The following is a 72,089-nucleotide window of genomic DNA, read 5'->3' as shown; positions in this document are numbered from 1 at the left end:
ATAACCTCAGCCCGGCGCTTCCTTGTTACTTCAGGTAAGCCGGAGGAGAGTTCCACGTCTTTGCTGGTCCAGGTCTGCCTTCGGCTCTCATGAGTCTGTCGCTTCAAAAGGAATTGAGGATCTTGGTAAGCTAAAGGATGTGAAAATCTTACTTTCCGGGTCACTCTTCGGACTTTCTGCCTCGGCAAAGGCTCGGAGTCGGAGGAAATTATAGTTACCTCTTCCTCAACTGCTTGGCTGTTTCCCGTGTCCTCCTGAAGGAAATTAATGTCAATAAAATGATTGTAAAGGAATCAAGGGAATTAAGGGTTGCCTCTTCTTCATCATTAGTGGTGTCATCCAGTTTGAGAAAATCTGAAGCACTTGGCTTCTTCTTCTTCTGGGTTCCTGCCTTGACGGCTTTCCTCTTGGCTCTCTTGGCTGCTCTGGCTTGTTTGGAAGCCTCATGGTCATATTTGACCTTCTAGAACTTATCATTCGCCTATGAATCATGTGAAAAGGTTATGAAAAAAGCGAGGCATTCCACAATAAGAGTATAAATTTTTAGGTTGATGACTTACTGCAGGAGCCGGGTTATTCTTGCAGAATGGAAGTAAGCCAAAGGTGTTATTGACCACTGAGCCCTCTTTCAAAAGAGACTGGGTCATAGCTTCAACCATGTCATCAGGCAAGTCATCAGGACAGTGATGCAGCGGGTCATCCTTTTCGCCTGTGTAAGTGCACATCAAGCCGGGGCGGCGGCTTAACGGAATCATCCGCCAGGAGATCCAGGCTCGGACTAAATCAATACCATCTAAGACGTTCCCCAAAAGAGCCTTGATTTTCTTTATGGTGGGGGCAAGCTGTAGACGCTCAACAGCAGATAACTTGTCCGGCAGTGGGTGGTTGGATTCGAGGCACAGAGCGCAAAAGCCGGGCAGCGGGTTCTCATCAGCCGGAGAAGCGTCCTGGCAATAGAACCATTTCTGGTTCCAATCCTTAGGGTGGCTTGGCGGTTCAGCGTATGGGAAAAGGCAGTCCCTCCGTCGCTGAATGGAGGTACCACGAAGTTCCAGGCTGGGCCCATTGGCATGTTCATTCTGGCGGTTTAAGTAAAATAACTCTCTGAAGAGTAATACGTTGGGCTCTTCTCCAAGATACACTTCGCAAAAGACTTGGAAGTTGCAAATATTTGATATGGAGTTGGGCCCGATATCTTGAGGTCTGAGGTCAAAAAGTGCAAAACATCCCTGAAGAATTTTGAGCCGGGTGGAGAAAAGCCCCGGCTCATATGATCAGTAAAAATGATCAATTCCCCCTCCTTGGGTTGAGGTTTTTCCTCTGACAGGTTAGGAGCACGATAAGACATGACTTCTCTCTTGGGCAAATAGCCAGTCTTCACGAAATCAGACAATGTGCTTTCAGTAATAATGGACTTGACCCAGTTACAGGTCACAGGAGCTTTGGGAGCCTTGGGTGCCATAATACAGATGGAAGCCTATGACAAAATAATATTTTCCGGTTCAGTTTAACTCGGAGGAGAACATTTTAAATTCTATTCAAGAGGGCGGCTTACGAAGGGGCCTAATGACATATGGCTAATTATATCTGGTCAGTTAAAGCCGCTATGAATACCAGAAGAAATTAAGTTATTTTAAACCGCCAGGAGTTGGCAAGGCTGTGACTCAGTATTGCCTTTTTAAAGTCGGCGGTGAGATTTGCTGTGGCTAAATGGATCTGACAGAAACAGATTTTGCCTAAGTGTTGCACAAACAAGTTGTTGGAAATATGCCCTAGAGGCAATAATAAATTAGTTATTATTATTATATTTCATTGTTCATGATAATCGTTTATTATCCATGCTAGAATTGTATTGATAGGAAACTCAGATACATGTGTGGATACATAGACAACACCATGTCCCTAGTAAGCCTCTAGTTGACTAGCTCGTTGATCAATAGATGGTTACAGTTTCCTGACCATGGACATTGGATGTTGTTGATAATGGGATCACATCATTAGGAGAATGATGTGATGGACAAGACCCAATCCTAAGCCTAGCACAAGATCGTGTAGTTCGTTTGCTAAAGCTTTTCTAATGTCAAGTATCATTTCCTTAGACCATGAGATTGTGCAACTCCCGGATACCGTAGGAGTGCTTTGGGTGTGCCAAACGTCACAACGTAACTGGGTGGCTATAAAGGTACACTACAGGTATCTCCGAAAGTGTCTGTTGGGTTGGCACGAATCGAGACTGGGATTTGTCACTTCGTGTAAACGGAGAGGTGTCTCTGGGCCCACTCGGTAGGACATCATCATAATGTGCACAATGTGACCAAGGAGTTGATAACGGGATGATGTCTTACGGAACAAGTAAAGAGACTTGCCGGTAACGAGATTGAACAAGGTAGCGGAATACCGACGATCGAATCTCGGGCAAGTACTATACCGGTAGACAAAGGGAATTGTATACGGGATTGGTTGAATCCTTGACATCGTGGTTCATCCGATGAGATCATCGTGGAACATGTGGGAGCCAACATGGGTATCTAGATCCCGCTGTTGGTTATTGTCCAGAGAGGTGTCTCGGTCATGTCTACATGTCTCCCGAACCCGTAGGGTCTACACACTTAAGGTTTGATGACGCTAGGGTTATAGGGAATAGATGTACGTGGTTACCGAATGTTGTTCGAAGTCCCGGATGAGATCCCGGACATCACGAGGAGTTCCGGAATGGTCCGTAGGTAAAAAATTATATTGGGAAGTCCTGTTTTGGTCACCGGAAAAGTTTCGGGTTTTATCGGTAATGTACCGGGACCACCGGGAGGGTCCCGGTGGTCCACCAAGTGGGGCCACCAGCCCCGGAGGGCTGCATGGGCCAAGTGTGGGAGGGGACCAGCCCTAGGTGGGCTGGTGTGCCCCCCCCCCACAAGGTCCCAAGGTGCCCAGGGTTTGGGGAGGGGGCGCCTCCACCTAGCTTGGGGGGCAAGTTTCCCCCTCTCCCCCCTTTGGCCGCCACCCTAGATGGGTTTGGGGCTAACGCACCCCTTGGGGTGGAAACCCTAAAGGGGGCGCACCCCCTCCCTCTCCCCTATATATACTTGAGGACTTTGGGGCTGCCAACAGATGAGTTTTGACCCCTTCCCTTGGCGCAGCCCTTTTCCTTCTCCAACACCTCATCCTCCTCCGTAGTGCTTGGCGAAGCCCTACCGGAGAACCACGAGCTCCATCACCACCACGCCGTTGTGTTGTCGGAGTTTTCCCTCAACTTCTCCTCTCACCTTGCTGGATCAAGAAGGAGGAGACTTCTCCCAACCGTACGTGTTTTGAATGCGGAGGTGCCGTCCGTTCGGCGCTAGGATCATCGGTGATTTGGATCATGACGAGTACGACTCCATCAACCCCGTTCACTTGAACGCTTCCTCTTAGCGATCTACAAGGGTATGTAGATGCACTCTCCTTCCCCTCGTTGCTAGATTACTCGATAGATTGATCTTGGTGATGCGTAGAAAATTTTGAATTTCTGCTACGATCCCTAACACAAGTTTCGCAGCTGGCAGGTATTATTTTGGATTAAACATGTGTACAGGAAAGAAAATATTCTAGAGCTAAAACTAGTACAGATGAGTTCATCAGTTCTAAACAAAGCCTTTGTACAAAGAAAAGGAATCTACTTGCATTCGAAATGGGTGCAAAATAACTACCGCGTCAGTTTTATACCATCTTAAGATCAAGAAACGGCGGTGGTGATGAAATCTATGAAGGGTTCCTGACGAACATAGAAGAACACCGAGGAACTCGAAAGTCTTAATGCGAATCTGAGGAACAAGAAGGAAGAAACTTACAGATGCAAAGTTGTTGCGGAGGTTCGTCCAGTTTTATGGTCAAATCAGGTCGATGCAGCGGCCAAGGTCGACGGTGCTCTACTACGGCGGCGGCGGAGCTCGAGCAACAGAGAAATAGCGAGAGGAAGAAGACGACCGAAGGGGAAGAATGGAAAACACCTAGGTCGTTCCTATTTATAAGGAAGGGCTGACTGAGAAGGCGCGAGAAACGAGGAGGCCAGGCATCATTATCCAATGACTTCGATGCCTCGATTTTCGGAATGGTCAGTAAAGATAAAGATCCGTTAAAGATATGACAGAATAAAATATGGATTTAATGGAAGATGACATCACGGCGGGTTATCACGAATCCAGAAGATGATGTCATGGCGGGTTATAACCTTTGCATAGACAGAATACGGAAGGCCTTTCTTTAAGGTATTTCAAGATTGACATGAACCGGCTCAAATCAATCTGGGGCCTAATGTTGGGGATATAACTATTTGTGTAAGCCGCCCGTAAGGGGCCGAGTTATACAAAGGTGATTCATTATATGAAGCCCAAGACCAAGCATGAAGATGGCAGTTCAGTAAAGGGTCTAAAGCCCACAGGTGACTTAAGCCCCGTGATAAACCGCAGTAATGGCATGACTTGTATCATAAGGCAGAATTAACTAGTCACCGAGCCGGACACTGTTTATGAGCCGGCCGGGACTCTGTAGGTCACAGGGCGTCAACCCCTGTATATAATGGGACGACCCGCTGGCAGCTTAGGGCAAGTAACATCAAATCGATAGCCGGGCATAGCATATCTCGCTCCCTGGTCATCGAAACCCTAGCAATACCAACCCAACTAGACGTAGGATTTACCTTAATCGTAAGGGGCCAAACTAGTATAAAACTCTCTCGTGTCCCTTGTCCTGATTAACCCCTTTAAGCTTCCTAGTTGCGATGGCTCCATGACTAAGTCCTTTCATGAGGACATCTGCCGTGACAATTCCACGGCAATCACACTCTTCGAAAAACATACCTCAAAACCTTTTATAAGGCTGATACAGGCTCCATTTAGTCCACTCTCAGCAGACTGAATCTTCTCAATCACCACACCCATAAGGGCACGGTGCTCATCAACGATGGAGGCACTCTTCAGCGCCACCAACAAAGCATCCGACACCTCTGGTTGGACAGAGGTTGCCGATATGCCCCCTCCAGATGAGTGGGGTTGTCTGCCTGATTCTGGAGCCATATTGGTCTCCGGAACTGCATCCGGCTCAGAGCCGAATTTAATATGGCCCCCTTCGTCAGCTCCCATGGGAATTTCCTCCCCCATGTGTTCGGCCCCTGAAGTTTGACCTCCAGGCGCCGTCTTCACGGTCTTTTCCTCTCCTCCTTGGCCGGGGTCCCTCTGGGACGAAGCCTCGGTGGTATTCACATGTTTGAAGGAAGGGGCCTTCAGGGGTGTCCCGCTTTCCATAGCATCCGAGCTCAACGAATCCTCTGATGAGGATTGTTCGGTACAGGACCTCGTCGGACTACAAAAAATAGGGCTCGGGTTAAAATATTATGCCATAATGAGTCTGTACGGATAAACATATTCGGACTGTATATATTCACGAGTTCACGAGGGGCTGGACCCTGGGATCCCACGCCGGGCCGCTGTCGGCGGCAGTAGACTCCTCCGGAAGAGGAGATTTTCCCCTTTTAGGTGACTCGGCCTCTAAGTGTGCGGAGGTCGTCCTCTTCTTCCTTTCCCCCGCAGGGGATTCATCTTCCTCCTCGTCCTCTTCGGAGATGGCACGGGCATCAGAGCCTTCGGATATTGTGTCTGAAATGCCGCGGCGACGAAGGCCGCCCCGGGTCTTTTTGGCCTCCTTCTCGGCCGTCTTCTTCGGCACCTTATAAGGCGCCGGGACCAGTATCTTCGTCAAAAGTGGGACGGCCGGTTCTTCGGGCAGCGGGGCTGGACAATGGATCCGCTCCGCCTTCTTCGTCCAGCCCTAGGAGATTTGTGGAAAACACATTAAGCGCTTCCCTTGGTTTATGCGGACAGAAAGTACAATTACTTACCGAACTTGCAGGGCGGGACAGTTGGTACCCGCGGTCTTCGGTGGAGTCCGGCCATGATTTGCTGGACTTAAAAAAGCACCTTCCAGATGTCTTTGCGCGAGGAGCCAAAAAGCTCTCGCAAGGTTTGGTCCTTGGCCGGATCGAATTCCCATAGATTGCATGTCCGGTGTTGACAAGGAAGGATCCGGTGAACTAACATCACCTGGACCACATTGACAAGTTCAATGTTCTTGTCTCCCATATCTTTAACGCGCATCTGGAGCACCGACAATTCGTCGGATGAGGACCAGTTCAGGCTCTTCTTGACCCAGGATGTAAGCCGTAGGGGGGCACCGGATCGAAACTCGGGAGTAGCAGCCCATTCCGTGCCGCGCGGCTCGGTGATGTAAAACCACTGCTGTTGCCACTCCTTGACGGAATCGTTAAAGGTGCCTGTTGGCCATGTAACGTTGGGAATCTTGCTCACCATAGCGCCCCCGCACTCGGCGTGCTCGCCACCCACTACCTTGGGCTTCACATTAAAAATCTTCAGCCATAAGCCGAAATGTGGCGAGATGCGGAGAAAAGCCTCGCACACGACAATAAACATCGAGATGTTGAGGAAGGAATTAGGGGACAGATCGTGAAGATCGATCCCATAATAATACATGATGCCGCGAACGAACGGGTGGAGAGGAAACCCTAACCCGAGGACAAAGTGAGGGAGGAATACAACCCTCTCATGGTGTTCCGGAGTAGGGACGATCTGTCCCGCCGTCGGGAGACGATGGCTGATTTTCTTGGCCAGATACCCGGCCTCCCGAAGCTTTTTGATATCCTTCTCCCGGACGGTGGAGGCCATCCATTTGCCTCCTGCTCCGGATCTGGACATTTTTGGAAGGCCTTTGTGGGCAGAGAAGATGAACGCTTGGGCGCTGGAGCTTCGGCGAAGGGGAATGGATCGGGAAGTAGAAAGCGTGGGTGCGAAAGGGAGTCCTTATCCCCTTATAAAGGCAGTAGGGATTCTGCGCCTCCCCGCTTGCCTGGTAAAACCGCTTATTCCCTGAGCGCCGTAATTGATGGCGCGGTTGGGTTACCCACACCCGTATTGATGAGAATCCCGTGATAAGGGGACATGATCTCTGCTTCGACAAGACGTGCCAAGAAAACCGCCTCGCAATATGTGCAGTAGCTGGTTGAGAAAAACGGTTCGAATAATGACCGGGCCATGGTGTGATGTCATGCTACCGAAAGTGTCAGCAGATTAGATCTGTGGAAATATTATTCTCTCTATGGTGATATGTGGAATTTGTTTTGCAGAGCCAGAAACTATCCTTGTGTTCAAAATCTTCTATGGAATATTCGGAGGAGGAACCCGCCTTGCAATGCCGAAGACAATATGCACGCCGGACTCATCGTCATTGAAGCCTGGTTCAGGGGCTACTGAGGCAGTCCTGGATTAGGGGTCCTCGGACAGCCGGACTATATCCTTTAGCCGGACTATTGGACTATGAAGATACAAGATTGAAGACTCCGTCCCATGTCCGGATGGGACTCCCCTTGGCGTGGAAGGCAAGCTTAGCAATATGGATATGTAGATCTCCTCCCTTGTAACCGACTCTGTGTAACCCTAGCCCCCTCCGGTGTCTATATAAACCGGAGGGTTTAGTCTGTAGGACAACAACAATGATACCATAGGCTAGCTTCTATGGTTTAGCCTCTTCGATCTCGTGGTAGATCAACTCTTGTAATACTCATATCATCAAGATCAATCAAGCAGGAAGTAGGGTATTACCTCCATCGAGAGGGCCCGAACCTGGGTAAACATCGTGTCCCCCGCCTCCTATTACCATCCGCCTTATACGCACAGTTAGGGACCCCCTACCTGAGATCCGCCGGTTTTGACACCGACAGGGGGTGCCTGGTGCTGTCCTTCCACGGTCAAAGACGAGTGTTCTGCCTAAAATTAAGCTGCCCCGCCGAGGACATTCGTGGCATTTCACATGTGTGGCTGCGCTTGGCGTTGTGTGGATGGTTGGGTTTCACGTATGTGTGAGGAGGACCCATGATTGTTTCAGAACCCTAGCAGCTAGCCTCCACTCACGGTAGCGCCCCTCTCCTTCGCTCTGGTAGCCGCCGCCGCGCTCCCGTCCTGCTCTCCTGCTCCTTCCCTCCTTGTCAGCAAGCTCGCCGCTGCCACTGACGGGATCCCCTGTCCTTCCTGGGCCCATCGACATAGGTGGTGCACGGCCATCCCTCCCTACGAGGTTGGCGGTGACCTCTTGCCTGACCATAGACCTCGCGCTATCGCCTCTGTCCCCGTCACCCCTCCTCTCAAGGCGCCGGCTGGCTCTCCCTTCACTGGAGGAGTGACGGCTGCGGGACCGAGCCACCCTCCCTACGCATCGTCTAAAGATGGACACATCTAGTGGAGGAAGAACCGTCAGCTCAAGCCAGGAGCAGCCGGTGCCGAGGCGCAGGCGTTCGATGCATCGCTCTCCTGTCAGATCCTTCTTCGCGAAGAGGAGCACATCCTGCTACTTGAGACACTGCTCGAGGTTCACCTCTCTCTCTCTCTATTTGTTCTCATGTTAGGTTTCTAATTAATTAGGTGGATGTACCAATTACAATATTGGCATGGCTGCATCTTTCTTTATATTCAATTCATAACTGCAGGAAGTGACACTTTTCAGTTTCATGTAGGTGAGGCCATGGTTGTAACATCTCTCATACTCTTTTTACTTAGTTAAAACTTTAGTGTGGGGTCCAAAGATGGTTGCAGAAAGGTCATGTTGTTCTTGGTGCACATGGATGCAGGCTGGCATGGTAGGATTGAGGTACTTAGTGTTTCTTCATGAATTTCTTTGTCATTAGGTCAGGTGGTACGACAGGGTTCTTGATCCTATAGCATATGCTTCATGATGATTTAATCCATAAACTAGCATTTGATAACTTAGTTTCATTCCTTGCTTGATAGTACCTTAGGAAACATGGAGTTGTATGTATTTTGTTTCCTAATAAGTGCTTTTTAGGTCTTATTTTGTTCTCCTTCGTCATTTCAATCGCTAATATGAGAGAGAGAGAGAGGAGAGAGAGCACATGAACCATTTGATTAATGAAGGGTATCAAGGGGGGAAAGGACAATCTATTTTGACAGCATATGATTTGTAACTTAGCAACTAGCATGTGTGCTTGGAGTGTAGCGTGGAATCGCCTGGTCAAGAAAATTTTCTTGCCAAAATATTCCACTAAGTATTTTTGGGGGGGTAAATACTCTGTACATTTTTTGTGGCTGTAGCCTGTAGTGTCTGAAATGCCCATTTTGTTTGCTTTGACTGACACTATTATTTTTTATGATGTACAAACAATTATGTTTGAGGGTTCGTTGTGCTCCTTGTAGGTTTAAATATCGTGGCATGTACTATTTGCGGCACTATGAAGTTTGGTAACATACCGTAGCTCCTCCTGCTCCCTATCGGTGCAGAAAAGGAAGTGGCGCACGCTTGGCTGCCCCGCCCGACCACCGCTCCTCCTTGCTCAAGATCAAGGCCACCCTCCTGTGCCAATGAATCCAACGAGGGCACCATTGATCTCTCCTCGGCCTGGATGTGAAGTCCACTGCCAGGTTTGAAGCTGGTTCAGGTGAGCTTCTGATCCATTGGTCCTCCCTGGATGCAGTCATCATTTTCTTATTTTTTTTGTTACAAAACTAACACATTTAGTTTACTGATGTGGTTAACCAGACTACATCAGGGGTGGGGGTGGGGTGGTAGTCTTTATGACACTACAAAAAAAATCTATGCCATTTGTGTACCTGAGATTGCATAGATTTTCAGTTAGTGTCGCAACTCAGGGAGCCAATTGATCAAATTTAGTGGTTTGGACTTCCATGGATAAACACAGAGAAAAAAAAGTCAGTGCTCATCCATGTTCTTACGCTATCATGTTTGGTTTATTGATGTGGTTATTTCATTAGGATTATTGCATCTCTTTTTGTTTCCAATAATGTCATTTTTGTTTCTCAGTTTGTAATGGTTATACTGCTGATTAGCTTATGTTGTGCATCTTAGTATCTTGCCAATTCTATTTTGCCAGTTCAAGCATGTGCTTTTATCTTGATGCCAAGTCAAGAACACAAAGAATGCCAATGTGTTCTAATTTATTTCCACTATTATTTGTTTTTCTATTGCCAAAAGTGTTGTTGCTGAAGAAAAGAAAAAATGCATTGTTATTTTGGCTGCCCAACGAAGATAATAATAAATTGTAATGCACCAAATTACTTAAATTATATTGTTTTTGTTCCTATTTAATTATTATTCCTGTTAGTGCTAATCTTCTTTCCCGTGGACGCCTCTACCAGATCCGCCGCTGCTGCGAAGCCCAACTCCTGAGCGCCTCGGAGATGAGCAAGAAGAGAAGAGGAGTGACATCAAGGGGAGAGGGATCTTCCATTTTGGGTCCCGCTCTATGCAAGTGGAGATGAGGCTACCATCCCTTGATTCAGCCCCTTTGTGTTCCCCGCATGATAGTCGCAAGCTCTCCACCGATTGGAGTGAAATAGATGAGCTAATGTTACAGTAAGGTGTATTTTCTACTAACTTTGAAAACTGATTTTCAATGTATGCAGGCCCGGCACGACTCAGGAATTACTGGCTAGGTCACCATGTCGGGCTGCCCATGCCCATGTTCTGGGGTGATCAGATGCAAACTGCATCTTTTTGGTTGTGTGCACATAGCTGTTCTGCTCATCGCTTTCAAATGTGGAGGCCTTATCACCCAAATGCAAAACACTTCACATTAGACATTGCATATTAACAACACAATTAACATTTCGCCTAGTCATTATCACATTATTAAACAATGCATCATACCAACTAAAACATTAGTTTAAGATAGAGGGGCATTCCATGAACCTACACAACCCAAGGGTGCTGATCCACGAGCAAAATATACATGTTTGAGAGCAAGCTCATGACATGTTTAGAACAATTCACCAAAACTGACAACAAGTTTAACAACTAACTAGACATGAAGAAGAGAATGAAGGATGTCACCCTCCACTAGTAGAAAAAACCCCATTCGTCCCGGTTGGTAAGGGCCTTTTGTCTCGGTTTTTGAACCGGGACTAAAGGGTCGTTACTAATGCCCTAGCCCTTTAGTCCCGGTTCTTACACGAACCGGGACAGATGGGCCTCCACGTGGCCGGTGCGCCGAGCCCAGGCAGGAGGGCCTTTGGTCCCGGTTGGTGGCACCAACCGGGACCAATAGGCATCCATCGTCAGCATTTCAGTGGCTGGGGTTTTTTGGAAGGGGGTGGGGTTGGGGGTTTGGGGGGTTAATTTAGGTGTTTCATATATTGTGTTAGCTAGCTAATTAATAGAGAGAAGTGTCCTCTCTTATGTTCGTGCTTGGTCGACGCTTCGTACTATACATAGAGAGGCCCTCGACACGCTAGCTAGTAAGAAAATGAAGGAAACCATTAAGTACAGAAGTTCGTCATGCATACCGAGAGAAGTGATCGACCTATCCTTCTCCGAGAGATTGGTCGAACAACAAGTTTTTGTATTATCTATCCGACACTACTGGCTACATACATATACAATATGTAAGATCTCTTACAATCCCCTAGCATTTGAAACCAACTTCCACATGGTATTCTCCGGCTTTATTGATGACGTGGTCAAGAAAGAATCCCGCCAATTCCTCTTGAATTTCTTTAATGCGATCTTGTGGTAGGAGTTCATTCCGCATCTGCCACGTCTAATTTGAAGAAGGGGGTTAATACATATATATGAATGAAACTCAACAGAAATGATGGTGTCATAAAACGAAATTGTGAATATTATTGCTTACGCACTTCATATTGTCTTTTAGAGTAGCCCCGCTTATTTTTCAAAGTCGTGTTGTAGATGAACTCGCACACGTAGTATCCATAGTAATCATTCCCTTGATCCTGCCACAAGCACTTTACGAGAAATAGAGGTCAATCAAACTGATAATGAAGCATTATAAATGGCATTGATGAAAGTATAGCTATAGAATCAATGGGAGATGCGTGCAACTAGCTAGCTAGTAGTACTTACTTTCGGGTATGTATATCGCAGCTCCTTTGGCAGTACCGGAGCTTCTGCGGTGAACTGTTTCCAAACCCTGCAAGACAAAGAAAATAATTATTATTACTTGAGATATCAGGAAATGAACAAAAAGTTGCCGATATGGTGCGATAATGATCGATTGAACTTACTTGTTGAGCATTTTAGTCATGTCCGCATAGGTTTCGGGATCTTTTCGTCTCGAGTCTAAGACGGTTATTACTAGTCCCTGCTCAAGCTTAATCTCCAGGAGAATATAGTGGAAGTTGCGCACGCATGCATAACTCATCAATTACATTACTATAACCTCGCTCGAGTAATAAGGGAAACCAAATATGCACACGACAGTAACACTCACTCGAAGTTGTAAGGAAAGAGTATTAAATCTTTGTTTTGACTTTTGAGCAACGATTGTAGCAAGTTGGCCTCGGCCTCTTCGGCGTCCTTTGTAACCTAAAATTCATCTATGAGATTTGTGTTAATGAACCCAATATCATACATTTCTGCTTTTCTGCACTCGACGATCTTCAATCTGCATAATATAGTGAGGATGATTATAAATACATGCAATGAAAGAGCTGAGCTATATATAGAGACTTAATGACAAAAGTAGTACTTATAGACAGTAGCAAGTGACCGTTAATTTATCGAGAGCCTTTTGATTGAAGAACTGGAAGAACTCCTCAAATGGAATATGCAACAGATTAGTTCCAATGAGGTTGTGCTCCTCTTTGACTCTCAGATACAAAGTATTCGTCCCCCCAGACTCTCTGCAAGTTTTCATGTACCAATTATGGAATCTTTGCATCATCGTTGTTAGAGATTTTTCATCTTTGACGAGAGGCTTCCCGTACTCGTATATGTGTTTGTCCACCTCCAAGAATTCATAATGTACATCGTCGGGTAGGTAATCTCCAAGATTGCTATAACCGGGCACCATCCCCAGAGCATTAGCGACGATGTCGCTAGACACATTGAGCGGGGGGGCACGATTGGTTCGCTTGTTCGCCGAGCTGGGCAATTTTTTTCCCAGCTGCTCGTTCTTTTAACCTTTGATCACTGACAGTACTTCCCGACCGCTCCGCTTCTTGATATGCCTTTTGACTAATGCGCTCATAGTTGGTTTTCGGCGAAGACTTTGGTGGTTTCCTCAGGGCATCGATAGTGCCCTTTGCTTTCACCGGATCTACCTTTCCTCCGGAGGTGGATGTCTCATTGCTTTCAACCCTTCAAAGAAGTCCTTCACTTTGGTCTGCACGATCTTCGTGTTTTCCTCCCCGGTCCTCTCGTACGGTAACTTCTCTAGAGGCTTGAGAGGTGGACCGTATCTGTATTGCCTCCCACCTCTGGCTGTACTGCTAGACGCTGGAGCAGACGGAGTAGTTGCGGCTGTCTTCTTTCGTGCTTGCTTACGAGGCGGGCGAGAAGGACTACGATGCGCCGGAGCAGCCGGGACGGCGGCGGGTTTCTTCCGCCCTTGCTGGCGAGGCGGAGAAGGAGGAGGCTGGTGGCTGCTCGGGCGCGCCGGCGTAGGCGGAGTGCCGCCACGTGCCGGAGAAGGAGGCTGAGTGCCCTGATCGTCACTCGCCGGAGGAGGAGGCAGTGGAGGGGGCGGAGTGCCCTGACTCACCGGAGGAGGAGGAGGAGGAGGCGGAGGCGTCCAGTTCGGAAGGTTGATGAGCTCCTTCCGCCATAGGCATGGAGTCTTCAGAGCAGAACCCAGACGAGTCTCCCCTTCACCGGTAGGGTGGTCAAGATGGAGGTCCTCAAATCCCTCCGTTATTTCGTTCACCGTCACCCTAGCATATCCTTCTGGAATTGGACGACAGTGAAAAGTTGCGGCGGGTTCAGGAGGTCGAACAGAGCCGACAGCCGCCTTGACTTTGAAGTTCTGCCATTGCGTCATAAGGTGCCAATGTTGAGACTCCATGATAGTATCCACGGGGTAGCTGGCAGGAGCCGTCAAGACATGCTCCGGCTAAAGCAGCTCGGTGGAAGCCACGCTGCTTCTCCACTGAGATGGCGGGGTAGCTTCGGGGGAAGTTTCGGTAGGTCGCTTGCTGCGAGCTACTTCTCGTTCCTCTAGCGCTTGAACCCTTACGTGCAGCGTCTGAATTTGGGTCTGCTCCACTTTTTTCCTCCTCTCCTGGCATTTGTGACTGCCTGCGTCCGGAAAACTAGCCTTCCACGGAACAGAGCTTGGCGTGCCTCGTCTCCGTGCAGGGTGCTCAGGATTCCCGAGGGCCATTGCGAGCTCGCCGCTCTCTCTGTCTGGAACGAACGTCCCTTGCTGTGCTGCATCGATATAGTGCTGAAGCCTCTTGACTGGTATTTTCATTTGCTCGTCCGTCCAAAGGCACTTCCCTGATATAGGGTCCAAGGTTCCGCCAGCCCCGAAGAACCAAGTCCGGCAACGGTCTGGCCAGTTCATTGTCTCTGGTTTGATCCCTTTACCAAGCAAATCATTCTCAGCCTTGGCCCACTTAGGCCGGGCTTTGAGGTATCCACCTGACCCCGTGCAATGGTGAAGCTTCTTCTTCGCATCATTTTGCTTGTTTGTCGCCGACATCTTCTTACTTTTTTCTGATGTCTTGTGGGCCACAAATGCGGGCCAGTGATCTCTGATCTTCTCATATTTGCCGATGAATTCTGGTGTCTCTTCTTTGTCGACAAACCTTTTCAGCTCATTATTCCACCTCCTGAATAGGTCTGCCATCTTCTTAAGAGCATGAGACTTGATTAATTGCTCTTTAACTGGCTTCTCCGGATCCTCCTCTGGCGGTAGGGTGAAATTTTCCTTCAGCTCAGTCCAAAGATCATCTTTCTGCATATCATTGACATAAGACACCTCAGGGTCTTTGTTCTTAGGCTTATACCATTGGTGGATGCTGATCGGGATCTTGTCCCTAACAAGAACCCCGCACTGAGCAGCAAATGCTTCCTTTGTCCGGATGGGTTCAATCGGTTGGCCGTCGCGCGCGATTGCTGTGATCTCAAACCTTTCATCCGAGCACAACTTTTTCTTCGGGCCTCGTCTCTTTACCGAAGTTGTTCTCGATCCAGAGGGCTATAAAAAGAAGAAAGACGAGAGTTAATTGATATGTGTACATATACCAAAACAATGAATGCATCAATTAGCTAGTCAGCACAGGCTTAACTAATATATATACCTAGCCAGACTCGGTTCGGTCACCGGAGCCGTCATCACGGTCTCCTTCTTGCACCGTTATTGGGTCACCGGAGCTGTCATCACGGTCTCCTTCTTGCACCGGCATTGGGTCAAAGGAGCCATCATAATCATAGCCTGCTTCTTCACACTGTCCTTCCAGACCATCGGTGTCATTGAGAAACGAGAAGACGGCATCACTTCCTTGTGCGATTATGTCCCCCAACACCGCTTCTGTTGCTTCGTCTCGGGGGTTGTTGTCCATAGTTTCTACAAATATTTACAACATGGCAATTATTATTCAAACATGACAGATGGATATATTAGTGGCAAACGTAGAACTAGCTAGCTAATCACAATAAGGAATCATATTAGTGGCCTCGACGCTACTTCTCTAGGGTTTGGGGTGGCCTCGACAATGCTTCAAGGGTTTGGGGTGGCCTCGAGAGAGTTTGTCGGGTAGGGGCGCGGCGGGAGGGGGTAGGAGACGACATCGTTTTTCCTAGGGTTTGGGTGTCCTCGAGAGTTTTGGTCGAGCGAGAGGGTCAGGGGGTGCTCCCGCGGTATAAGTTATCACAGTCGAGAGGGGGTATATATATCGACCGCCCCTCATGTCGAAGTTATCCGGGAGGGGGTAATATCGACAACAACGACATACATACACGGGAAAATAATGTTATCGGGGAGGGGGTATATCGACCCCCCCCCACGTGTTGAAGTTATCGGGAGGGGGTTATATCGACAACGACGACATAGTACATGGGAAAATAATATTATCGGGGAGGGGGTACATCGACCCCCCCCTCGTGTTGAAGTTATCGGGACGGGTATATCGACGACGACACACCCAATAATACATAAGAAAACAAAGAAGAAATAAAAAGAGGAGAAGAAGAAAGGAATAGAGGAGAAGATCGAAGAAAAAAACAAAGAAAAAAAAGAGGAGAAGAAGAAAGGAATAGAGGAGAAGAAGAAAAATAGAATATTTTCTATTTTTTTCTTCTTCTCCTCTATTCCTTTCTTCTTCTCCTCTTCTTTTTCTTCTTTTTTCCTCTTCTTATTTATTTCTCCTCTTCTTGCTCTCCTCTTCTTCTCCTTTCTTCCTCTTCTTATTTTCCTTTTTCCTCTCCTTCTTTTTCTTCTTCTTCCTTCTTTCTAGCTAGATATATAAAACTTTTCTAAAAATGTAACTTTTGAATATATAAAACTTTTTCTTCTTCTTCCTGCTTCCTTCTCTTCCTTATTCTTAAATATATAAAACTTTTCTAAAAATGAAACTAACCTAAAATTAATGTACTAAATCAGAGAACATTAATGTACTAAAATTAATGTATTTTTAAAACACCATGCATATTACAATTGAAAAAATACATACATACATACAAAAACATGTAAAAATACATACATACATATACGAACATACATAAGAAATACATTTATCTAAAAAAATACATACATACATATATATATGAAAATCTAAAAACATCTAAAAACATGTAAAAAATAGCATATATATATATATAACAAAAAAGCACGGCGGCGGCGGCGGGGCCGGCAGGGGCGCGCGGTGCTCACAGAGGGCGGCGTCGAGGCGGGCAGGGGCGAGCGGCGGGCGGCGTCGGGGCAAGCAGGGGCGCGCGGCGGGCGGCGCCGAGGCGAGCAGGGGCGTGGGGAGTGGTGGCGACGTCGGGGCAGAGGGCAGTGGCGGCGACGGCGAGGTGGAGCAGGCCAACGGCGTCGGTGATGACGCGGTGGAGCAGCCTAATGGCGTCGGGGCAGGGCTCGGCGGCGATGGCGACGAGGAGTAGAGTGGGGGCGTCGGGGCGGAGAAGAAGTGATTTTTGCAGAAACTGCTAAGTGGTTTCTTATATACACGAAGCATTGGTCCGGTTGGTGCCACCAACCGGGACCAATGGAACCCTTTAGTCCCGGTTGGTGCCGCCAACCGGGACCAAAGGTCAGTTTTCGGCAGCCCAAAGGGCGGGAAATAGAGACCTTTGGTCCCAGTTGGTGGCACCAACCAGGACTAAAGGTGGGCGTCGGTCCCGGTTGGTGGCACCAACCGGTACCAATTCCCCCCTTTAGTCCCGGTTGGTGCCACCAACCGGGACCAAAGGCCTTGCGCTGGCCGCAGCCAAAAGTTTAGTCCCACCTTGCTAGTTGAGAGGGGCTCAGAGTGGTTTATAAGCCCCACTGCGGCTGCCCTCTCGAGCTCCTCTCAAATGCAGGCTTACGGGCCTAATGCCACACTATGCTGTCTGTGGGCCTATTGGGCCTTCTGCGGGCCTGAATCCTGGCCCAGCACTACAAGAAATATGTCAACTAGTGACTTTCTAACAGTGACCCTGGAAGAATTGGTCATAGATCTATGACCATTTGAGACAAAAGCTGTTCGGGGGGCTCCAAACCCTAAACCATTGTGACCATTTTGGTCAGAAAGGTCGTAATTTCCTTACACGAAATGGTCATAAAGCAAACAACGCTAGTCCGCTTCCTTATTTCTAGTTGTTAACAACCAATATAGATGGTCATAGCCTTGTAAATTGTGGTGGGTTGCGATGACTAGGCGCCATCTCATTAGTTTTGCCTATGTGTCATGTCCATGTGTCAATTTTTTCCCTAGGTTGTGAAGCAACCTATATTTCTGTTATTCCAAAAATTCCCAAAAAAATTTCATAAATTGTTTGGATCACATAAAAACCTTCCTTGCCTAGTTCAAAAATAATTCAACAATATTCATTTTCCTATTCTATTCAAAGCAGCACTTTGTGAAGGAAGTACCACTTTGGCATGTCCAAATAGTACCCATTTTCTACAGTGCTTTTCTATGCCCAAATAACCATCCTCCACCAAATGTCAGCTCAATCCATTCATTATTTTGAGCCAGCTTCAACATTCCTATTTATGTCCACTGTGGTACTTTGCAAAGCAAGTACCACCTAGGCTCGTCCTTTTGAGCTGAAATTTTTTGAAGACGGTCTTCTTAGTAACTGATCATCCTCAGCCAAAACTCACACCCATTAGCCATGTACATTTCCCGTACCTCTAATCAAACACTTGGCTGTTAATTCATGTTTGAGCATCGATCTGTCTCCTCGTGAGAATCTTATGTTGTAATTTTCTTCCTAGCACCTATCTGGGGAGTGACCAACCCACTAGACATTCCTAGGCCGCCCAGAACACATTGCAACGCCACGGTCACGCGGCGGGCATGCGAGTTTACGCACTCTAGAGTTGGGGCCCTCGGCCACCGCCCAAACCTCGACGTATCGCCACCAAACCATGTATTTATGATTAAATAGGTACTTATGTAACTATAAATGATTTTTGGAAAATATAAATACCAAACTATGAGGCAGCTGCAGTTCAAATTTGACCCGCTTCCAACTGAATCGGCGGAAATTTGTCTTTTTCACGAGAGGTGGATCAAAACATTTTACACCCAACCATTTTGCCAATTGTGCATTAAATATGTCCTAGTATTTTATAAAATTGATTTGGTCCAATTTTGCAACAATTATTTGGGAGGTCCTTCACAAAAAAACCTCCTTTTGGGCACTCGAAAAATGGAAAATGGTTTTTTCGTCCAAAGAAAATGAAAACTTTCTTAGGCAACATTGTTTGCCATTCCAATATGCACCCTTTTGCACAATATGAGATCATTTGAACAAACTATGCCATGAATGTGGCCATAAGATGATCATTTGGCTTGAAAGCCATTGATCTCCACACGTGATAGCTCGTTTCTGAGAACACTTTTTTAAAATAATTGTCGTATTACAAGTTTGTTATTTTTTCTGGGAACTTGGCCACATATAATGACACAATGCGAAGATTTCCCAATTTTTTTATTTTTTTTTAATTTTTTATGCCCGTTTCAAAATGTGATCAAAACGGCGGGAATGACCGTTCCTAGCTAGTGGTTGAATCTTGGAATATTTTGGTACTTCTATGATTAAATAGGTACTTATGTACCTATGAATGATTTTTGAAAAAATAAATCGCAAACTATGAGGCAGCTGCAGTTCAAATTTGACCCGCTTCCACCCAAATCGGCGGAAATTTGTCTTTTTCACGAGAGGTGGATCAAAACATTTTACACCCAACCATTTTGTCAATTGTGCATTAAATATGTCCTATTATTTTATAAAATTGATTTGGTCCAATTTTGTAACAATTATTTGGGAGGTCCTTCACAAAAAACCTCCTTTTGGGCACTCGAAAAATGGAAAATGGTTTTTTCGTCCAAAGAAAAATGAAAACTTCCTTAGGCAACATTGTTTGCCATTCCAATATGCACCCTTGTGCACAATATGAGATCATTTGAACAAACTATTCGATGAATGTGGCAATAAGATTGATCATTTGGCTTGAAAGCCATTGATCTCCACACGTGATAGCTCGTTTCTGAGAACACTTTTTTAAAATAATTATCGTATTACAAGTTTGTTATTTTTCCTGGGAACTTGCCACATATAATGACACAATGTGAAGGTTTCCCAATTTTTTGATTTTTTTTTGAAATTTTTATGCCCGTTTCAAAATGCGGTCAAAATGGCGGGAATGACCGTTCCTAGCTAGTGGTTGAATCTTGGAATTTTTTTGGTGTTTCTCTGATCAAATAGGTACTTATTTACCTAGAAATGATTTTTTAAAAAAATAAATATCAAACTATGAGGCAGCTGCAGTTCAAATTTGACCAGCTTCCAACTGAATCGGTGGAAATTTGTCTTTTTCACGAGAGGTGGATCAAAACTTTTTACACCCAACCATTTTGTCAATTGTGCATTAAATATGTCCTAGTATTTTAGAAAATTGATTTGGTCCAATTTTGCAACAATTATTTGGGAGATCCTTCACAAAAAAACCTCCTTTTAAGCACTCGGAAAATGGAAAATGGTTTTTTCGTCCAAAGAAATTGAAAACTTCCTTAGGCAACATTGTTTGCCATTCCAATATATACCCTTGTGCACAATATGAGATCATTTGAACAACCTATGCCATGAATGTGGCCATAAGATTGATCATTTGGCTTGAAAGCCATTGATCTCCACACATGATAGCTCATTTTTTAGAACACTTTTTAAAAATAATTGTCGTATTACAATTTTGTTATTTTTCCTGGGAACTTGGCCATATATAATGACACAATGCGAATGTTTCCCAATTTTTTGATTTTTTTGAATTTTTTATGCCCGTTTCAAAATGCGGTCAAAACGGCGGGAATGACCGTTCCTAGCTAGTGGTTGAATCTTGGATTTTTTTTTGGTGTTTCTCTGATTAAATCGATACTTATGTACCTAGAAATGATTTTTGAAAAAAATAAAGAGCAAACTATAAGGCAGCTGCAGTTCAAATTTGACCCGTTTCCAGCTGAACCGGCGGAAATTTGTCTTTTTCACCAGAGGTGGATCAAAACTTTTTACACCCAACCATTTGGTCAATTGTGCATTAAATATGTCCTACTATTTTAAAAAATTTATTTGATACAATTTTGCAACAAATATATTATTGGTTCTTCACAAAAAAACTTATTTTGGGCACTCGAAAAATGAAAAATTTATTTTTCGTCCAAAGAAAATGAAAACTCCCTTTGTCAACATTGTTTGCAAATCTACGATGTAAACTTGTGCAAAATATGATATCATTTGAACAAATATTTGATAGGACTTTCACAAAAAACTCATTTTGAGCACTGAAAAAATGGAATGAAATTTTTTATCTTGAATCGATCATAACCAATTTATATGGTTATAAGGTCATCAAATGGTTTGATGCATTCTGATTGGATCATGAGCATATCACGCGGATCACGCATCAACCACCGTCGGATGCTTCCGGATCCAACGGCCCAAACCTCCTGAGCCGAAACCCTAGGTCTGTCGGCAAATTTGACAAATTTGACCCGTGGACGAAATCAAATTACAGAATGAACTGCTCGTGAAACTATTTCATGCGGCTGACCTTTTTGTGTGACGCCCGACATGAAGGCGTCACACTACATTGTGCAACGCCTCACAGATAGGCGCTACACGTCTGGCCAACGTTGCACCCCAAACCGCCTAAAAATTGCTAAGTCATTGTGCAGAGCCTACGAGCTAGGCGCTGCACTGTATAGTGTGGCGCCTAGCTCTCAGGCGCTGCACTAGTGGTTGCACTACAAAATGAAGCAACCACTAGTGCAACGCGCTACACTGTATAGTGTGGCGCCTAGCTCTCAGGCGCTGCACACTGACTTAGTAATTTTCGGATCACATGGATGCGACACTGGTCAGGCGTGTAGCGCCTATCTGCGAGGCGTTGCATAGTGTAGTGTGACGCCTTCGTGTCGGGCGTCACACAAAAAGGTCAGCCGCGTGTCCCTCCCCCCTCAGATCCTCAGCCTGTCGACGGCGAGGAGCCCTCAGCCCGTCGCCTGCCTTTACCGATCCGGTCGATGGCGATCCGGGCCGACCCGCGCACTATGATCCCATGCGGTGCGGGAGAGCGGCAATTCGGCGGAGAAACCTCGGCGACCAGACGATGGCGCAGGTAAGCTTCGCCCCGCTCGCGTCTTCCCCCACTAGCCTGTGCTCTCTCCCGCCACCCTCACCCCATCCCGTCCCTCTTCCCTCTCCTCCATGTCGCCTCTCTCCTCTGAACCCCCTAGAACAGCAACGCCAAAAATCCTAACCCTTTCCCTCCCATTATCGCAGGTTGACTCCGGTCCGGCGTGGTGAATCTGCAGCGGCGGTCAGATCAAGGCAAGGTAACAGAAATACGTACCATCCATCTGTTGTGATTTTCTTTTGACTACTAGATCCGCCCCTGCTCCGGGGGCACGCACACAACCTGTTGGACTACTAGATTCGTCTCAGCATAAGTCACGCATCACCAAACTATGTCAAAAATGAGTACATGTATATGTGTTAAAATTCCCGCAGATTCAAATGTAAAGTGTGGTCTCTGTTTGCTGAAGTATCCTTTGAGGTGTAATGCTTCCACCAGAGATTATCTACGCCACCATCTCCGTAAAGCAACTAGTATTATGGAATGTGGTAGCCATGGAGGTGATTCCTTATTGATGTACTTCACTAGCTTCTACTTACTGAAAGACTACATTAAAACTGTTAACTGGTTCAAGATTAAACTGAACCACTGCAGCTACCTTAGTTAGATAATCTGGCTGAAATAAGAACTCAAATCCTTGGTAGTCTGGGAGATGTATCTGTTAAAGGTTGAGATTACATAATTCAGGCTTACATAGTTCAGATGGTTTTACCTTAGCTTGTTTGAACCAAGAAACTGAGAAACATGGGTAACTGTCAACTCAAGGATTTGAATTTATTTGGCAGGCACCAATTGGCAGTGAGAGGCAGAAGGGGAATGCTGACACCGTGTTCCATGCTCCTTCAGACATGGAGTCCAGGCGCGCACGGCTCCGTCGCCCCGCGCGCTCCATTGGAGGAGCCCCCGCCCCGCGCGTGGCCGCCTTGGAGTTGGAGCGCTTCCTGCCCCACGCCCCTTGTCTGCTCTGGCGCCGGGTTCCTCCTGGCCGCGATGATGCCCGAGGCCGGCCGCTACACCCACAAGAAGGATGACGGCATCTGCAACAGTGAGCTGCAGGGTTTTGCTTGCTCGCTTGCTTACTTTGCTGCCTGTCTATAACCTGGTCGATTTTGTTTTCTGCTACCATTCTCAGTGTCGTGAAAATGGAGATGCATGTCTAACTGCTTCACATGCTTAATCTAATTTAATGTGTAAAATGGCAGGCAAATGCTGCTGCAAAGATATTAGTGGTATATGTGCATGCATTTGACAATATGATTTCACATGTGTGTTTGAACATTAACCATACAGATCATGGTACTGTTGATTTGGTGCAGTTGAATGAGTGCTTGGTGTTGATATTTTGTTAAATGAGCATTATTTGGTCTTATAATAGATTCGTTTGCACTATTTTGGTTAATCAAAGTCCCACAATCATATGTGATTTAATTGGCTGAGATGTTGCAGTAGACTTTGTTGCTAGCTATTTAAGATCACTTAAGATGAATGGTTTTGATTGTTGAACTGAAAGCTTGATTTGTTCAGGTGGAGGGTGGCTTTGTGAAGGTGGGGAGGTGGGAGAAGAAGAACTCTGAAGGTAAACAATCTAACACTGCTGCTCACAATCTGAGGCTTGTTTATTTCTGCACTGAACTGAAGCTTGTGTTTATAAGTGTAGCTTGTGTTATACTCTTTACTGAATGACGAGTGCGGCGATGAGTCCGACCAGGGCGCGCTGGCAGAGTAGGCAGAAATAGTGAGGAAATAGTGAGGATGAAGAGGTGAATGGTGTTGATTGTTGAACTGAAAGCTTGATTTGTTCAGGTGGAGGGTGGCTTTGTGAAGGATGGGGAGGTGGGAGAAGAAGAACTCTGAAGGTAAACAATCTAACACTGCTGCTCACAATCTGAGGCTTGTTTATTTCTGCACTGAACTGAAGCTTGTGTTTATAAGTGTAGCTTGTGTTATACTCTTTACTGAATGACGAGTGCGGCGATGAGTCCGACCAGGGCGCGCTGGCAGAGGAGGCAGAAATAGTGAGGAAATAGTGAGGATGAAGAGGTGAATGGTGTTGATTGTTGAACTGAAAGCTTCATTTGTTCAGGTGGAGGGTGGCTTTGTGAAGGATGGGGAGGTGGGAGAAGAAGAACTCTGAAGGTAAACAATCTAACACTGCTGCTCACAATCTGAGGCTTGTTTATTTCTGCACTGAACTGAAGCTTGTGTTTATAAGTGTAGCTTGTGTTATACTCTTTACTGAATGACGAGTGCGGCGATGAGTCCGACCAGGGCGCGCTGGCAGAGGAGGCAGAAATAGTGAGGAAATAGTGAGGATGAAGAGGTGAATGATGTTGATTGTTGAACTGAAAGCTTGATTTGTTCAGGTGGAGGGTGGCTTTGTGAAGGATGGGGAGGTGGGAGAAGAAGAACTCTGAAGGTAAACAATCTAACACTGCTGCTCACAATCTGAGGCTTGTTTATTTCTGCACTGAACTGAAGCTTGTGTTTATAAGTGTAGCTTGTGTTAAACTCTTTACTGAACGCTCTGTGCCACGATCCCATGAGTAACAAGTTTGATTCTTAATCCTATTTGTAATTATACTTTGACTGTACTGAAGCTTGTTTCTGATTGTAGGCATATGGTACTGAACTATAGTACTGAACTGCACTATAGTAACAAGAGTAGCTTGTTTTAATGCTTGTTGCTGCTACAAAACTACCCTTCAAGATGAAATTAGTTTGCTGGTGTTTACTCTCTACTAAAGAGATATTAGTAAAGCTGTCGTTGGTGGTTCAATTCTGAATATATACTGATATATGAATTCTGAATATTACTTTGTTCTAAAGAGATGTGTACTGAACTGAAGATTGTAGGCATTGATATATACTTTGTGTTTGCCTTTGTGCTCTGCTCGAACCTGGCCAATTTGGTTGAATTGTCTCTGGGGCCTGTACGTGGGCGTGTGATCCAAGTAGGGCTAAATGTGTTGATGCTACTGATCTCTCGGCTGTACCACTATGCATTGCCGTTGCTTAGGCAGCATGCTACAGGCAAATCACAACAACTTGAAATTTGAGCCACGTTGTAGTTGTGCTGTGGCTGCTGTTTATATGCTGCATCCTTTTGTTATGAGTATCAAAACCAATCAACACATGTGTGAAACTGTTTATTCGGTAGCTTCTCGTAGAGCGAGGGGAATTGTCCAGATCCACACAGGCAAATCAGAGTGCCTCTCTGCTAGAATATGTCTGTTGATAAACGAGTTGGCACAAGCGTTCAAAGCCAATGTTTCTTGGGGTAGTAATGTAGAACATATAAAAAAGGCATCTACCCTGCACCCAGATTCATGTGAGAGATTTCTAATAAGGGCAGTAATGTAGTGTGATTCAGTAAAACCAGTAAATAAATAGCACTGGGGTTTCTGGACTTATCGTGCATATACAACATATTTCTGGACTTATCGAGCTATTGTAATATGAATGTATAGAAAGTAAACGAGGACCAGACTTTACAATTACAGACACATCCATCAATCCATGAGGCAAAATCATGTGAATCCAAAAGGAGAGCCAGGAAGAGATACCAATTTTGATCCAGAGGGGCTACGAGTGTGGCCTTCTTCCGGAAGAGGTTGGCCCTAACACACCTTGTATCAGAGGCGCTGGGAACTCATAGATTGTCCTGGTCAGTGAGCAGGTCCTCGCATCCGGTCATACTGCTAGCCTGAGTAACAGGAAAATGAAAGGAACAATTTAGACTTGGTATTAACGAACAAAGACTGTAATCAATAGCAGATTAAGCGCCAATTTTCTCGGATACAAGGAGAAGAACGAGCAAAACAACACAGAGATGTGGGACAATGCTGTACCTGTAGATGATGTTCGTAGCCAAGGAAGACATGGGGCCAGCCTTGCATGTGTGCATGCTTCACCGGTGCATGCATCACCATAGCAGCCAAGCAAGTAGACATCATCGACATCTACTCACCGCTTTCCTCGCAATGGAGAAAGAGTCAAACAAAAAAATATCAGACCATGATATGACATCAGACCATGGATTAGTAACTTTAAATCACAAAGTATACCCACAACACCATAAAATAGTCCCAAACCCGAGTTTTATTTGAGTATATCGCATGTAGTTTATTTTCATGATTCCAGAAACATGGAAGGGTTCAATACAGTCCTAATATATAATTTATTGCATGCTTGATGAGGCTATGTCAAGTGTCTAAATTTTGAATGCATGCGCTAAGGCATTTTTGAGCACTTCGCGTTGATTGGGCGTTTAGCTCCTGTAATGTTCTTGAAGTTCATTGTTATATACTTCTTGTTGTAGGATGGCAAGTTGTCGCAGCTGGAGCAAGTCTCACAAGAGAGAGCAATGAAGTCCATTGTACTCTCCTGTTATATACTTCTTGTTGTAGGATGGCAAGTTGTAGGATGTGCCATAATTGTCTTATTGCATATTCCCTCTGTTCCTTCTATATTCCTGTGTAAGGTAATGTATTCCTGAGATGATTTGTTATGTAAACCTGATGTGATGCGATGGATGATTTGAATTTCATATGGAGTTTTCCTGATTTGAATATGAAATAATGTTGGATGTACGTGTGTGTAACTAGGCTAGAGGCTGGTCCAAAAGGCTGAGATCTAATACCGGACAAATAATTGGGCTGAAGAAGGCCACACCCCAACAAGCATTGGACCGTTTAAAAAATGAAAAAAAATAAAATCTCAAAAAATAGAAAAGGAAATAGATTGCAAAAAGGATCGGGCCCAAAAAAATGGAAGAAGCTCATGAAAGCCGAATTGTTGGGCCAGGCCCATGTAGCTATTCAAAGCATAGGAAAAAAACAACAAATGGGCTGAATTGTTGGGCTCAGCCCATGTAAAACACCTAATTGGACCGGGCTGAATCTTATCAATAACCTTTTCAATTGGTCGCAATTTTGCCACGTCAGGTTGCCACGTCGGGTCCGACGTGGCCTGGGCAGAGAGCTAGCGACCAAAACAGAAGGTCATGAAATCAACGACCTTTTGTTTTGGTCATGGAATTCCACGACCTTCGCACAAAGAAGGTCGTTAATTTCAGTTTACGACCGCCTGCTTTTGACCATCTGTTTTTTGTCAAAAAAAGGTCGCAAATGAAAATCAATGACCTTTCAGGGACCAATAGTGAGGGTCACAAGTTGACATATTTCTTGTAGTGCAGGTTGGGTTTCCAGTCGTATTCAGGCCGTGGTGGCCCAATAGGTGGCAGTTTTTTTTATTTTTTTCCAGTATTTTTGTTTTGTTTTTTGCATTATATATTTTCTTTTGTTTTTTACTTTATTTTTTAATTCTTTTTGCTTTTAAGTCAGAAAAATTATAAACTTTCTGTTAGTGCCATTAGTTTTCAAATTTGAATAGTTAAAATTTGAATTCTTTGAAATTTGTGTGAATCACAAGTTTGTGATTAACTTTACTATAAAAATAGTTTTTTTTCCATTTTTTGTTTTGTTTTTTGCATTATTTATTTTCTTTTGTTTTTTGCTTTATTTTTAATTTCTTTTTCTTTTAGGTCAGCAAAATTATAAACTTTCTCTTAGTGCCATTAGTTTTTAGAAAATTATAAACTTTCTGTTAGTGCCATTAGTTTTCAAATTTGAATAGTTAAAATTTGAATTCTTTGAAATTTGTGTGAATCACAAGTTTGTGATTAACTTTACTATAAAAATATATTTTTTAGTTTTTTTGTTTTGTTTTTTGCATTATTTATTTTCTTTTGTTTTTTACTTTAATTTTTAATTCTTTTTACTTTTAGGTCAGCAAAATTATAATCTTTCTAATCTTGAAGCGCATTGCATCCATCTTGATCTTGTGATCATCGACGACATCCGCAACATGCAACTCCAATATCATCTTCTCCTCCTCAATTTTTTTATTTTTTCCTTCAAGAAATTGTTTTCTTCTTCAACTAAATTTAACCTCTCGACAATAGGGTCGGTTGGAATTTCCAGTTCACATACCTCCTAGATAAATAAAATCTATGTCACGTTGGTCGACATAATTTTCATAAACAATAAATGAACCAATAGTTATAAAGATAATATATATCACATCCGAATCATGGATAGGATGAGGGCCGATGGGGGCGGATACCAAAACCATCGCACTATATAATAACAAGCAATAAAATAGTAAGAAAATTCGACAAGTATCTATCTAAAGTAAGGATTTTTTCTTTCAGAAAGAAGATAAGAACAAGAGGCTCACCATGGTGGTGCCGGCGACGAGATCGGCGCGGGCGATCGACGGCGGTGAAGACGGGAATGGGACGTGACGGGCCGCTAAACCTAGACAAATCTCGGGGAAAATGGAGCTTTGAGGTCGAGCTTCGAGAGGAGAAAGCTTAACTAGTGTGGCTCAGGCATTTCATCGAACACCTCATGTGCATAGGAGGTGAGCTAGAGCACCACAAAGCCCTCCCCTCGCCGGCCAGAGAAAAACAGAGCACTGGAGTTCTCTGCTCGCGGGCGAGGGGTATATATAGGCACCTCATTGGTCCCGGTTCGTGGCATGAACCGAGACTAAAGGGCAGCCATTCGTCCCGGTTCAAGCCACCAACCAGGACCAATGGTGGTGGGCCAGGAGCCAAGCCCATTGGTCCCGGTTCGTCCCACCAACCGGGACCAAAAGGTCCAGACGAACCGGGACCAATGGCCCACGTGGCCCGGCCGGCCCCCTGGGCTCACGAACAGGGACCAATGCCCCATGGGTCCCGGTTCTGGACTGAACTGGGACTAATGGGCTGACCTGGCCTGAACCAATGCCCCTTTTTCTACTAGTGCTCGCAGCACTGCTTAGTGCACCCAGGGCCGTCGACAAGGGTGGCCAAGGTGGGCGACCGCACAGGGGCCCATAAAATCCGGGGGCCCCAGATCGCACTAATCTAAAGCTAATTATGTGGCACGTCTTGTATGATCTTAGCGCCCAGCAATTTTATATTTTTTCCTTCTCTGTGCACGATCCCGTAGTCTGCTTGATTATCTCCCGTGCATGCACGGGATTCCTTTTTCATCTCACGCCAGCAGTTTTTCCGGGAGCAACCGCCTAATCCATTTACCATTTATTTCCGGATCTGCTGGCTTGCATGTAATTGCATGCATGAAGATTAGGGAGGAAAGGAAATCATCGGGGAGGAAGGAGATCCCTCCATCCGTGGGGACTTTTTTTTAGATAAAAGGCCTTGGCCCGACTTTATAAATAAAGCCACACGGCAGCGTCACAGACCTGAACACCCAAACAGATAGCAAGAACCGCGAATCCATCGACTAAAATCCTAGAGCAGGCGAAAGAAGTTCCAGAGCGATACATGGCACCTTGCCATACACGGCGCGTAGGCCGGAGGGGAGAGACGACTACGACCAAACCGATAAAACCACCGCAACAGAGATCAGACGTTAGGACCCAGCCCGGAGAAGAAGGATGCCGAAGCCCGAATTTTGGCGATGAGCACGTCCAGGGCATCCCGATCGTCTTCTTTAGTCAATAATCTCCACTGCTGCAATATGATACAAGATTTGAAAAGAACGTCAGCAGGTTTAGATGGAAAGATATGCTCGATAGTAAATTTGTTCCTAGTAGTCCAAAGAGACCAACATAAGGCACCCAAGCCAACCCAGAACACCCTCTTGGTGACCCCAACCAGAACCTTGGCTAGGGTTCTAAGCTCAGAGAAGGACGAGGGATTCCAAGAGACCTGAAGCCAAGATCTGACGCAACTCCAAATGAACTTAGCCAGGACACACTGGAAAAAGATGTGGTCCATGTTTTCCAAAGCACCACAAAGGTGACAGAATTCTAATCCCGGACCATTGCGCTTGCGAATCTGATCAGCCGCAGGAAGGCGTCCTCTGAAGGCTTGCCAAAGAAATATCTTAATCTTAGGAGGCACATTGGAATTCTAGATGTTAGAAAATCTATTCGAGGGGGTACCTCCGATAAGCCTAGAGTAAAGAGACTTGACCGAAAACCTGCCAGAAGACGAATGAGGCGAAACTACAGAATCCGGTGCCTCCGAGAGCACAGGGAAGAGGGCAGAAAGACTTTGCCAACCTCCAAATCTTCAGGAGACAGGGAGCGGCGAAAAGCCAGGTCCCAGTTATTATCCGCCACCTCCGCGATGGAGATGTCCAGCTTAGGACAATAAGAAAACAAAACCGGGAACTGAGTAGCCAGAGGAGCATCTCCACACCACCAATCTCGCCAAAAACGAACAGACCTACCATTGCCCACGATAAACTTAACATGCTCCAAAAAAATTGGTCTGACTTTGACAAGGCTCTTCCAGAATTGAGACCCTCGTCTAGCAGAAGCAAACAGGGGGCTAGATTGCGGGAAATACTTGGCCTTGAGGATAGAATACCAAAGAGAGTCGGCCCCAGTAGTCATAATTTTCCACCACCATTTAATTAATAAGCATTTGTTCATCACCAACGTATTAATAATGCCTAACCCCCCAAGGTTCTTAGGCCGACACATAAGCTGCCACTTGACTAATCTATATTTCCGCTTATTATCCGCCGTATTCCAATAGAAGGCACCCCTGTGTTTGTCAAAGCCAGCGTGAATACCAGCCGAAAGGAGATAGAAACCCATAAGGAACATAGGAAGGGATGAGAGATAGGAGTTGATTAAGGCCACCTTGCCAGCGTTAGTATTGTATCTACCGCGCCATGTAAGGACCCTGTTCCCCACTTTAGCGACAGCCGGGGCAAAATCCTTAGCAAGAATTTTAAAAGGAGAAATTGGGAGGCCCAGATATTTGAATGGAAAGGAACCTAAAGAGCAGTTAAGAAGCCTGGCCACACGCAGGGCTTCCGCATCATTCACACTAGTAACTAGCACCTCACTCTTGAAAAAGTTAATCTTCAAGCCAGAGACCGCTTCAAAGCATAGAAGGATGAATTTCAAATTGGCAATACACGCATCATCCAGTTCAACCATAATGATCGTATCGTCGGCATACTGAAGGTGAGAAACCCCTTCCGGAATGAGATGAGAGACCACCAGACTAATGTGACCACATTGAGTCACCCTCGTGAGAATACAGGAAAAGGCATCGGCCACAAAATTGAAAAGGACAGGGGAAGCAGGATCCCCTTGACGAAGCCCCCTGCCATTGGCAAAAAAATTACTAATATGCCCATTCACCGAAATGGCAGTGTGGCCCCAAGTGACCAACTGCATGATACGATGCACGTAAGCTCCATCAAAACCTTTCGCGAGCAAGACCTGCTTAAGAAAAGACCAACTGACTGAGTCGTATGCTTTCTCAAAGTCTAACTTAAGAATAACCGCTTTAGAGCCCCGAGAATGCAGGTCATGCACAATTTCGTGCAAAGAGAGGATACCATCTAAAATAAAACGACCCTTAGTGAAAGCAGATTGGAAGGGACTAATAACTCTATGAGCAACCGGAGAAAGGCGGTTAGCGAAGCCCTTAGCCGGGAATTTGGCAAAATTATTAATTAGAGCAATAGGACGAAATTGAGAGATTAGTTCAGCCCCCTTGACCTTGGGAATCAGAGTAATGACGGTGTAGTTCAAGCGGGAAATATCGATATAGCCAAGACAAAAGCCCTGTATGACACTGCAAACCAGCTACTTTAACTGAGGCCAGAATTTTCGAAAAAAAGGAATAGAAAAGCCATCAGGCCCAGAAGCCGCATTCGGGTTAGCGGAGTTAACTATGTCCCAGATTTCCTGATCAGAAAGGGGGATCATCGACGCGGCGTTGTCCTCGGCCGAAACTTTTAAACCCATGTTCGAGAGAGAAGGGGAGATCGAGAGGCCCGAAGGAGGTTTCACCTCAAGCAGAGTAGAGAAGAAGTCCCGCACGTGATTCATAATAACAGATTGGTCCGAAGACCGCACCCCATTGATGATCAGATTGTTGATACCACAACGCCTCCTCCGACCGTTCGCAATGGCAAAAAGATATGCAGTGGGGGAATCGCCCTTTAGCGTCCAATTAAGCGTGCCCCGCTGGCGCCAATACGCCTCAGCCTGATGGTGCAACTGCAGTAAGGCAGCCTCGAGGTTATACCTCACAGACCACCCATCCTCGGAAAGACCAGCAGAGTCAGCAGTCGAGTCTAGTGCCAAGATTTGGGTCTCAAGGAAATCTTTGGAGCGGCGCTCCTCCGCCACACGGTTGCGGGACCAGCCTCTAAGAAACTTACGTAGATTGTAGGAGCAAGAATGCCAATCATCCAGAGGACCGAAAGAGCGCGAGTTAGAGGAGAGCATATGGGATATCTTCACGGCAAGCATATCACAAAAACCATCAACGAGCAACCAAGAGGCATCAAATTGAAATCTGGCCGGAGGTCTAAGGTTAATAGAACCGTCGTCAACAATGAGAGGGGTATGATCAGAGCCAACAATACATTTGGCACCAAGGGAGGCCCTAGGAAAGAGGGAGTCCCACCTAGGACAGATGAAAACTCTATCAAGCACAGATCTAATAGGATTAACCTGGTGATTAAACCAAGTAAAGCGGGCTCCAACCCGGGGAAGTTCATGAATAGCATTGGAGCTAATAAAGTCGTTAAAAGCATTCGCTAAAGGCCAAGAGAAGATATCGTTGCTTTCATCAGAAGGGAGGCGAAGAAGGTTAAAATCACCCCCCGATAACCATCGGGAGGTTACAGGATTCGATCTTCACAGGAAGTTCGTTAAGAAACAAAGGAGCAATAGAGTGATCAGCAGGCCCATAAACCACTATTACCTCCATTAGAGTATTCAGCGCTTTAAGACAGAGTACAACACTAACCCAAAAGATCCCATGGTCATAAGCAACAACATCGAAGATGTCCTTATTCGAGCCTATCAGAATCCCACCCGAGTGGCCCGAGGAAGGTAAAACATGCCAATCAAATCTATCCATACCCACGATGGCAGAAAGTTCATTAGGGGAAAAGGACTCCTTAAAAGTTTCAACCAACCCCACGAAGTCAATATGGTTCGTGCGGATCAAATCTTTTATTTGGTCACGATGCCCCCTAGCGCCGAACCCTCTAATATTCCAAAATAAACCTTTCATTTATAAGAAAGATTCTTAATGCGGAGACTAGACCTACTAGGAGCCGCGCAGGTTTTAACTCTTTTAGAAGTGCCCCTCCTGGAGGGACCAGGCTGGGGCTGGCCACTACCAACACCCAGACCCGCCTCCGGACCCAGAGGATCAATAGACACAGTAGCGTCGGAGGCAACAGCCTCCTTAGCTTTGGCAATGGCCGCCTGAGCAGCCTCGTTAGCCCGAATGATTGCAAGAGGAGAACTAGGAGAGCCCACATTAGAATCAACCACCACTCCCACATCCGACATGATTTTAAAAAGATGATTATCCGACAAAGTAGGTAGAACTAGACAAACCAGAGAGGAACCAACAGAATGAGTGGGATGAGTACCTGAGGTAGGAAGATCCTTCGCAGCAGCCCGCTTTTCCGCTCGCTCCAGAACAGAGCCACCCGAGTTGGCCACCCGCCGTCCTTTGCGAGCCGTAGACGCCGGTGACCGAATCGCCTGCGCCCGAGGCATGGGGGAAGCCGAAGACGGACCAGAGCGAGACATGGACCCGAGCTCCTTGTCGAGACGACGGCAGACACCGGCAGTGGATTGTTTAGAGCCCAGAGAGTTCCTGCTCTTAGCTAAGAATTTGCGCACCGAGGATTTCTTCTTCCGCTGGGACTGGGCACCCACCGCATCACGCTCAGGGGAGGCAGGGAGATCCTCAATCCCGGAGTGGGTGGGGGAGATCGGGCGGGCCGGGAGGTTGGAGCAAGCACCAGACATGGGGGTAGCCGCCACAGACGGAATCTTCAGAGAAGCAGCATCAGGAACATCTGGCATGGAATCAGTAGGAGGGATCGCCAAAGACTCCCGAGGGGCAGCACCAGATGGAGCTTGAGACTGGAACAGTTCCCTTTCAGACTCAGCCAAGCCATCCCATTCAGATTGGGTGAAACGGAGATTGGAGCCATCACTCTGGTTGTTACCACCCATCGATCCATCCCCGTCCTTATCATGTTTATCCGTGGGATTAGAAGGAGGAGAAGGGGGAGGAGGGGGTTGATAGGCAGCCGCCACCTCCACCCGCACCCTGAGCCTGATACCGTTGGGAGAGGGGAAAACGTCGATCGAACCATGAACACAACTCGGATCCAGGCACCAAATCTTCATCCTAGCGGGGCCAACCTTAGTCAGAGATTCCGAGTCCACCTCCACGGGCTTCCCAATTAGAACCCCCACTGCCATGAGAAAACCGGACGAGCGGAGACCAGCTGGTAAATCATCAATGAGCACCTAGACCTGAGAGAGAGGGCCAATCGCCGTACCATTGCAAGTTGCCGGCTTGACCGAGACGACCAGTTGGTTGAGGGGAAGGGTAAAGCTGGTACAGGAAGCGATCATCCGCAGGCACTCCTTGGAAGGGAACACCACTGAAAACTCATGGTCAGATATCTGGGCCACTTGCCAATCCCATCCAGCCTCATCCCAGATCCGGAGCCCATCGAGTAAGGTCTGGGGAGAGATCTTCTGGACCTTCACATAAACAATAGCAGCATTCGAGAGCAAGGGGGCCACCTCCAGGGTAGGCAGATCAAAATCAAAAGCAAAGAGGGCACAACCAGGGAGACCCGTGCCAAACTGGAGGAGAGAGGGAGGTTTCAGTCTATTAGTGCAATTGACCGTGAGGTGCCCATCAGATCGGCAAATCAAACAGAAAGGGAGGTTGGTACAGCGAGATTGGAAGTGATTGGGCTTGTGGCAGGCCAAGCAGGTAAGCGCAGAAGGGTTGCTATGGGAGGCAGAGGAGGGGCGGGGATGCGGGAGGGGAGGAGAAGGAGGCAGGATCCTATCCCCCACCCCCGGAGAGGAGGAAGAACCAGGGAAAGGACCGGAGGGGCGCCGCGCCGCCCCCACGAAGGAACGGGGCGGCGGACGGGACCCCACACCCGCACCAGCTGGACGAGGAGGAGGAGGGAACCGCCCCGGGGCAGGCGCGCTGCGCCCCGTGCCGGGCACAGGCAGGGAACCCGAGAAAGAAGAGCCCCCACCACCAGAGGCCGCCGCCGCCTCCCATGGATCCACCACAGGAGGAGGAGAAGGACCAGATCTAGGTCGCGGAGGCCCAGAGCCAGGGGCGCGCCCCTGCTCCGAGCGCTGCGACCAATCCGGACCTGCAGCCCAAGCCGCACGGTCCGGAGCCGCCTGCTCCGCCTCCAGCTTGGAGCGGAGCTCGGCCTCGAGTTCCAGATCCATCGCCGACTTGGGCGACGCCTCGCGCGGCCGCTTACAGCCCGACACGGTCTCGCACGACGAGCCCCGAGATTTGTCCATGGAGAGCACCGCAGCGTAAGAGACTAGAGCCTGGCCGACTGGACAAAATAGCTAGAGGAAAATCTGGGAGTTTGTCAGCGCATGCATGGGTCTGTTAGCAGCACGGCCGCGTCTTTGTTGCTCCTAGAGAGATTCCAGGCGAAGGATAAGGCATGGGATAGTGGCATTTACTAGTATGTGGAGAGGTGGTGCTACTGGCCGAATGTGTCAGCTCCGCTGCGTGAGTGTGTGCCATAAGTGCCAGGTCCTTGTGTATATGTACTGCTTTGGTTAATGAGAAAATGACGAGCCCGTGAGGGCTGAAGAAAACCATGTAGCGCCTGTGATTGTCACCGGGACCAAAGGCAAAGCTAATTTTCTCCCTGGTGAATGTGTGTGTGCTTGTGTGTTTTCTACCTCGCTGTGTTTCCTCGTGATCTTGAGAGAAACAAAGAAACAAGAGAGAGTTGTGTGAGGCAACCAAGAGGAATAAGAAGACTGGCGCTGTGAGGAGGCGGTGCCAACAATTGATAGCAGAGCCTTGTCGATCCGGCGACAACGGCATGGCGGACTCCATGCGAGAAATGGAGGCCGACGGCGCGAGAAGGAGGCTATCGGTGGTGCGATGCCGCCAATAGCTGGTTGCGGTGCGATGCCATTTGGAGGAGATGGCGGTGCGACGCCGCCACGACAATGGTGTGATGCTGTTACAAGGAGAGGCGGCGCGATGCCGCTGAGGATCAGCATGAACTGGTCGATGGTGTACTCAATGGTGGTGTGATGCCATCCGCAAAATGAGTCGCTACTACGATATGGTGACGGGCGCCGCGAAGGTGTCATCCACGTCAAGAGGTGGTTGCTGCTTGCAGCAAGATGAGGTGATTGGAGTTGCGACAGCGTCATCCAAGGCAGGAAAGTGTTGCGGGTGATCCGAATGAGGTTTTGGAGTTGGCATGACAAGATTAGGGACGTGACTGTTAGAACTAATCTTGTCATATCTATGTGCATGTCTATTTTTGTTCTGCATGTAAGAAAAAGGGTTTCCCCCGCTTTGTATTACAAAGCAACCAACCGATACAATCAATGATAGGGGCTGGAGCGGAAGCAACACAAACACGCCCAAAAGAAAGGAAAGAGAAAAAGAAAAGAAACAAATGCCGATAACGGCGGATCGACAAAAACGACGAAGCCGCGTGACCGCTGCGTCCACCGGAGATCGCCCACCAAGCTCCGAGACTCCGAAGTGCCGGTACCCAACAACACCTCCAAGAAGGGACGCGATGATGACGACGCTGCTGCCAAGGGTTTCCCCCTGTACACGGCGAGGAGAGAGGCAGGGTAGCCCCGACGCCCTCCAGGAAGGTCCGGCGGCACCCTCAGGCGCCACCGCGTCGGTGTCGGCCAAGCCAACAGAGATTTCTCCCGATCCCAGCCTCTACCTCAGGCACTCCGGAGCTCGCCACCAGACCGACCACCACCCTGCGCCAACATGGACACGAAGCTTCCCTCGCTGTCTCACCACGGCACCGCGAAGATGGTCTGCATAACGAATAAGAGGAGCTGGGACTAGGGCAACAGCACCGTCGGCATACGGGAGGGCCCCACCTCCACCGTCCACGACGGTAGCCGACCGGACGCCATGGCAGGAGCCTACCGGGCCCGTGGCCCCACAGGCCCGGCCGGGCCCTCAAAGGCCCGGACAGCTCCCGCCTCCGCGCAGCAGCTGGCACGCCGTCGGCGTCGCTGTCCCAGTCAAAGCCGCTCCCCTGCCTCCCCATATAGGGAGCGTCGCGGTCGCGCCGGAGCCGACCCGCAAGGACCCAGAAGGGACCCTACGGGCCTAGATCTGAGCCGGGGACGCGCCACCGGACCACCCCGCTGCCAAGAGGCGGCACCACCACGGCGAGCACCGCCGGCCTCCACACCAGGATGCCGGACCACCACCGGCCATCACCGCCCAAGCAGGAGAGGACCGCACGCGGGGAAGGGCAAGCCCACCGCCGCCAGCATCACGCAGCCGAGGGCCGACGGCGCGCGCTGAGGGGCTGGAGGCGCGCGGAGGAACGGCCCCCGGCCGCCTCGCTCGGGGAGGCGGCGCGGGGTACGGGGGCGTCGAGGGGGGAGGGGGGAGGAGAAGGGGAACGGGAGGAGGAGGGAGCGGCGGCTCCGGCGGGCTCCGGCCGCCGCGGCAGCGGCTCCGTGCGGGGAGCCGGCGGCGGCGGCGGGGAAACCCTAGGAGTGGGGGAGCGGGGGCAGGAGCGGGGGCTTCCAAAGTTTTTCTCGTGCGGTTTTGTTCTGCATGTACTCTAGTCTAGGGTGCTGTTTGTCCGGTGAAGGTTCAACGATGACGTGCGGAGGAGGCGAGCTGCCGGCCTGCCATGTGAGACGGCGAGCACGAGGAGGTGACGATGGCGACGTGAGGCTGCAGTGATGCAGTAATAGACTAGAACCTGACCGGCTGGACAAAATAGCTAGAGGAAAATCTGGGAGTTTGTTAGTGCATGCATGGGTCTGTTAGCAGCACGGCCGCGTCTTGTTGCTCCTAGAGAGATTCCAGGAGAACGATAAGGCATGAGTGAGTGTGTGGCATAAGTGCTAGGTCCTTGTATATATGTACTGATTTGGTTTATGAGAAAATGACGAGGCCGTGAGGGCTGAAGGAAACCATGTAGCGCCTGTGATTGTCACCGGGAGCAAAGGCAAAGCTATTTTTCTCCCTGGTGAATATGTGTGTGCGTGTGTGTTTTCTGCCCCGGTGTGTGTCCTTGTTTTCTTGAGAGAAAGAAATAAACAAGAGAGAGTTGTCTGAGGCAACCAAGAGGAAGAAGAAGAGCATCGCTGCGAGGAGGCGGCGCTAACGGAGGCGCTGTAGATCTGCACGTTGAAGCACAGGATCGATAGGCGATAGCCTCAGGACAAGTAGCTCGCCGGGGAAGATCTTGTGCTTCTTGCAGAAGTAGTCTCAGCCCCTGCCCATCACGACATGCTTGTGGAAGATGAACTGAACCTAGACCTCGCACCATTTATTAGTAGACAGCCTGAGGACGCGACGAGGATTCAGGATTCAGGAGTACAATCGTTTAACTTGCACGAAAGCTGATGCACTTTATATTCTGGAACAGAGGGAGTATATTGCTTCATTGGCTTTAGACCATCCAGAAATCAGGGAAAATCATGGAAGCAATCGTGTACTAAACTAAAGCTCCGAGAGCTGTCCAAGTCCAACAACACCCATCGCGGGATGCAAAAGCAAAGTGAGTTGGAGAAGGTTACGGCACACCTAATGACTTGAGAAAAGGAAACATGTTACGGTACGAAGCAACAATCCTCCACGTATATATCCATTGACTCACGGAGCAGAGAAACTTGATCGATACCAGGAACGCCTGCGTTGCAGCGTTCTCGTCTGCCATGGCTCGGAACGGGGCCGCTGCCGTTGGCCACGGCGAAGGCCTCCAACTACGGGAGACTTGGTCGAGGTGCGTCACGGAGGGCGCGACACATGATTTCAAGGTGACCAACTACCCTCTGCTTGAGGGCATGGGCACGTACATCACCTCCCGCACGTTCAGGGTCGGCGGCTACGATTGGAATATCAGGTTCTACCCGGACGGACACACCAAGGACTCTGAAAAAGCGTTAGCATTCTTGTTTTGTCTCAGCTCATTGACGAAGGATGTGAGGGCAAAGCTCACCATAACCTTGCTGGATAAGGGAGGGAAAGTGGAATTGCTGACCACCCCGGACGCGGTGGAGAGAATCTTTTCTCCGGAAAAGGTTTACTTTGGTGTTTTCATCGAGAAATCGAAGCTAAAATCGTGCCCTCGCCTACTGACAATAAGGTGCGTTCTCACCGTGATCATAGAACCACCCCCGGAGGAGTGCCCAAGGAATCTCGTCGTGGTTCCTCCGCCGGAGCGGTCCGGCCGCCTCGAGCGCACCCTTAAAGACGGGAAGGGCACCGACGTCACGTTCCTCGTGGGTGGCAGGGAGTTCAGCGCGCATACGTTCATGCTTGCTGCGCAATCGCCGATTTTCGATGCTCAGTTCTTTGGCCCGATGGCGGATAAGGACACGCAGTGCATAGAGGTTCCCGACATGGAGCCGGCCATCTTCGAGATGCTTCTTCACTTCATCTACACGGACTCGCTGCCCCCATGTAACGAGAAAGGTTACGATGCTGCTACCATGCAGCACTTGCTAGTCGCAGCACACCGGTATAGGCTGGACAGGCTTAAGGTGATGTGTGAGGAGAAGCTATCCAAAAGCATCAACGTGCAGACCGTTACAAGTACATTGGCAGTTGCAGATCAGCACTTCTGTGAGGGGCTCAAAGATGCTTGTGTGGAGTTTCTTTCTGCGCGGGGAATAGCGGGAATTGCCTTCTTAAGGTTCACACGCTGCATGGCAAAGCTGGAATCGGGGGACAAGGAGGTATCTGCCGCGGGGACGAAGTAATCTAGGACCCCCCCAAAAAAAATCATGGAATAGATTTTTATTCTTTCATCAAAATAAATCTTTATTTTCTGTTGTGGTTTGATCAATTTCTTGTCAAATGTTAATCTATTTATTTATGTACTAGTTTAATTGTAAGAATAATTCCTATTTCTTTTGCGACAATTATTATTGTTATATGGACTGATCCGATCCAAATATGATCTAGCCCATGTGAAGCACGTTCTAATTTTAGTGAGTTTTTCTTCTCTCCTTTTTTGTAATTTAGTCAGCACTACTAACGGAGAAGGTGATGTCAAAGCCCGGAAGACAGGAATCAATTGTTTCTTACAAATTAGTTTGGGCATGTTTGGTTACCTGCATCCCTACGTCTATTCTTGTCACTTTGCATATGTAGCGCTACTCAGCCTGGCTAAGTCCATATATACAGCTCAAAACCCATGTTCTGCACATAGTTCATTTGTCTGCATCCGCTCCAGCTGGCTGAGCAGCAACATAGGCAACAGTGTTTTGTTTCCTCCATGTTCTTCCCAGATGAAAGTGTTATTGTTTGGTTACATATAACACAGGTGTTGTGGTAACCTCTTCTGGCATAATATAGTCACAACATACACTGTTTCACACGATAAATCATAACCATACGTTGTCATAGTAGTACTAACAGGCGGGTTCATAACAGTACCACAAAGTCTACAAACAGGTTTTAGATAATATAGTATGAGATAACACCCTAAGCATGCTCTTCGGCATCCATGTCAAATGATTTGTTATGCGGCCCGCACTTTGCCACCACCTCAACGCCCTCGGCGTTGAAGACGATCACCTTCAAGTACGTGGGACTCACCAACTTCCAGGTAAGAAGGCACCTGATCCTGACCGCTTGAGCTACACAGAAGCCTTCCCATCCGTGATCAAGGTGAGCCTGCCGCCGATCATCTAGACGATGACCTTCTAGGTGCAGTCATTCTTCGTCCTCAACTTGAACAACTCTGGGATGGGGACGATGTGTTTGCTGAAGGCAGGGGACATTTGCAGATACTCCAATTTAGGTCCAAAGACGGTCTTGCAGAAATGTGTTTGGCCGACATTATCATGTTAATGGTCGTATTTCTTAACCCTCTTCTGGGGTTGCCGTTCTGTAGCACCAGCTTGCCCTTCTTGCCCGAGGCAATCTCCTTTCTCCTTCAAGTCAGAGGCAACCTCCTTGCCCTTCGTCTCCGAGGTGACCTCCTTGCCAGCCTTGTCGTTGCCTCCCATGACGAGCTTCTCAATCTACATTGAACATGCAGATGTGAACTAGTGCTCCAAACAAAATGTATAACACATATGAACAAGATCGTTTTGGACGACTACGACGATGGGGACGAGCACTATGCATTGGAGATGGTGGCGAGGGTTCCTCAGTTTGGCTGCTCTATAATGCCCCTTGAGGTGCATGATGACAAACCTGAATGTTCGATTTACCATCGACCTACACGCCGGTCGGCACACGCCTCCAAGCCATGCGCCTCGAACCCCGCCGCGACTATGCTATGTCCGAAGTGTCGATGAATCGATTCAAGGGTTAGTTCTAACCTTGAAATCCGTACCCGCAGTGTGTGAAAAAACTAGGATCCATAATCGGAATCGATTCAACCGGTCCCAAATCAAAGCCTAACCTTGAATTGAATGCTCAATTGACAATAAATCGAATGCGCCCACAAGAAAATCAATGCTACAGAGGACATGGAGGACATGTCGGCATTGACACGGAGGAGGGTGAAGCCGGTGCTTGCCGCTGGTGCTCACCATCCTGAGCTTGCCTCTGATGTATGCCTGCCGGTGCTCGATATGCATATCTTGGGGACACAGGCATTGAGAGTGGACAGATGGGAGAATGGGCAATGCAAGGAGGGGAGAGTGATGCGGTGGAAGAAGGGGTAGTGAGCGGTGAGGGGAGGATGAGGGGATTTACGGCCGCTTTGGGAACCAACGCGTCTTGTACCGCGTGACCCCGCGCGTGCAGTCGCAATCACCCACATAAGCCTGCTCGCATTGCTCAGACCTGGCTCTGGAGAAATAGTTGATTTGAGCATTCCTTCGGAGCCATGCGTAGAGGTGCCTTTATCACCGTGTGTTGCAGGTCCAACAGTGTTTGCACATAACCGAACTGGCCAAAAATGTAAAAGCTACATCCAGCGGTCCTGGTTGGAGTTGATGCAGATAACCAATCAAGCCCTTTGTGGATCTACTACATGATGTGTGTGTGTGAAGAAGCTTTACTGTATTATACATGAAATAAACACATACATCAAGTATCCTTTTGATTAGGCATGTCCAAGGCTGACCCTCAAACCGCCCGCATCCGTCCGGACTGAGCAGTGTGGACGCATTTTCCTATCCAACGAGGTACCCATAGGTCAAGACGTCTGTTTTTCCGCAAACCGGAGGCAAACCAGGGTCCCGCCCAAAATCACTAGACACGCAACTGCAAGTGTCGCCCCTGACTGCAACTGCATGTCTTCAACACGACTGCAACTCAATGGTGATTTGTCAGAGGGAGGGCAGTTGCATGTCTGTCACTAGGCACACAGTGTCGCCTCCGACTGCAACTGCATGTCTTCAACGCGAATGCAACTCAGTGGTGCTTTTTTTGAGGGGGTAGTTGCATTTCTGCCACTAGGCATGCAATTGCAAGAGTCATCTCTGACAGCAACTGGATGTTTTCAACGCGGCTGCAACTTAGTGATGTTTTCCGAGAGAGTGATAGTGGAGGGATGGCTGCATGTTTACCACTAGACACACAACTACAAATATCTCCTCCACTGCAAGTGCATTCTTCAACACGACTGCCACTTAGTGGTGTTTTGTCGGTGGGCTAGCGGTTTTATGTCCACCCCTCGAGTTGCAATTGCAAATGGTGCAATACGCCAACAACTAAAGAGACTGCATGTCCATCCCCCAAGCTACAACGACATAGGTTGTAGGTTGTGTTGTGTGCCTTTGACGGCTCCCGAGGGTGGTGACAACAATTTTAGTCGCATGTCTGCTTTGCATGTCCGTGATTAATGTGCAACATAACTTTCTTTTCAAACATACTGCCACTAGTTGCATATACTCCCTCCGTTCTTTGGAGAGATTCCACTATGAGCCACATACGGAGCAAAATGAAAAATCTACATTCTAAAATGTATCTATATACATCCATATATGGTTTATAATGAAATCTCTACAAAAACTTATATTAAAAAACGGAGGGAGTATGTCGGTCTGCATGTAGTTCATGTTCGCCGCCCACGTGCAATTGCATGTCCGTTGTTCATGTGCAACTTAAGTGTTTTTCTTTTTAAAAGAATATTGCCTTCCGATTGGACAGACATAGTCCGCGTGCATTTGCAGGTCGGTCGGTCATGCCCGTGTGATTATTATTATTTCCAAAAATATTTGCCAGTAGCTACATATATGTTGGCCTAACGCAATTGCATTCCGTTGGCCATGCACAATTAAAAAAAAATTCTGCTGTTTTTATTTCTTCATCTCATAAAACATTGCTTTTTAACCATACAAAATAACTTTCGAAGGAAATGATAATAAGGAAAGCAAGAGACTTATTTTTTTAGTGGTAAACCCGACTTTTATTGATTATTGTTTCGGTTTACAGGAATGACAAAGGGATCATGGGGTTCTCCCAGCCACACATGGCGTCCCTGAACTAAAGAAGTAGAAAACTTTGCTAGATTATGAGCATCTATGTTCCCTTTCCGACCATCAAAGATGAAATCACATCGAGCAAAAAGTCTCGCCTGAGCTTGGATCTCCTTGATGATATTGCTATATCTTCCTTCTGACTCCATCTTAATTTCCTCCACCACGGTCTTGCAGTCACACGCCACAACAATGTGGTCTGCATATAGATCCTAAGCCAGGGCAAGAGCCTTGCGGCAAGCTAAAGCTTCCAGCATTGGTGGGTCATTTATTTCATCAAAAACCATTGCTGAAGATCCAAGGAAAAATCCTTCATGGTTCCTTCCGATGGTAGCCGCTGCCCCTCTTCTCCCATTTCTTGAAACTCCCCCATCAACTTGAATTTTAATAGATCCAACTTCAGGCGCCCTCCATCCTTGCCCAGCAGCAAGCCTCGGACCTACATGTTGTTCATCATTTGGTGTCGCCCGCCCGGCCTGGATGGTTGCCAGTTCTGCGATAAAGTTTGTAACAAAAGAATGAGTCGCGTGTGGACTTTGGAGCTCACCCTCATGGATAGCCCTTCTTCTTGCCCACCATATCGCCCACATAGTCACCACCATCGTAACCAGCCTGTCTCGAGGTAGATGATCAAAGGCTGAGAAAAACCACACCCTGGCATTCGGCTCTGCCGACGACTGTAGGAAGTCTAGAATATTTTCATCTACCAGAGCCCACACACACCTTGCCACTGAACATTCAAACAGAGAATGTCGCCATGAATCTCTCACCCCGCAAAGCTGGCACTTGTCATCATCCGCCATTTTCTAGCATGCCTCACGTCCTCCGTTGGGATTGATAGTTTGGACAACCTCCACATGAAATGTCGAATTTTTCCCGGAACTTGAACAGACCACAAAGTCTCCCACGATTTTTCTTCCGCTTCGATATCAGAGGATCCCGATCTTCCTTCTAACCAGTCCTCCCTTCAACGCTTTGTGTCTGCGAGCATTCGATATGCAGATCTTACCGAAAACAGTTCGTTTCTTTCAAAGTTCCAAGCCCAGTGGTCGTCCATCTGCCTGGTACAAACCGGAATGGCCAAGATTGTCTGTGTGTCCGCCGCAATGAAGTTTGCATCCAAGGCTTCTCTATTCCACGCTGCATTATGTGCATCAATGAGCTCACTTACAAAAAGAGGAGGGTTGGCTGAGAGACAAGCAAAAGGTCTCATCGAAGCACTCCTTGGAATCCAGTTATCCATCCAAATTCTAGTTGTTGTACCATCTCCAATTCTCCTGATGATCCCTTGCTTAAGGACATCTCTCCCCTCCAAAATCGCTCGCATACCTATGATGGCCGGTTACCAAGTTCAGCTTCCAATATTGTATTTTGAGGATAGTACACTGCCTTCAAAATTTTCGCGCACAGTGACTCTGGTTGTTGCAGAAGTCTCCAAGATTGTCTTGCCAAGAGTGCTAGGTTGAAAAGCTCAAAATCATGGAACCCTAACCCTCCCATAAATTTTGGTGAGTCATGGCCTTCCAGGAAACCCAAGCTGGTTTCCTTTTGCCCTCTTTGCTGCCCCACCAAAACTGTCTTATCAGCTTGTTTAAATGTTCACAAAGCCCCCTTGGTAATTTGAAGCATGACATTGAGAAAACTGGCACCGCTTGTGCCACTGATTTCACCAAAACTTCCTTCCCTTGTGATGATAAACACTTTTCCATCCACCCTTTCACCTTGCTCCATAGTCTGTCTTTCAGATACTTAAAAGCCCCATTCTTTGATGTACCTATATCAGAAGGCATCCCTAGGTACTTTTCATTCAATGATTCATTGGGGACATTAAGTATGTGTTTAATCTCATCTTTGATAGTAGTTGGGCACCCCTTACTAAAAAAGATAGAAGACTTTGAAGTGTTAATTCTCTGACCTGAAGCCTGGCAATAGCTCTCCAACAGGTTTGACACCTCGTTTGCCCCTCCTCCGGTTGCTTTAAAGAATAGAAGGCTATCATCCTCGAACAACAAGTGATTAAAAGGTGGTGCCGAGGGCGCCACTTGTATCCCATCCAGTTGAGATGACTCACTTAGATTTTTCAATAGGCCTGAAAGGCCCTCCGCTGTCAATAAGAATAGGTAAGGGGAGATAGGATCTCCCTGACGAATACCTCTGCTAGGTCTGAACTCTTCCAATTTCCTTGCATCGAATAAAACCGAATAGGAAACAGATGATACCATGTTCATGAAAATGTCAATCCATCTATGAGAAAAGCCCAATTTCAACATTATTGCTCTTAAATAATCCCACTGCAATCTATCATATGCTTTCATCATATCCAATTTAAGAGCGCAGTGTCTGTGTTTAATTGCTTTGTTACGCTTCATAAAATGCAGGCACTCATAGGCTACTATGATATTATCAGTGATCAAACGCCCTGGCACAAAGGCCGACTGTTCTGCTAAAATTATCTCCGGGAGCACAGACTTCAGTTAGTTGGCGATGACCTTGGAGGCTATCTTATAAAGTACATTGCATAAACTTATCGGTCGGAACTGTGACAAGAGGGAAGGGTTTTTTACCTTCGGTATCAAGACCAGATAAGTTTGATTGATGCCCTCTGCACTCTCTTTCCCCTCCAGGATCGCTAGGACGGCCCTGGTTACTTCTTCCCCGCACACCCGCCAATGTTTTTGGAAGAAATGCGCCGGAAATCCGTCCGGACCTGGCGTTTTCGTAGGAAACATTTGATAAAGCGTTGTTTTGATCTCCTTTTCTGTGTATACCGCGTCCAAATGTGCCGGCATATCATTCGTGACCTTCACTGGAACTGAGTCCAACACTTCTTGCATATTGTTACACCCCTCGGATGTATAGAGATCCTTGTAAAACTCGGTTGTCATCACTTCCAGCTCCTCGACATCTTCCGTTACCTGTCCATCCGACCTGGTCAGGGCTGAGATTTTGTTCTTCCTCCTCCTCATTGAAGCCCTTTGCTGGAAATATTTCGTGTTACTATCTCCATAAGTGAGCCAATCAACCCGCGAGCGTTGTCTGCTTAGGATCTCTTCCCTGTGTGGTATAGCTCAACAAGCCTATCAGCTACCTTGATTTCAAGATGGCTTGGTTCAGAACGTCCAGGGACGTTTTTTAGCGTCTCTAGTTCTCTGGTAAGTTGTTTGATCTCACGCTTAACATTGCCAAATGTATGTCTATCCCAGTTGTGCAAGTTTTCGCTAAGATCCGCCAACTTGTCCCTGACTTCAACTGCCAAAAACCCCTCTGGCTTCCCTTTCCACGTTGTTTCTATAAAGGGGTATAGTTCTGGGTGTCTCTCCTGTTGGAAACGAATATTTTGGCAATGCTACACGATGTATTGATCGGTGCATAGCGCACGTATATATGGAGTACAAGGTGGGCCACAACCTCAACTATACAATGACTAGGAGGTGGGCCGGATTATACAATAGACATGTACAAACCATATATTCAACACCCCCCCGCAGTCGAAGCGTCGCCGGAGACGCAAATACTGGACCTGAACTCCTCGAAAACAGAAGTAGGTAGTCCTTTTGTCATAACATCGGCAAACTGTTGCGCCGTCGGGACGTGGAGGACCCGGATGCGCCCAAGGGTCACCTGCTCATGAACGAAGTGTATGTCGAGCTCAATGTGCTTCGTTCGTCGATCATGGACCGGGTTGGCGGAGAGGTACACGGCGGAGACGTTGTCGCAGTAGACGAGTGTGGCCTTGTGAACATCACAAAGCAACTCCTGGAGCAGCTGACGAAGCCAAGAGCATTCGGCAACGGCGTTAGCCACTGCCCGATACTTTGCCTCGGCACTCGAGCGAGAGACTGTGGGCTGTCGCTTGGAAGACCAAGAGATTAGGGACGGCCCAAGGTAGACACAGTACCCCGAAGTGGAGCGCCGTGTGTCCGGGCAGCCAGCCCAGTCCGCATCAGAGTAGGCGACGAGGTCGGTGGAGGCGGAGGCCGTCAGTGTAAGTCCCATGGACGGGGTGCCGCGTATGTAACGGAGGATACGCTTCACCAAGGTCCCATGAGAATCACGCGGAGCATGCATGTGAAGACATACCTGCTGAACGGCATACTGCAAGTCGGGGCGCGTCAGAGTGAGGTACTACAAGGCACCCACAATGGAGCGATAGAAGGCCGCGTCGGATGCGGGAGAGCCCTCCAGAGCTGAAACCTTGGCCTTGGTGTCAACAGGCGTGGGAGCAGGCTTGCAGTTAAGCATGCCGGCACGATCGAGAAGCTCATGGGCGTAACGCTGCTGGTGCAGAAAGAAGCCATCTGGCCGTCGAACCACCTCAATGCCGAGGAAGTAGTGGAGGGGCCCCAAATCCTTCAGGGCAAACTCGTCGCGAAGACGAGCAGTAAGCCGCTGGAGAAGTGTGACAGTGGATGCCGTCAGGATGATGTCGTCGACGTAGAGCAACAAGTAGGCCGTGTCAACCCCGTGATGGTACACGAAGAGGGACGCGTCGGAGCGGGTCGACGTAAATCCGAGCGTCTGCAGGAAGGCAGCGATGCGCTGGTACCAGGCCCGAGGCGCCTGCTTCAACCCGTAAAGTGAACGGGAGAGCAAGCACACATGATCCGGCTGTGTGGCGTCGACGAAGCCGGTGGGCTGCTCACAGAACACCTGCTCGGCGAGGTGGCCGTGCAAGAAGGCGTTGGAGACGTCCAACTGATGCACATGCCAAGCTCGGGAGACGGCCAGCTGAAGCACGGTGCGGATCGTGCCCGGTTTAACAAGCGGAGCAAAAGTGTCGGTGAAGTCCACGCCCGCACGTTGCCGAAAGCCTCGAACCACCCAGCGAGCTTTGTAGCGCTCGAGAGTCCCGTCTGGAAGAGTCTTAGGCCGAAATACCCACTTGCCCGTGATGATGTTGGCACGAGGCGGCCGAGGGACAAGCTGCCAGGTGCGGTTCCGTTGGAGCACATCGAACTCTTCCTGCATCGCAGCGAGCCAATGAGGGTCCCGAAGGGCGGCTCGAGCTGACGATGGGAGAGGGGACGGCTCAGAGACGGAAGCAGCAAGAAGATACTCATCGCTGGTGTACCGCGTACTCGGGTGTAAGGTACCAGCCCAAGAGCGAGTCATCGGGCGGGGCAGCGAGTCCGGGGCGACGGGCGATGACGAAGAAGAGCCCGTCGCTGCTGATGCCGCGGGTGAGGCCGCCGTGGGCGAGGCGGCCGGCTAGGCCGCCGCGGGCGATGCGGCCGCGGGCGAGGCAGCAGGCAAGGGCGCGGGGTGCGCCAAGGAGGCCCGCGCCGATGGCGGCGCGAGGGGCGTCGCAGGCGCCGGGAGGGGTGCAGCCCCTAAGGGAGCCAGCCGGGGAGGAGCTCGACCCGGGGCACGGGGGCACCCTCAAAGCCAGGAGGCGGCCCGAGAGAAGCACTCGAGCGGCCGTCGCCGGGAGCGGGCAAGGCCGCAACATCCGAAGGTACCTGCTGAAACGGAAAAACCATCTCATCAAAGTAAACGTGTCGGGAAGTGATGACCCGATGGGAGATAGGATCATAGAAGCGGTAGCCTTTGGTGTTGGGGGATAGCCAAGAAAAATGCAGGCCACGAACCATGGTGCGAGCTTATGAGGAGTAGTGGAAGCGATGCTAGGGTAGCACAAGCAACCGAAGATGCGGAGCTCGGTGTAGGAGGGTGGCGTGCCGAACAAAAGATGATGAGGAGCAAAGTTCCCGCGAGTGCGACAGGGACGGATGTTGAGGAGTAGTGATGCGGTGGCGAGCGCGTCAGGCCAGAAACGTGGTGGCACGTTGGCGTGAAAGAGGAGGGTGCGAACGCAGTCATTAAGAGTGCGGAGCACGCGCTCAGCGCGGCCATTTTGTTGCGAAGTGTACGGGCAAGTGAGACGAAAAATCGTGCCGTGTGTGGCGACAAGGTTGCGGATTGCAAGATTATCAAACTCCTTCCCGTTGTCTGTTTGCAACGCATGAATGGGGCGACCAAACTGCGTGGCGACATAGGAGTAGAAAGCGGTGAGAGTGGCAACAGAATCCGACTTTCGCCGCAACGGAAAGGTCCACACATAGTGCGAAAAATCATCAAGAATAACAAGATAATAAAGATAGCCCGTGTTACTAGCAACAGGAGAGGTCCAAACATCACTATGAATCAACTCAAATGGGTATGAAGCAACATGCGAGGAAGTGCTAAAGGGTAAACGAGTATGTTTGCCGAGACGACAAGCATGACAAGTGTGATCGTCGATCTTATTACACGTGAATGAAAAACTGCGAAGAATATGATGAAGGGTGGCAGTGTTGGGATGACCGAGACGAGCGTGCCAAAGGTCCACTCCAGCGGAAAGCGCCATGGTGCAACGACAGAGGATGTGGATGAGTGGACCGGGTAGAACTCGTCGGGGCTATCACATCGGTGGAGCACCATCCGGGTACGGGCATCCTTAACAGAAAAGCCAAACATGTCAAATTCAACGGTGACAGGATTTTCACGTGTAAGAGAACGAACAGAAACTAGATTTTTAATGATGTCAGGTGAAACAAGTACCTTAGAAAGATATAATGGAAGGGAGTTAGAAGGAAAAGCAGCATGGCAGACATGAGTGATGGGCATGGAAGAGCCGTCGCCCATGGTAATGCGAGCAGCAGTGCGAACGGGGTGAGCAGTAAGAAGGTTACCGGGGTTGGCAGCCATGTGAGTCGTGGCTCCGGTGTCCATGTACCAGTCGCCACCGCTAGTGTACTGCTGTGGCGTGGGGGCGGTGTGGAGGGCCGCTAACAGCGCGGGGTCCCGGGGCGCCGGCGGGAGAGCCGGGGCCGACGGCAGAGGCTGTGGCGGCGGCGCCGCGAAACCACCGGCCGAGGGCAAGCCATAGGCCGCCGAGGGGCCGTAGAGCGGCGCCGGCGGATACGCCCGAGGGGCCGCGTACAGAGCCTGATGAGGGGCTGGACGGGCGCCAAAGACACCGGGGACGGGGGCACGCGGTATGGGCATGGAGTATGCGTGAACCACCCCCGTCCAGGGGTTCTGGCCGGCTTGCCAGGGCGCCGGCGGGAGCGGATGCTGCGGCGGGCGCGGCGGCTCGCCGTGGGCAGCCGGCTGCTGCTTGCGGCCCCCTCGGCCGCGACGCCCGCCCCGGCGCTGCTGCTACTCGGCGGGGGGCGGCTGAGGGGCCTGCGGCAGCATGGGGTAGGGGAACCCGGGTGGCGGCGGCGCGTAGAGGGGCCCCTGGGCGGGCCGCGGCGGGGGAGCCGGAGCGGTGGGCGGCGCACCGCCGTGGGTCCCGGTTGTGAGAGCCGTATGGGTGGCCTGGGTGCGCGACATCCGCATCCTCCTCTCCTCCAGCTTCAGGTACGCGACGATCTTGGGGAAGGTCGGGTTGGTGATGAGAGGGATGTTGGAGGCGGCGTTCCCGAAGTCTTCGTTCAGGCCGGCGATGAGAGTGCTGAGGTGAAGCTCGTCGGAGACCTTCTCGCCGAGGTCACGGAGCTCGTCGACAAGCTTCTTGAGGCGCATGCAATAATCGTCCACCGACGAGTCAAGCTGCTGGCACCCAAAAAACTCGCCGTGCAAGAAAACCTTGCGTTGGAGCGCGTTGTCGGTGAAGAGGCAGTTGAGTTTGGTCCAAACGGCGTGAGCGTCATCATCGGCGGAGACCACCGTGTGGAAGAGGTCCTTCGAGATGGTGGTGTAGAACCAGCGGATGAGAGTGGCGTCGATGGACGTCCACTCATCATCGTCCTCCATGAAGCGGGAGTCCACGGAGCCGTCGATGTGATCCCGGAGATTGTACTCACGGAACACAAGGGAGAAGTACGTCTTCCAGGCATAGTAGGTGGAGGTGAGGTGATCGAGGACGACGGGAACCCGAGCGAGGATGTTGAGATCGCGGATGACGACGGGATCGGGGCCTTCGAAGGGGTTGGTGTGGCGGCTGCGGGTGGTACCGGAGGAACTGGGGGAGGCCATGGTCGAGAGGGGAGTGCGGCGGCGCGTGTGGTGGCGCGGCGGGTAGCGGGAGGCGGCGCGGCGGGTGGCGGCGCTGCGGGGTGCGGGCGGAAGCGCGAGGCGGCGGCGGCACACAGGGGGCGGCGGCGCGGCTGCGAGGAGACGCGGCGGCGGTGGCGGCCCGAAGTGGCGGCGGCGGGTGGCGGCGGCGGCGGCTGTAGTTAGGGTTTAGGATCGTAGGTATGATACCATGTTGGAAACGAATATTTTAGCAATGCTACACGATGTATTGATCGGTGCATAACGCATGTATATATGGAGTACAAGGTAGATCATAACCTCAACTATACAATAACTAGGAGGTGGACCGGACTATACAATAGACATGTACAAACCATATATTCAACATCTCCCACATAACGAAAACAGAGCATCAGCGAAGCGATATAAGAAAACAAATGGGCCGTGTCCAGCCCAACAAGTAGCGATCAGACATTAGTTGGTTGGCTAATGAAACTAGCGATGATTTCAGGGGGTGTTCGTTTATAGGGACTTAAAAGAGTTTCTTTTAGTCCCATCTAAATCAAACAGGAGGAACTTATAAAAACTTAAAATGGGTATTTTGAACTTATGAAAGAAAATCCTTAGGAAGAGTCTTTTTGAAATTTTTAGTTATAGGGACTTTTTAGTTAGGACTAAAAAAATCCTAAAATTTATGAACCAAACAGGGCCTTAGTTTGTATCAACCACAAAAGAAACTAGGGATTTCATCAATTTAATAAATACTACTCCCTCCGTAAACTAATATAAAAGCGTTTAGATTACTATTTTAGTGATCTAAACGTTTTTATATTAGTTTACAGAGGGAGTAGGACATATCAGCCGACTGAGAAGTACTCTAACAAAGAATCCGGAAGAAAGCAAAAGAAGAAAGAACTAGGACACGATTTGTATACCAAGTATGCGATAGCCGTCGCCGAAGGGAAGTATAGGCAAGCAAGGGCAGCTTTGGTACTACTTGTATCGAAAGGAACTGCATATTAGCAGGACACACGAGCGGTTAATAAGGAATTAAACATCGCGTCATTGTGCTATAAATATCCCGTGAGATTCTCCCCGCGGAGGCATCACTTTTCGCCTTCGGCATGGGCAACTTCATCCCGAGCTCCGTGCGGTCGGCCGAGACGTCGTCGAGATGCGTGACGGACAGCGTCACCGCGACGCACGACTTCGAGGTGCACAAGTACCCGCTGCTGGACGGCCTGGGCGTCGGCAAGTACGTGAGCTCCAGCACGTTCAGCGCCGGCGGCTACGACTGGTGCATCAGCTTCTATCGCGCACGGAGTCGACGAGGGATCTTATCATGGATTGGTGGTTCCGCCTCCGGAGCTGCCGGGCAAGCTCGAGCGCGCCCTCAGGGCCGGGAAAGGCGCCGACGTCGCGCTCGACGTCGGCGGCCAAGTTCATGCTCGCCGCGCGGTCGCCAGTCTTTGACGCACAGCTTTTCGGTCCGATGACGGAGAAGGACACGAAGCACATAGAGATTGGCGATGTTGAGCCGGCCATCTTCGAGATGCTCCTTCACTTCATCTACACGGATTCATTACCACCGTGCGACGACCGGCAAGGTAACGCCGCCGCCGCCATGCAATATTTGCTAGTCGCGGCAGATCTGTACGGGCTTGATAGGCTGAAGGTGATGTGCAAAGAGAAGCTATCCAGACGCATCGACGTGAAGACCGTCACAAAGTAAAATGGCACTGGCTGATCGGCACTACTGCCGGCGGCTGATGGATGCCTGCCTGGCGTTCATATCACTGCCGGGCGTAATGCGTGCCGTCGTGGGGACTGATGGGTTCAAGCACATGACGGGAAATTGCCCGCTGCTAGCATTCAAGGAGGAGCTCCATGAAAAGTAATCCAAGCCACTAATTGTGGTGTCATATGGACATCTAAATTTTCATAAGCAGTTACGTGCGAACCAAATTTAGTTGAAAATTGTGCCTATCTAGATGTGCTTTAGCAAAACTGCTTAAATAATGTTGATTTTTGTGTTAGTGTTGTTGTGAAAACTAGAGATGATACCCCGCACTGTGGGAATTGGCAGCAGTTATTTCAAAATATTTGGGTTGTATAAAATATTGGTGCTTGGATTAATAATATGAAAACCAAAACTAAAATACATACAACTTACAGTATTGTATTTGGTTATTGTATAATTGTAGAATATTTACTGAATATAACTAACATGCATAATGAATGTTTAAGGTGGGTCTTTCCAATGCAGGGTGATATGCCAACTATTTAGGTATACAAGATACGTGTCTAACATTTCATCCACTGAACTATAATGTGTCACTGGGAGCTCATTTGATCAATGGTTGAGAAAATATACACATGATATTTAAAAGAATTACATAAACCGGTAACCGTACTCAACGCACACCCCGCCACAACTGTCCGACAACTAGGCCGGCCCATATAATGCGATTGGTGTATGTTTTTTTTAGCTTTCTGGGCTGCTTTCGGAAGCTTCCCGCCGAATCTTGAAGGTTCAGATCATGTGGCTGAGAGATTATATGTGACTTTATTAATTTCTGTCTAGATGAAAAAATAGCAAATCTATTGTTACGACCTACAACATGGAATCCAACTGAATCACGACGAATTTCAAAAAAAAAAAAAAAAACTGAATCACGACGACCCTGGGCTATATATACGTGTATCTATATCCCGTGATATCCGGAGGAGAGGTATTCCATTAGTTGACCGATACCGTCTTCGCTCGTTTGCCATGGCTCACAACTCGACCTCTCCAGCAAGTCACGTCGAGTTACCGGAGACGTCGTCGAGATGCGTGACGGAGAGCAGGACGCACAACTTGGAGGTGGCCGGTTACTAGCTCGACGGCATGGGCGTCGGCAAGTACATTAAATCGAGCAGATTCAGCGTCGGGGGCTACGACTGGTGCATCAGATTCTACCCAGATGGAGAGAACGTGAACGATGCCGGCAACGCATCGTGCTTTCTGTTCTGCGTGAGCCAGAAGGAGGTGAGAGTGATGTTCACCCTCAACATGCTGGAGAAACATAGCGCCGTACAGGTAACCAACCACCGTACGCTAGAGCATACCATCTGTCCGCCACATTATAATTATGGCCTCCCTTATTTCGTCGAGAAATCGAGGCTAAAATCGTCGGCCCTCGCCAACAATGGCTACGTGACGATAAGGTGCGCCCTCACTGTGATCAAAGAGCCGCCCGCGGAGCCGGAGTGCGAGGAGAATCGTGTCGTGGTTCCGCCGCAGGAGCTGCCCGGAGACCTCGGGCGCGCCCTCAAAGACGGGAACGGCGCAGATGTTGTCATCGATGTCGGCGGCAGGCTGTTCAGCGCCCACAAGTTCATGCTCGCTGCTCGGTCCCCGGTCTTCAAGGCTCAGCTCTTTGGCCCGATGATGAAGAAGAATACACGGCGCATCGTGGTCGTCGGCATGGAGGCTGCCATCTTCAGGATGCTTCTCGAGTTCATATGCACGGATTTGCTGCCAACATGGGAAGGGGAAGGTTATGGTGCCGCCGTGATGCAACATTTGCTCGTCGCAGCAGATCAGTACGGGCTAAACAGGCTCAAACTGATGTGCGAAGAGAAGCTGTGCGAAATCATCGATGTGGAGACTGTCACAACCACATTGGCACTAGCGGAACAGCACAACTGCGAAGTGCTCAAGAAGGCATGCCTGAAGTTTATGTCGTCGCAGAAAGTGATGGACGCCGTCGGGGAGACCGATGGGTTCAAACACCTGATGGCAAGTTGCCCACTGCTGAATTTGAAGAAGAATCTCGGAGACAAGATAGGTGTCACGAAGAAGTCAAGATAGAACGAAATTTCCTTGTTGATGGATTTTAATATTTTGAAAAGCATAGAACACATATTTTATGACTTGGGAGCAATGGAATTTTCTTTAGAAAATTACTATTTGCATCGGTTGCTTCTGATCATATGGTAATTTTGGTATTACTTTTATTGTGAAAATAACACCTAGTATTGGTTTATTGTGAACCAACAAATTTGAATAGCTAGCAATCTAAGATATCTCATACTTGTAGCCTCTCGCTCTCGTTGATGAGCTCACAGAGACAAGAATTTTGGCGCAGCTTAATGTGTTGTTGCTTTTCTGTTTCTTCTCTCTTTTATTTCCTTGACTAAAGCAAAATAGACCGTGGCGCTCCCACTCTTGTCAGATCGTGCCATCCACAACTGAGCACGCACCCACGGTAGCCTACAAACTTGACACAGCCCACACGGCCCGTGTCCTGTGGCGTTTCTATAGAAGAACAGCATGCCGCTCGTGCTCTTCCGGTTGTGGAGTTTTCTGGCAAGGTTGGAATCGTAGCATCAACTAGCCTGGTGGAGGTGTTTCACCATCCCAGTGCTCGCCGGTGGGCTCCTCCATTAACCGGTTGACATAGGTGGTCTTTCATTCAGCTATGGATTTTTAAAAGCAGCTGTGGAAAGTCTGCTGTGGCAAAACAATTATAAAAAATCTGCTGTGAAAAAGCTGTAGGCCATTTGGCAAACCAGCTGTATGAGCTGTGGCTGTGAAGATAAATGTCTAAAATACCCCTAAGAGCTAAGAGATTGGTTGCACGGTGTTTAATGATAATAACAACATTACATACTGATTTAGAGCACTAGTAAAATATAATTAAATAATTATCCAACTATATACCATGATCAACTTTATATTTTCGACATGGTGATAGCATTTTTTATAAGGATCATCATAGCACAGATATAGAAATAGTACACTAGTTATTACAGAATGAACTAGCAACTGAATCCCCTCAAAAAAAAACTAGCAATTGAACCCAAATATTTCATCATTGATCAATACATCAGTACATTACAACCCGTTTTGGTCTGGATTTTGGTGGAATCAGCTGCGCGGGCCGGCCCGTTTGGTTAGGATTCGGCCGTGACGTAGCGGAATCTGGTCAGAAAATCTAAACCAAAAAGGGCCATAGCCGACGATGAACGTGATGTCCGACCGTGTGCGCATGAGGTAGCGCGGGCATACGACATTTTAGCGGCGGGCCTGAGCTCGTGGCACTACTGACCTTTGATAGTGCAGTAAGAGCATGTCTAGTAGAACCCTCAAACCCTTAAAGCAGTTTTAAGAGTTGAGAAGTGCCAGTTTTTGGCATTTTTAAGGATTAAAAAATAGGGGCAAAGACTAGAACTCTCAAACCCAACCCTTAAACTGCTTTAAGGGTTGGGTTTGAGGGTTCTAGTCTTTGCCTCAACCCCAACCTTTAAATCTATCATTTGACATCTCACAATTTATAACTACAAGAACACAATCAACCTCTAAAAAACTACCAAATGAGAATCATTGATGCATGGTTTAATAGTTTACATCACAAAATCATCATCTTCCCTCTCTCATCGGCACCATCACCAAAAAGTTGCACCTCGGCGCCATCTCCTAGACCACATGCGGGCTCCATCAAGCATCTCCATAGGCGCCGGTGGAGTCGTCCACACCGCCATCGCCACAACTACTCATCAGAGTGTCACCTCTAAAAGTAGAGGACACACCACGGAACATCCTCTTCCTCTCCGCGACGTCCTCCTTGTAGTCCTTCCACCATTGCAATTGGTCTTCATCCATGTCCTTCTTGGACATCATCATGTGCTCCTTCTCTTCCACCATGAGTTCTTTCCATACCTTTGCCTGTTTGAGCTTGATCATCCTCTCCTCCAAGTCGGCCTTGCGCTTTTCTTCTTCATGCTTTGCTTCAACTTGTGCAAGCTTGACCTCTTTCTTCTTCTCGGTGATAAGAAGCTTCGTCTCCAATGTCTTCGTTGTCAATTCCTCTCTTGCCTTCATCATGTGCTCCATCTTCTCTCGTAGGCTTGACGCCTCTCCTTACATCTTCACCCTTAGCTTGCCCTTCTTGGTTCCCTCGGGCTTGCCCAAGTTCCTCTCCTCCTCATCTTCACTATCATCCATCCTAAGCATTGCCGACTTCTTGGGTGCGGTCTCTTGATCCCTCAACTTTCACTTGTCAAAGGTTTGAAGAATTGCCCAAGCATGCTTAAATGGGAATGGCTTTCCCTTGGAAGCGGCCATCTCCTTGTACCTCATGCCAGCAATTATCTCCTATCAACCACACATAATCACATAAGAACCCACCAATAGCATAGTACACACACATAATCAAAATAGTGAAGAGATATTTACTCACATAGTCACTCTCCACGGTTCCACTAGGTGGTGCATCCCTCACTTGGTCCATGGCCGCACTCCAACGAGCACAAGCAGGCTTCATCAACTCCCACCAGCCTTGAAGCGACCGGTAAGTGCGAGAGATGAACCCACTATTCTTCGGCTTGATCCTAAAATAGTTGTCCTCGATCCCTTGCCAATACCGTTTACCGGTTTGATCGGTGCCGGTGTTTGCATCCATCCCCACAGCTGCCCAAGCATGAATCAAGAGGATATCTTCCGCCTCGGTGTAGTTTGTCGACCGCGCGTGTGGGCGGGAAGCGGCGGTGAATGCCTCCTCCCCTATCTCGGCCACCTCCTCCTCATCATCCCCTTCATCCTCCTCATCTTCCTCCAAGTCGTCACCAACCCTAAAGGGTTCTAGAGGCAGAGCCCCGAGGTCCACCTCCGCGTCTTGGAGGAGATCCATGAATGAGGATGGGGTTGCCATTTCCTCGAACACCTCGTGCGCGGTGGGAGGAGGTTCGGCGACGGCAGCGAGTGGGGCCGCGGGCTTCTTCCGTGGCTTCTTCACGGTCGAGGACGAGCCGGCGACCTTGGAGGAAGCCCCTCGCGGCCCACGGGAGGCCGCCTTCGGCCGGCTCTTCTTGGGGGCGGGCGCGGCGGCGGGGGCGGGGACGGGGGCCGGGGCGGGCGCCGGGGAGGCGGGAGGAGGCGGTGCGAGGCCCACCCGCCGCCGCTTGGCCCCGACATGGGTCGCCGCCACCACGTCGGCCACGGTCGGGTGCCGGGCGGGTGCGGGTGCGGGGGCGGGGCCCGAGTCGGGAGGGGCGGGCGCGGCGGCGGACAGGGCAGGCGCGGCGGCGGGCGGGGCGCGGCGGCGGTGGAGGCCTCCATGGCTGGCGCGGGGCGAGGCGGCGGGAGGAGCCGGGGAGGCGGGGATGAAATTTCCCTCCTGCGTGACAGGAAAGAGGGGTGCGGGTTGGGGGGAGTTTTTCCTCCCAACCCTCACTTCTACAGGTTGGGAAATAGTTTGAGGGTTGGACCTCTAAATTTTTTTACGGGTTTGAAGGTTTAGAGATTCTAGTCTATGGCTTTTTTGGGCGAAAACTGTAAAAAACAATTATTTTTAAAGGTTTGAGTGTTTGAGGGCTCTACTAAACTTGCTCTAAGCAAGTCGTCCGCCTGTGCCTAGGGCAGTGTCGTTAACCGCGATGCCGAGCCCGTACTCCGTGTACGAGTGTGTGTTAGCGCAATTCCGAGAACACGGCAGAATAAGCATCGCCTTGTCACCGTTGTTCTTGGCCGCCACCCTGGTGAAGCAACACGAGCCGGGGAGGCCTCATGGTTTGCTTGTTCGTTTGTCTTGCTCTTAATTAGATCATTGTAAGTATTAGTAAGTATGCACGTGCAACACACGTTTCGACTAATATTATAATCATATATGATAATTGTAAAAATAATCCGTTATTCATAAATATAATATGTGTTTGAATATTTTAATATAAACTACATACGGATTGCAATAAGTGAACAAACATAATAAAATATGTCTATATACATCCGATTCATAAAACACAGTTTAAAAACCAGTATCTAGATAAAGAGGAAACAAAAAAAAACAGAAGAATAATTAAACTTTGTACGTGCCTTTATCCTTTTCTTCTCGTATCTATGAAGTTCACATGCAGTTCTCCTCCATGGTTTAAAAAAACGCAGAGAAATGACTAAATAACTCATGAAAGCCCAGAACTCGTCCAACATGATCTTCTCAGAGTACATAAAAGGATGCCTACACTAATAAAAAACAGGGCTTTGGTTCGGGCATGGCAAGCCCATTAGTCCCGGTTCAGTCACGAATCGGGACCCATCGGGGCATTCATCCCGGTTCGTGAGCCCAGTGGGCCGGCCAGGGCCTCGTGGGCATTGGTCCCGGTTCGTATGGACCCATTTGTCCCGGTCCGAGGCACGAACCGGGTCCAATGGGCCTCGCTCCTGGCCCACAATCATTGGTCCCGGTTCTTGTCTTGAACCGGGACAGAAGGTTGGGCTTTAGTCCCGGTTCCAGTCACGAACCGGGACAAATGAGTTGCCTATATATACCCCATCGCCACAGCAGAGGACTCCACAGTGCTCTATTTTTTCTGGCCGTCGAGGGGAGGGCATTTGGGTGCTCTAGCTCACCTCCTATGCACATGAGGTGTTCGATGAAATGTCTGAGCCACACTAGTTAATCTTTCTCCTCTCGAAACTCGACCTCCGAGCTCCATTTTCCCTGAGATTTGTCTAGGTTTAGCAGTCCGTCACGTCCCGTCCCCGTCTTCACCGCCGTTGATCTCCCGCGCCGATCTCGTCGCCGGCACCACCGTGGTGAGCCTCTTGTTCTTATCATCTTTCTGAAAGAAAAAAAATTCTTACTTCAGATAGATACTTGTCTAATTTTCTTACTTTTATTATTCCTTGTTATTATATAGTGCAATGGTTTTGGTATCCGTCCCCGTCGGCCCTCGTCCTGTCTATGATTCGAATGTGGTATATATTATCTTTTTATAACTATTTGGTTCATTTATTGTTTATGATAATTATGCCGACCAACGTGACATAGATTTTATTTATCTAGGACGTGGTTGAACCGAAAATTCCAACCGACCCTATTGTCGAGAGGTTAAATTTAGTTGAAGAAGAAAACAATTACTTGAAGGAAAAAATTTAAAAAACCGAGGAGAAGATGATATTGGAGTTGCATGTTGCCGATGTTGTCGATGATCACAAGATCAAGATGTTGGGGATCGTAGCAGAAATTCAAAATTTTCTACGCATCACCAAGATCAATCTATGGAGTAATTTAGTAACGAGGGGAAGGAGAGTGCATCTACATACCCTTGTAGATCGCTAAGTAGAAGCGTTCAAGTGAACGGGGTTGATGGAGTCGTACTCATCATGATCCAAATCACCGATGATCCTAGCGCCGAACGGACGGCACCTCCGCGTTCAACACACGTACGGTTGGGAGACGTCTCCTCCTTCTTGATCCAGCAAGGTGAGAGGAGAAGTTGAGGGAAAACTCCGACAGCACGATGGCGTGGTGGTGATGGAGCTCGTGGTTCTCCGGCAGGGCTTCGCCAAGCACTACAGAGGAGGATGAGGTGTTTGGAGGAGGAAGAGGGCTGCGCCAGGGGAAGGGTGTGGCTGCCCTCTCTCTCCCTCACTATATATAGGGGGAAGGGAGGAGGGGGAGGCGCCCTAGGGATCCCTAGGGGAGGGGCGGCGGCCACAGGGGAAACCCTAGATGTGTTTGGGTGCCCCCACCCCCTAGGAAACTTGCCCCCAAGCCGGGAGGGGCGGCTGCCCTAGGGGTGGCGCCCCCACCTCTCCTGGTTACGTGACATGGGGTGGGATGGGCACTCAGCCCCTTAGTGGGCTGATGTGCCCTCTCCCCTTGGCCCATAAGGCCCCCCAACGCTTGCCGGGGCCTCCGAAACCCCTTTCGGACACGCTGGTCATCACCTGGTACACCCGGAATAATTCCGGACTCCAATACCCTTCGTCCAATATACCGATCTTCACCTCCAGACCATTCCGGAGCTCCTCGTCATGTCCGGGATCTCATCCGAGACTCCGAACAACCTTCGGTAGCCACATACTATTTCCCATAACAACTCTAGCGTCACCGAACCTTAAGTGTGTAGACCCTACGGGTTCGGGAACCATGCAGACATGACCGAGACAACTCTCCGGCCAATAACCAACAGCGGGATCTGGATACCCATGTTGGCTCCCACATGTTCCACGATGATCTCATTGGATGAACCACGATGTCGAGGATTCAATCAATCCCGTATACAATTCCCTTTGTCCAGCGGTATTGTACTTGCCCGAGATTCGATCGTCGGTATCCGATACCTTGTTCAATCTCGTTACCGGCAAGTCTCTTTACTCGTTCTGTAACACATCATCCCGTGATCAACTCCTTGGTCACATTGTGCACATTATGATGATGTCCTACCGAGTGGGCCCAGAGATACCTCTCCGTTTACACGGAGTGACAAATCACAGTCTCGATTCGTGCCAACCCAACAGACACTTTCGGAGATACCTATAGTGAACCTTTATAGCCACCTAGTTACGTTGTGACGTTTGGTACACCCAAAGCATTCCTACGGTATCCGGGAGTTGCACAATCTCATGGTCTAAGGAAATGATACTTGACATTAGAAAAGCTTTAGCATACGAACTACACTATCTATGTGCTAGGCTTAGGATTGGGTCTTGTCCATCACATCATTCTCCTAATGATGTGATCCCGTTATCAACGACATCCAATGTCCATGGTCAGGAAACCGTAACCATCTATTGATCAACGAGCTAGTCAACTAGAGGCTTACTAGGGACATGGTGTTGTCTATGTATCCACACATGTATCTGAGTTTCCTATCAATACAATTCTAGCATGGATAATAAACGATTATCATGAACAAGGAAATATAATAATAACCAATTTATTATTGCCTCTAGGGCATATTTCCAATAGTCTCCCACTTGCACTAGAGTCAATAATCTAGTTCACATCACCATGTGATTAACAATCACAGGTCACATCGCCAGGTGACCAACATCCAAAGAGTTTACTAGAGTCACTAATCTAGTTCACATAACTATGTGATTAATATTCAATGAGTTCTGGGTTTGATCATGTTATGCTTGTGAGAGAGGTTGTAGTCAACGGGTCTTGCCATATTCAGATCCCTATGTATTTCACAAAACTTTATATCGTAGATGCTGCTACCACGTTCCACTTGGAGCTATTCCAAATTGTTGCTCCATTATACGTATCCGGTATCTCTACTCAGAGCTATCCGGATAGGTGTTAAGCTTGCATCGACGTAACTCTTTATGTTGAACTCTTCATCACCTCCATAACCGAGAAACATTTCCTTATTCCTCCAAGGATAATTTTGACCGCTATCTGGTGATCTACTCCTAGATCACCTTTGTACCCTCTTGCCAGACATGTGGCAAGGTACACATCAGGTGCGGTACTCAGCATGGCATACCGTATAGAGCCTATGACAAGAGCATAGGGGACGACCTTCGTCCTTCCTCTTTCTTCTGCCGTGGTCAAGCTTTGAGTCTTACTCAACTTCACACCTTACAACTCAGGTAAGAACCCCTTCTTTGACTGATCTATTTTGAACTCCTTCAAAAACATGTCAAGGTGTGCATTCTTTGAAAGTATCATCAGGCGTTTTGATCTATCTCTATAGATCTTGATGCCCAATATGTAAGCAGCTTTATCCAGGTCTTCCTCTGAAAAACACTCTTCAAACAACCATTTATGCTTTCCAGAAATTCTACATTATTTCGGATCAACAATATGTTATCCACATATACTTATCAGAAATGTTGTAGTGCTCCCACTCACTTTCTTGTAAATACAAGTTTCTAGCAAACATTGTATAAACCTAAAAGCTTTGATCACTCCATCAAAACATATATTCTGATTCCGAGATGCTTGCTCTAGTCCTTAGAAGGATTGCTAGAGCCAGCATACCTTTTAGCATCCATAGGATCGACAAAACCTTTTATTGTATCACATACAACTTTTCTTATGAAAACTGGTAAGAAAACTTCTTTTGACATCCATCTGTAAGATTTCATAATCGAAAAATACAGCTAATGCTAACATGATTCCGACGGACTTAAGCATCGCTACGGGTGAGAAATTCTCATCGGAGTCAACTCCTTGAACTTGTGAAAAAAACTCTTTCCCACAAGTCGAGCTTCATAGACGGTAACATTACCGCCCACGTTCGTCTTCTTCTTAAAGATCCATTTATCTCAATGGCTTGCCGATCAACGGGCAAGTCCACCAAAGTCCATACTTTGTTCTGATACATGGATCCTATCTTGGATTTCATGGCTTCTAACCATTTGTCGGAATACGGGCCCACCATCGCTTCTCCATAGCTCGTAGGTTCATTGTTGTCTAACAACATGATATCTAAGACATGATTACCATACCACTCAGGAGTAGTACATATCCTTGTCGACCTACGAGGTTCGATAGCAACTTGATCTGAAGCTTCATGATCACTATCATTAACTTCCTCTTCAACCGACATAGGCGCCACAGAAACATCTTTCTGTGTTGCACCACTTTCTGGTTGAAGTAGAGGTTCAACAACCTCATCAAATTCTATCTTCCTCCCACTCAATTCTTTCGAGAGAAACTCCTTCTCGAGAAAGGACCCGTTCTTAGCAACAAACAATTTGCCCTCGGGTCTGAGATAGAAGGTGTACCCAACTGTCACCTTTGGGTATCCTATGAAGATGTGTTTGTCCGCTTTGGGTTCGAGCTTCTCCGGCTGAAGCCTTAAGCATCGCAGCCCCAAACATTAAGAAATGACAACTTTGGTTTCTTGCCAAACCAATGTTTATATGACGTCGTCTCAACGGACTTAGATGGTGTCCTATCTAAAGTGAACGCAGCTGTCTCTAATGCATAACCTCAAAATAATAGCGGTAGATCGGTAAGAGACATCATAGATCGCACCATATTTCATAAGGTTCGATTACGACGTCCGGACACACCATTACCCTATGGTGTTCTAGGTGGCTTCAATTGTGAAATAATTCCACAATGTCTTAAGTGTTTACCAAACTCATAACTCAGAAATTCTCATTGATCAGTTCATAGGAATTTGATCTTCTTGTTATGATGATTCTTAACTTCACTCTTAAATCGCTTGAACTTTTCAAACGTTTTAGACTTGTGCTTCATTAAGTAAATATACCTATATCTACTCAAATCATCAGTGAAGATGAGAAAATAGTGATATCCACCGCACGCTTCAATTCTCATTGGATCACACGCATCAGCATGTATGATTTCCAACAAGTCACTTGCCCGTTTCATTGTACCCGGGGTCTTAGTCATCCTGCCCATGAGGCATGGCTCGCATGTGTCAAGTTATTCAAAATCAAGTGACTCCAAACATCCATCGACATGGAGTTTCTTCATGCATCTTACGCCAATATGACCTAAGCAGCAGTGCCACGAGAAAGTGGTACTATCATTATTAACTCTACATCTTTTGGCGTGAACATGTGTATTACCACGACTGAGATTCAATGAACCATTCACATAGGGTGCATGACCATGAAAGGTATCATTCATGTAAACAGAATAACCATTATTCTCTAACTTAAATGAATGACCGTATTGCAATGAACATGATCTAATCATATTCATGCTCAACGTAGACACCTGATAACATTTATCTAGGTTCAATACTAATCCCGAAGGCAGATGGAGCGTGCGATGGTGATCTCATCAACTTTGGAAACACTTCCAACACACATCGTCACCTCGCCCTTAGCCAGTCTCCGTTTAGTCCATAGCTTTTGTTTCAAGTCACCAATAATAGCAACTGAACTGGTATCCAATACCCAGGTGCTACCAGGAGTACTACTGAGGTACACATTAATAACACGTATATACTTTGAGGTTGCCAGCCTTCTTATCTACCATGCATTTGGGGTAATTCCGCTACCAGTGACCGTTCCGCTTACAATAGAAGCATTTAGTCCCGGGTTTGGGTTCAACCTTGGGTTCCTTCACTGGAGCGGCAACTGGTTTGCCATCCATGAAGTTTCCCTTCTAGCCCTTGCCCTTCTTGAAACCAGTGGTCTTTTCAAACCATCAACACTTGATGCTCCTTCTTGATTTCTACCTTTTGCGGTCTTAAGCACCACGAACAGCTCCGGGATCAACTCCATCCCTTGCATGTCATAGTTCATCACGAAGATCTAGTAGCTTAGTGATAGTGGCTAGCGAACTCTATCAATCACTATCTTATCTGGAAGTTTAACTCCCACTTGATTTAAGTGATTGTAGCACCCAGACATTCTGAGCACATGCTCACTAGCTGAGCTATTCTCCTCCATCTTGTTGGCAAAAGAACTTGTCAGAGGTCTCACACCTCTCAACACGGGCATGATCCTGAAATCCCAATTTCAGCTTTGGAACATCTCATATGTTCTATGGCGTTTAAAACTTCATTGGAAACCCGATTCTAAGCCGTAAAGTATGGTGCACTAAACTATCAAGTAGTCATCAGGACGTGTCTGTCAGGTGTTCACAACATCCATAGACGACGTTGTAGGGGTTTGCACATCGAGCGGTGCATCAAAGACGTAAGCCTTCTGTGTAGCAGTGAGGACACTCCTCGGGCTACGGACCTAGTCCGCATCATTGCTTACAATATCTTTCAACTTAATCTTTCTCTAGGAACGTATTGAAACAAGGAGCTACAACGTGAACTATTTATCTACAACATATTTGCAAAGACAATTTAGACTATGTTCATGATAATTGAGTTCATCTAATCAAATTATTTAATGAACTCCCACTCAGATAGACATCCCTCTAGTCATCTAAGTGAAACATGATCCGAGTCAACTAGGCCGTGTCCGATCATCACGTGAGACAGACTAGTCAACATCGGTGAACATCTTCATGTTGATCGTATCTTCTATACGACTCATGCTCGACCTTTCGGTCTTCCGTGTTCCGAGGCCATGTCTGTACATGCTAGGCTCGTCAAGTCAACCTAAGTGTATTGCGTGTGTAAATCTGGCTTACACCCGTTGTATTCGAACGTTAGAATCTATCACACCCGATCATCACGTGGTGCTTCGAAACGACGAACCTTCGCAACGGTGCACAGTTAGGGGGAAACACTTTTCTTGAAATTTTAGTGAGGGATCATCTTATTTAAGCTACTGTCGTTCTAAGCAAATAAGATGTAAAACATGATAAACATCACATGCAATCAAATAGTGACATGATATGGCCAATATCATTTGCTCCTTTTGATCTCCATCTTTGGGGCTCCGTGATCATCGGTGTCACCGGCATTACACTATGATCTCCATCATCATGATATCCATCATCGTGTCTTCTTGAAGTTGTCTCGTCATCTACTACTTCTACTACTATGGCTAACGCTTTAGCAATAAAGTAAAGTAATTACATGACGTTTAAGTTGACACGCAGGTCATTAGTAAATTAAGACAACTCCTATGGCTCCTGCCGGTTGTCATACTCATCGACATGCAAGTCGTGATTCCTATTACAAGAACATGATCAATCTCATACATCACATATATCATTCATCACATCCTTTTGGCCATATCACATCACAAGGCATATGCTGCAAAAACAAGTTAGACGTCCTCTAATTGTTGTTGCAAGTTTTTACGTGGCTGCTATAGGTTTCTAGCAAGAACGTTTCTTACCTACGCCAAAACCACAACGTGATATGCCAATTTCTATTTACCCTTCATAAGGACCCTTTTCATCGAATCCGATCTGACTAAAGTGGGAGAGACAGACACCCGCTAGCCACCTTATGCAACTAGTGCATGTCAGTTGGTGGAACCTGTCTCACGTAAGAGTACATGTAAGGTCGGTCCGGGCCGCTTCATCCCACGACGCCGCTGAATCAAGATAAGACTAGTAACGGCAAGTAAATTGACAATATCGATGCCCACAACTGCTTTGTGTTCTACTCGTGCATAGAAACTACGCATAGACCTAGCTCATGATGCCACTGTTGGGGATCGTAGCAGAAATTCAAAATTTTCTACGCATCACCAAGATCAATCTATGGAGTAATCTAGTAACGAGGGGAAGGAGAGTGCATCTACATACCCTTGTAGATCGCTAAGCGGAAGCGTTCAAGTGAACGGGGTTGATGGAGTCGTACTCATTGTGATCCAAATCACCGATGATCCTAGCGCTGAACGGATGACACCTCCGCGTTCAACACACGTACGGTTGGGAGACGTCTCCTCCTTCTTGATCCAGCAAGGTGAGAGGAGAAGTTGAGGGAAAACTCCGACAGCACGACGGCGTGGTGGTGATGGAGCTCGTGGTTCTCCGGCAGGGCTTCGCCAAGCACTACAGAGGAGGATGAGGTGTTTGGAGGAGGAAGAGGGCTGCGCCAGGGGAAGGGTGCGGCTGCCCTCTCTCTCCCTCACTATATATAGGGGGAAGGGAGGAGGGGGAGGCGCCCTAGGGTTCCCTAGGGGAGGGGCGGCGGCCACAGGGGAAACCCTAGATGGGTTTGGGCGCCCCCACCCCCTAGGAAACTTGCCCCCCAAGCCGGGAGGGGCGGCTGCCCTAAGGGTGGTGCCCCCACCTGTCCTGGTTACGTGAGATGGGGTGGGAGGGGTGCTCAGCCCCTTAGTGGGCTGATGTGCCCTCTCCCCTTGGCCCATAAGGCCCCCAACGCTTGCGAGGCCTCCGAAACCCCTTTCGGACACGCTAGTCATCACCTGGTACCCCCGGAACAATTTCGGACTCCAATACCCTTCATCCAATATACCGATCTTCACCTCCGGACCATTCCGGAGCTCCTCGTCATGTCCGGGATCTCATCCGGGACTCTGAACAACCTTCGGTAACCACATACTATTTCCCATAACAACTCTAGCATCACCGAACCTTAAGTGTGTAGACCCTACGGGTTCGGGAACCATGCAGACATGACCGAGAAAACTCTCCGGCCAATAACCAACAGCGGGATCTGGATACCCATGTTGGCTCCCACATGTTCCACGATGATCTCATCGGATGAACCACAATGTCGAGGATTCAATCAATCCCGTATACAATTCCCTTTGTCCAGCGGTATTGTACTTACCCGAGATTCGATCGTCGGTATCCGATACCTTGTTCAATCTCGTTACCAGCAAGTCTCTTTACTCATTCCGTAACACATCATCCCGTGATCAACTCCTTGGTCACATTGTGCACATTATGATGATGTCCTACCGAGTGGGCCCAGAGATACCTCTTCGTTTACACGGAGTGACAAATCCCAGTCTCGATTCGTGCCAACCCAACAGACACTTTCGGAGATACCTGTAGTGAACCTTTATAGCCACCCAGTTATGTTGTGACGTTTGGTACACCCAAAGCATTCCTACGGTATCCGGGAGTTGCACAATCTCATGGTCTAAGGAAATGATACTCGACATTAGAAAAGCTTTAGCATACGAACTACACGATCTATGTGCTAGGCTTAGGATTGGGTCTTGTCCATCACATCATTCTCCTAATGATGTGATCCCGTTATCAATGACATCCAATGTCGATGGTCAGGAAACCGTAACCATCTATTGATCAACGAGCTAGTCAACTAGAGGCTTACTAGGGACATGGTGTTGTCTATGTATCCACACATGTATCTGAGTTTCCTATCAATACAATTCTAGCATGGATAATAAACGATTATCATGAACAAGGAAATATAATAATAACCAATTTATTATTTCCTCTAGGGCATATTTCCAACACAAGATGGATGCAATGCGGTTGAAGATTAAAAAGAATAGAAAATATGCCATTCATACCGAGGCTTGGTATCATTATGAAGTTGGATCAATTGTTATCTTGGTTGCGATTATGATCAGATTTCTTGTTGCATTGAAATGTTTTACATAATTTCAATGTATGGTTTAATTAGATGCTCTGAAGAGCTATATGTTGTTCACTGAGAACTATGTATGCACTTTGTTTCAATTTGATGATGAACTTTTAGTAATTTGGTCACTTATCTATTCATGAGAGCTATATGTTACCTTCAATTTCAGGGTCTTATAGCTCAAAATAATCAGTAAATGCATGAAAAATAACAAATGAAGTCAGAAAGGGTTGAAAATTGACGATGTGGCTTTGAATGGTGCATTTTGAACACAGAAAAACTACGGAGTTCAAATAAGTTCAAAAAAATGTAATCCCTTTGTAACAGACAAGTTTCCGTATGAAACCCTGATACTTCGAAAGAGATTGTTCGTTTTGTACACGGAGTGCATCCAGCTTTTGCCGTAACCCTCTCTACTTTCTTGCACATGCTATGTGGATGAAATGATGATACCATGCCAACTTTCAACCTTATCAGAGTTCATTTGAAATGCTTTTCAATTTCAGGGTCTTATAGCTCAAAATAATCAGTAAATGCATGAAGAATAATAAATGAAGTCAGAAAGGGTTGAAAATTGATGATGTGGCTTTGAATGGTGCATTTTGAACATAGAAAAACTATGGAGTTCAAATAAGTTCAAAAAAATGAAATCCCTTTGTAACAGACGAGTTTCCGTATGAATCCCTGATACTTCGAAAGAGATTGTCCGTTTTGTACACAAAGTGCATCTAGTTATTGCCGTAACCCTCTCTACTTTCTTGCACTTGCTATGTGGATGAAATGATGATAGCATGCCAACTTTCAACCTTTTCAGAGTTCATTTGAAATGCTTTTGAATTTCAGGGTCTTATAGCTCAAAATAATCAGTAAATGCATGAAAAATAACAAATGAAGTCAGAAAGGGTTGAAAATTGACGATGTGGCTTTGAATGGTGCATTTTGAACACAGAAAAACTACGGAGTTCAAATAAGTTCAAAAAAATGTAATCCCTTTGTAACAGACAAGTTTCCGTATGAAACCCTGATACTTCGAAAGAGATTGTCCGTTTTGTACACGAAGTGCATCCAGTTTTTGCCGTAACCCTCTCTACTTTCTTGCACATGCTATATGGATGAAATGATGATACCATGCCAACTTTCAACCTTTTCAAAGTTCATTTGAAATGCTTTTAAATTTCAAGGTTTTATAGCTCAGAAAAATCAGTAAATGTATAAAAAAGAGGCGCAATGCTCACTTTCATGTTGCTTAGCTTCAGGCCTTGAGAAACTACACATAGCTCCTCAAGGCGTGAAGCTAAGAAACGTGTAGGTGAGCATTGCGCCTCTCCATCATCGTCTCTGCACTCAGGGCTTATAAACCGCTGCGACTGCCTCTCGCTTGGCGAGGTGGGACTAAACTCCCACCACCATGCCGTTGTGCAAGGCCTTTGGTCCCGGTTGGTGGCACCAACCGAGACTAAAGGGGGGCATTGGTGTTGGTTCGTGGCAGCAACCGGGACCAATGCCTCCCCTGTAGTCCCGGTTGGTGCCACCAACCGAGACCAAAGGCCTCTGCTTCCCGCCCTTTGGGCTGCTGAAAAGAGACGTTTGGTCCCGGTTGGTGGTACCAACCGGGACTAAAGGGTGACATTGGTCCCGGTTGGTGCCACGAACCGGTACCAATGCCCTGGGTATATAAGAAAATACTAAGCAGTTTCGACGAAATCCATCACTTCTTCTCCCCCGATGCCCCTGCTCCTCGTCGTCGCCGTCGCCGCCCGACGCCCCTGCTCCACCTTGCGGTCGCCGACGCCACCGACGCTGTCAGGCTGCTCAACGTCATCGTCGCTGCCGCCACTGATGCCGCCAGGCTGCTCAATGTCGCCGCCGCCGCTGATGCCCTCTGCACCGACGACGGTGTCGACCCTCGCGCCCCTGCCAGCCCTGACGCACCGCCCACCATACCCCGTTGCCCCTTGTGAGCACCAGCCTGCTCCCGCGCCCCTCCCCTGTCCCGCACCCCTGCGCCCCTGCCCTGCCTGGCCGGCGCCGGTGCCGGCCCCTCTGCCGTGCCCCTCTGCCCCTGCGCTGTGCTATTAGATTTTTAGATGTTTTTAGATGTTTTTAAAATGTTTTTAGATGCTATTTTTAGATGTTTTTAGATTATTTTAGTTTATGTTTAGTTTAGTTTTAAGATTAGGAAAATTTCATATGTGTAGTTATATTTATTTAGATGTTGTAATTTGTTCATAAAAATTGTGCACTTTTGTATAGAAATTTTATTTTTTTCATATGTACGAAAATGTAGAGTGAAAGCGAAAACAAACATATAAGAAAAAACAAAGGAAAGAATGACGAAGGAAAAGAAAACCGCCCGGTACGGCCACCACCGCATTTTCATAAAGTGTTTCCACCAAGTCTAGTCGCACCGATCGAGCACCCGCGGTGAAGCAAGTCTTTTGTTAAGGTAGTTCTTTGTTAAAGTGAGGGGGGACGTCGGACATTACATGAGGCGGGGGGGGGGGGGGGCTTCGGACATGACATGAGGGGGGACGTCGGAAAAAATAAGAAGAGGAAGAAGAAGAAAAAAAAAGAGGAGAAGAAGAAGGAATAGAGGAGTGGAAATCTATTTTTTTTCTTCTACTCCTCTATTCCTTCTTCTTCTCCTCTTTTTTTCTTCTTCTTTTTTATCAGGAATGAGGGTGTCGAGGATCGTCGAGCGGTCAAGGGTCGGGAACTAGGGCAGAAGGTCGAGGGTCACCGAGGGGTCGAGGGTCGTCGAGGGTTGCAGGGGCGAGGGTCGTCGAGGGGTCGAGGGTCGAGGAACGCCGAGCGGTTTTGTTTGCCACTAATATATCCACCCGCTTCATGTTTAGAAAAGTGTATATATGTATGTATGTTCTCTGTGTATATATGTTCATATATGCAAAAGTTAGATTTTTAGAAAAGTTTTATCTATATATGTTCTCTGATTTAGTACATTTTAGGTTAGTCTCATTTTTAGAAAAGTTTTATATATTTAGGAAGAAGGAAGAGAAGGAAGAAGGAAGAAGGAAGAAGAAAAAGTTTTATATATGCAAAAGTTACATTTTTAGATATAACCCCCTCCCGGATAACTTCGACATGACGGGCGGTCGATATATATACCCCCTTTCGACCATGCTAACTTATACCACGGGAGCACCCCCCGGCCCTCTCGCTCGACCAAAACTCTCGTGGACACCCAAACCCTAGAAAAAAAACGATGTCGGTCTCCTACCCCCTACCACCGCAACCCTACCCGACAAACTCTCTCGAGGCCACC

At 47.9% G+C, this 72,089-nt stretch overlaps 2 protein-coding genes and 3 pseudogenes across 2 annotated transcripts; 3 read left to right on the top strand and 2 right to left on the bottom strand.

The window, feature by feature from the left end:
* The first annotated feature begins 38,416 nt into the window (after window positions 1–38,416).
* On the top strand, window positions 38,417–39,573 carry LOC125537937 (BTB/POZ and MATH domain-containing protein 1-like). The gene has a single exon (XM_087540164.1). It carries the CDS (start codon window positions 38,417–38,419, stop codon window positions 39,461–39,463), a length of 1,047 nt encoding a protein of 348 aa, XP_087396290.1. The 3' UTR covers window positions 39,464–39,573.
* Window positions 39,574–50,284: 10,711 nt separating this feature from the next.
* Window positions 50,285–51,106, bottom strand: LOC147986826 (uncharacterized). Its single transcript, XM_087542169.1, has one exon. It carries the CDS (start codon window positions 51,104–51,106, stop codon window positions 50,285–50,287), a length of 822 nt encoding a protein of 273 aa, XP_087398295.1.
* A 1,124-nt stretch (window positions 51,107–52,230) lies between these two features.
* LOC125537936 (BTB/POZ and MATH domain-containing protein 1-like) lies at window positions 52,231–53,004 on the top strand (annotated as a pseudogene).
* Window positions 53,005–53,879: 875 nt separating this feature from the next.
* Window positions 53,880–54,962, top strand: LOC125537935 (BTB/POZ and MATH domain-containing protein 2 pseudogene; annotated as a pseudogene).
* A 1,629-nt stretch (window positions 54,963–56,591) lies between these two features.
* On the bottom strand, window positions 56,592–57,783 carry LOC147986825 (uncharacterized; annotated as a pseudogene).
* Between the last annotated feature and the right edge of the window lie 14,306 nt (window positions 57,784–72,089).

This window comes from Triticum urartu, chromosome 2A (genome assembly GCF_056163025.1).
Source record: "Triticum urartu cultivar PI428250 chromosome 2A, HENAU_Tu73, whole genome shotgun sequence".
Classification (NCBI taxonomy): domain Eukaryota; kingdom Viridiplantae; phylum Streptophyta; class Magnoliopsida; order Poales; family Poaceae; genus Triticum; species Triticum urartu.
Note: the sequence above shows the minus strand (reverse complement) of the source record. Positions and strands in the feature narration are given on the sequence as shown.

Excerpts from the sequence above, each read along its gene's own strand:
- LOC125537937 (XM_087540164.1), top strand. The coding sequence starts at position 38,417 with ATGGCTCGGAACGGGGCCGCTGCCGTTGGCCACGGCGAAGGCCTCCAA.
- LOC147986826 (XM_087542169.1), bottom strand. The coding sequence starts at position 51,106 with ATGGCCTCCCCCAGTTCCTCCGGTACCACCCGCAGCCGCCACACCAAC.